This window comes from Sus scrofa, chromosome 2, assembly GCF_000003025.6.
Source record: "Sus scrofa isolate TJ Tabasco breed Duroc chromosome 2, Sscrofa11.1, whole genome shotgun sequence".
Taxonomy (NCBI): domain Eukaryota; kingdom Metazoa; phylum Chordata; class Mammalia; order Artiodactyla; family Suidae; genus Sus; species Sus scrofa.
This window is the reverse complement of record NC_010444.4, coordinates 145,217,778-145,289,866: the sequence shown is the minus strand read 5'-3', so window position 1 is coordinate 145,289,866 and position 72,089 is coordinate 145,217,778. Positions and strand designations below refer to the sequence as shown.

At 40.9% G+C, this 72,089-nt stretch overlaps 1 long non-coding RNA gene across 1 annotated transcript; it reads left to right on the top strand.

The window, feature by feature from the left end:
- On the top strand, positions 23,526-50,342 carry LOC110259526. The gene is made up of 3 exons (XR_002341964.1): positions 23,526-23,953; positions 24,997-25,127; positions 49,363-50,342. It is a non-coding gene; the product is annotated as an uncharacterized LOC110259526 (long non-coding RNA).

Here is a 72,089-nt window from a genome sequence, read left to right as displayed (position 1 = left end):
GCATGGGGAATTGTATTCAATATCCTTGAATAAACCATAATGGAAAATATCTTAATATGTTGGAATTCCCACTGTGGCTCGGTGGTTAACGAATCCGATTAGGAACCATGAGGTTGCGGGTTCGATCCCTGGCCTTGCTCAGTGGGTTAAGATTCCGGCGTTGCCATTAGCTGTGGTGTAGGTCGCAGATGTTGACTTGGATCCCGCGTTGCTGTGGCTCTGGCAGAGGCCGGAGGCTACAGCTCCAATTAGACCCCTAGCCTGAGAACCTCCATGTGCCACAGAAGTGGCCCTAGAAAAAGGCAAAAAGACAAAAAATAAATAAAAATAAAAAAATAAGAGTATTTATATTAAAATAACTGAGTCACTTTGCTGTATCCTGAAACTAACACAACATTGTAAATCAACTATACTTCAATAAGAAATATATAACCAGGAAAATTTAAATCAAAATGCATGCTATTGGAGTTCCTGCTCTGGCATAGTGGGATTGGAGGTATCTCTGGAGCCCTGGGACACAGGTTCAGTCTCCACACTGGCACAGTGGGTTAAGGATCTGGCATTGCCACAGCTGTGGCATAGCTCGCAACTAAGGCTCAGACCTGGGAACTCCATATCCCACAGGGTGGCAAAAAAAAAAAAAAAAAGTATGCCATTCAAGTTATTAAAAGGAAAAAATGTTGATACAAGATGCTTCCTGTTCATTCTTAATGTGGGCCAGTCCCAAAGTCTACTGTAACTGAGAGCATTAGGCCACACTGCCTAGTAGTAGTTGTGGTTAACAATGTCTTTATGAGAAGATTTACAACGAATGAATTGCCACGCTAGATAGATGCCATAGGAGGTCACAAGCAAGCTATGGTTTGGATTAAGGAAAACTCTTTGGTCTTGACAAGCAAATACAGTATAAGAAGGAAACTATTCCTAGTGCTCTTTTCTGAATGGTGATAAATTTAAGGCTTACAAACTCCCCTGACTTGTTCTAATATTTCAATGAGTTTGTATTCCTTCTGCAGTTAACCTGTCAAACTCTTGGCTTTGAGTATTATTTATCCAGAATTTCTTTATTACTAAAACTACCCCATCAATGGCATGGGCTTAAATTTCATTTCAGTACTGAGAGTTACAATAATTCCAGAAGGGTTAATAAATGGACACTCCAGTTAAATGAATTTTAGCTTCCTAGATTAATGAAGACTCAACCTCCATACCCTTGGTTCCACATCCATTAATATATATTCAATGTATTTTGCTACTTAAGGATGCTCTGAATGTGCCCTGTTTTATTTTTTTCAATCAGCGAATGAACTTTACACAGTATTGTAAAAAGATATACCTATGGCATAAGAGGAAAGCAATTTCATAAATAGAAAAGAAATAAAACCCAAAGAAATGATTAGATGGAAAATTAACTTTTGTATCACTGCTGAATTTATAACCTATGTTGGCAGTTCCAGGTAAGACACTGCAAAGATGAAATGTAAGGGGTCAAGGCTGAACTAGAGAAATATCAAAACAGTGTATACTTCTTTGTATTGGGGGCGTGATGACTTCATATTCCACCTCCTTACCAGAACCTACATTGTCCAGGCCCAGGACAGCCCCCAGTACAGAGTAGCAATCTACTTTTGTCACATAACAAATATAGAATGCAAAGTATTTTTCTAAATTTAAATAAATAAGAAACTTATAAACTCATGTTTTAAAGTCTACTTTTGATTAATTTGTTCCAAACATAAATAAAAGAAGGCACACATAATAGTGTGGCTGGAAGTTATATTTATTTATAATTATATAGAAGGAATGGAGTTTAATTTTTAAATTAATTTAACTTCTAATGTAATGTCTTTCTATTTCAACAATGACCACGTCTTTGACCTAAGAGCTCATCGATTATAATTATTATTGCCTGCCTAAGTATGCCAGACACTTGTGACCACTACTGTCTTTTTCTTCCTTACAGTTTAAATTTTAGGTAATAGCTACCATCAGGAAACATTTCTTAGGTTAATGACTACTTATAGTTTACATTATAACTATAAATTTGCTAATCATTAATATATTCGTTAATCATTTTTCCATATTATGGACATTAACCCAGTTCGTTAAGGATCTTGGGTGTCAAGTTAGGGCTGTGTTGCTTGTATTCCTTAAGTGATGATGAGTATAAAGATGAGGGAATAATGAGTCGGAGTCAAGTCCAGTTCCTGACGCAGAGTAGGAGATAAATCTTAGTTGAATGGCTGGGATTAGTGTTTATCAAGCACCTACAATGTGCCAACAAGGGCAGGTGCTTAACGTCATTGTTGCATTCAATCCCCCCCAGTCTTTGTGTGTGTATTACTATTCCTATCTAATAAGGAAGGAAAGTTTTGGAGAATATAACACACTTGCCTGCATCTTGGATGCAATGCTAAACTTTGAATCCCAATTTGTTCAACTCTAAGGCACAGCTCTTTCCACCACATTCCTCATACCTAAACATATGTATCACTGAAAATTACTCACAAACTATGTGATACACGGGTTTAAAAATTTCTAGCAATAATGCAATGATTTATAGTTCCGTCATTTCTTTAAAATTATGTCTAGTGGAAAAGGGATGCAAGTTTATATTACAGTGGAATTAGCATCCAGTGCGCTTTGAGAAAACCTTTAGCAGAATCATAGAAGCTGAGGGTCTGAAGGCACTTCAACTTGTGTCTAGTCTAATCAGAGTTGGAAATTTATGTCTGTTGCTTTGATTAGGATGTTGAACACTTTTTATACATCAAGTTGTAAATTTTCTAGGACTACTCTTTGCTGAAGGAAGAGAAACCATGGGTAGAATGAATTGCCAGGGGATCAGTAGCAAGTGAGGAAGACAAATTGTGTGAGAAATTGAGAAGTAAATTCAAGTACTTCAATTTCCACCTCCAGACCTGAAGACTAGTAGTAATAACGATTCAGCTGGTGCTAGACTAGATGAATTTTGAGGTCCCTTTAAACCATAAGTTTCTGTGATGACACTAAAGGCCTTTTCAGAATGATGGTGATGATTTTGCTGATGAAAAAAAACCACCACCAACAACATAAAAGCTCAGGGAGCTGAGCGGGTGGGGAAGTGGTATTTAAAGACGCATATTGGTTCTGTGTATTCAGCTGGGAGGGCAGAGACTAGGAAGCACATAGGGTGATATAGATCCAGCTGAATTTGGGTGACCATGATGGGCTGAAGAGTGGCCGCCCAAGTATGTCCATCTCCTAGTCCCAGTATCTGTGGGTGCTACCTCCTATGAAAGAAGAGACTTCGCCTGTCTGAGGAAGTTTAGGCTCCTGAGACAGGGATTTATCCTGGATTAGCCTGGTGGGTCCCATATAAACACCACGTCCTTGTAAGGTGGACACTGGAGGAGTCAGAGGAGACTGAGATTGGGGTGAGGTGATGTGAAGATCGTACAGGAGGGTACAAAGGAAGGAATGTGGGTGACCGCTAGAAGCTGAAAAAGGCAGAGATGTAGATTCTCCTCTTAGAGGCTCCAAAAGGAGCCAGCCCTGAAGACACTTTGTCTGGAGCCCAGAGAAACTGATTTTGAACGTCTAGCCTACAGAGCTGTAAGAGCCCAAACAACCTTGCTTAGGCCACTGAGTTTGTGATACTTTGTTATAGCAGCCGTAAAAACACAATATGGTGACTCACTAGCCAGAACTGAAATCACTGCCTAAGCACTTTTTTCTTCAGTAGAGCACTACAAAGAAAAATGAGTTTAAAAAAACAAATTGTACCATTAGCATGAAACACTGGAATCTGCAGGATTCACGTTATGAATGAACCACAGAAAATCTCTTTGCTCACACTTTTCAGGAACACGGTTGGCTCCAGGCTGTCTATGGCCTGTCTGTCCTCTTGGGTGGGCAGTAGGGCTGGTAAGCCTGACCTGTCCCAGACAGCTAGACTCACATGTTGATTGCCTACTTGGCATCTTCTCTTGGACGTCTTATCATAACCCAGTGTCAACAAGCCAATCAAAGCTCATCATTTTCCTACAGACATATACAGGTCATGTCCTGTGATTATTTCTGATCCTATGGAGTCTGCTTATGAAAGCCATTCCTCTACTCCCTGGTGCTCTTTATCTCCCTTTTGGTTGATAATATACCATCACCCAGACCCCAAATGGTCTGTCACCTGGCAACTCCTTCTGGATTCCTCTCTTATTTACTTAATTAACAAGCAAAGCAGTATCTGTCTCCTACTTTCTATTCCCACTGTTCTATTCCAGTTAAGATCTTGACAACCTCACTGAAAAGATAATGACTTTCTAATGATTTTGGATTTCAGTCTCCAGAACTGGGCTTCATCTTCCCAGATAAATATGCCTGAAGGAGTACTCTTTCTAATCATGTAATGCCACCACTCTCCTTCGTCCACCATTGCAACTAAAAACTCTCCAAGTGCTTCTCCCCTTCCCATGTTTTCCCTCTCTTCTCTTCTTCCTCCGTCCTTACTCTACCTTCTAATCTAGGACACATGCTTCTCTCCAACAAACCCTGTCTCCCCTCCTGTGTGTCCTTACCCTGCATCTGTTCTCTGCCTAGAACATTTTCTGTTCTGGAACCCCATCTCTGCATGCTGAAATATTTCCCATGTAAGGGGAGGTTAGAATGGGTATGGTAAAACATGTCCACAAATTATGTAACAGTTCTTTCTACAAGAGAGGGGGTCTAATTTCCTTCCTCGTGAATGTGGGTTAGACCAAGTGACCTGATTCTAGTGAGTAGATTATGGTGGAAGTGACACTGAATTTTTGTGTGTCATTAAAAAGCATTGTGGCTTCCTTTCCTCCTTCTTCCTCCTCCTCCAACTCTTCCTCCCCCTTCTTCTTCTCCTCATTCTTCTTCCTCTTCTCCTGCCTCTGCTTCTTTTCCTTCTCCTCCTTCTTCTGCTTCTGCTGCTGCTTCTTTCCCTCCTCCTCCCCTCCTCCTCCCCCTCCTCCTCCTTCTCTTCTCTTCTCTTCTCTTCTCTTCTCTTCTCTTCTCTCTCTCACTGCTTCCTATGGAGAAAATAACTGCCATGTTGTATGGACACACTGAAAGCAAGGAACTGAGGCTTTCTACACTGTCACTAAGCCATCTTGGTGTTGGACCCACCAGCCCCAGCAGGCCCTTACATGGCTGCAGCCCCAGCTGACATCTTGACTGCAACCTTGTGAAAGACCCTGGGCCAGAAGCGGCCAGCTAAGCCATCCTCAAAGTCCTAACGTACAAAAACTGTGAGATAATAAGTATCTCTTGTTTACAGTCACAACATTTCAGGATAATTTGTTATTCAGCACTAGATAATTGATACACTAGTCAGTCATCCTTTTTAAAAAATTTCAACAGGAATTTCTTGTATGCCTTTAATGTGTTAGATTTGGACCTAGGGACTGGGGATGCAGGGGTGAACTTACGAATGTGGTCTCTGCTCCTGTGCTCATTACAGTCTGTCAGGGTAAACACACTAAATACGTAATTGCCCTAATCATTATCTAATTTCCTTTATGATAAGCTTTATAAGGTAGAAGACACCTGGGCTATGGTAGCATTAACAGATCTAACCTAGCAGAATGGAGAAGACTTCCAAGCACTAAGGAATTAAGAGCCCTCCTTGATAGTCCAGGGCTTTGAAGAGGCCTTTGGGCAGCAGTGGAGTCCAAAGTTGGGAAAGTGGGTTTTAGATCTAACTGTCTTGATTTGAATATAGTCTGTGGTTCTTACCAGTTGCATGACCTCAGACATGTTCTTACCTCTTTGACTCTCAGTGTCCTTATCTGAAAGGAGTCATGATAATAGTACCCCCTCAAAGAGTTTTTAAATGGAATAAATGAGCTAATACATGTGAACTAGATATAACATTGTCTAGCATGTTATATATGCTCAGCGGAAATTAGCTACTGATTTCTATTTTGAGTTTGTCTGTCTAGCCCATTATTATTTTCTAAATCAGTGGAATCAGCCCATAACTCGTAAGTCCTAGCTCTCTCTCTCTATGAAGGAGAATTAGGACACCTGCTTCATTAGCCCTGAGCTGTAAGCAACCACCCTCTCAGAACACAACTTCAAGGTTACACACCAAATCTACACCTGGGATGGAGAGTTTCAGGGTGGTAGAAACAAAAGGGAACCTATGAAGTCCTCAGAGAAGTTCTGGTATCACATAGGATCAGGTACAAACCTATACAAACACTGCAAATTCCTTGCTTCCAGACTTAGACTAACTCGTTCAACCTCTGGTTTTATACAACTTAAACTTGCAATATGGCAGGAGGCTTCCATTAAGAGCCAACTAAAGGCTTTTTACTGTCATCATTGCATCGTCCTCCAAATATCTTTTCTTTTTTTTGTCTTTTGCCTTTTTAGGGTCTTTTTTTGTCTTTTGTCTTTTTATGTCTGTGGCATATGGAGGTTCCCAGGTTAGGGGTCAAATCAGAGCTGTAGCTATTGGCCTACACCACAGCTCGTGGCAACACTGGATCCTTAACCCACTGAGCAAGGCCAGGGATCAAACCCGTGTCCTCATGGATACTAGTCAGGTTTATTAACCACTGAGCCCCAACGGGAACTCCTCCTCTAAATACTTTTAAAAATGCTTGGTTTTGGTCAAATGTAATAGAGCACCTAAGGAAAAGGAACTGGTTGCAAACACTTTGGCCTCTACAAATGAACTAAGATTTCACAAGGATATATAACCAGGCAAGATGATATTTCGGAAGAGCTTAGATGCAGAGTATGAGTCAGCCTCACACAAACAACGCGACGGCAAACTGTGTGTTTCCTAACACATGACCCAAAAGTGCCTGTAAAATATCCTGAACTGATGGCGCATGTGGCTGAGCCACAAAACTGAAACACACACACAGCCATAGATGACAGTGAAAATACCAGTCGACATGTTGTGTAGATCTGGCGTTTGATTTCAGTTGAGCTTACACATCATTTTCTACGTTCTCAACTCTACTTACTCTACAACTTAGGCAAGTATTTATCAGAAAAGCATTAACTGAAGGAAAACGGAAGTTCAGCAGCTAGCACTCTATGTTGCTAATTTGCTGATTTTTCCCCACTAAGAGTGTTTGCTGGTTTCTCTTCCCATTACCTCCTTTATTGCTGAACAGATTTTGCGTTGAACAATAAATCCTGCCTAGCACATGATCCAAAATAATTGTTCTTGATGGAACAGGGACACACTACTGGTTTTCTGCTCAAAACAACTTCCAGATGAGCATGCATGACTTGTACTACCGCAGCATATACAACAGGATTTTCTAGGCATTTTTGGCATCAGAACCAGAGAGAGTTGATGATAATGATACTGAGACTGTTAGAGGCAGCAGAGTGTTAGCTGAAATGAACCACACCACCAGCCTTGGCATGCAACATGAGCATATTTTGTTAGCTCACTCCCTTTAAAGAAAGCTGACATTCACTTTAAGAAATTAAAGATTTCCTTTGATCAGCCCTATGCGTGCAAGGTGGAAATAAAGGTTATCAATTAAAGGATCTAGCTTGCTGTGATCATTCTGCGTAGCTTTATGTACATGGTACACTCAAAGAAGCAGTGAGCGTAATTCCAAAATTATGGGTATGTCTCAATAAATCCCTGTAAAGTGTACAGACAGTGTCTGGGGACGTATAAGAATTTACATAAGCCAATCTTTAACCCCCATTTCCTGAGCTAATTGCATCATTTAGTGTGGATTTTTAAAATGCATGGTCATGGGGAAAGTTGATGGTCTATTAAAAAGTACACTGCATTCAAGCAAGGTGCTGCTTTGCTTCTCTGATTCACAATATTTGTTTTCATTAAGACTCTCCCCCTGCCCCAATAGTAGAGATTCCAGTTCATTTAAATGAGAATGAAGGATTTATGTTAAAGACACAGGGTTGATGTGAAACTCAGCTCAAGATGCAGCCATTTCATGAAAGAACTGGAACTGGGAAGCTGGGCAGCATTCTCTTTCCGATCTCACAGGTGGTGGTGCCTTCTAAGAGCATCAGCTGAACCCAACATGCAGTTTTTCAAACACTAAGTAGAATCGGCTTCATTGTGCTCCATGTGTACCCCAGCCCCAGCCCACCAATGCCTTCTCCTCAGAGTCTAACATCAGCCTCCTGGGGTCTCTCCTCCCAGCTCAGAAAGGATGGAGAGGTTCTTCCTCCTCAGAGTTCTGAATTTCAGCTCCAGGACCCTCCTTCAAGCTTCCACAGTGTAGCAAGTCCAGCCTCTTCCTCTTGTTCCTCCAGCCTGAAGGGTTTTAGCTGCTTCCTGCAGTTACAACCTTCAAATTTTCCTTTTTTAATCCTTTTGGTTCCAGAATTGACAACCTCATACCAAATGAACAATTCTTTATATTAAGTTATTTTCATTCAAGTAACTAGTAGGTTTTCTTTCTCCTTATTGGACCCTGGTGGATACAGGTGGTTGTTATTGAGCTATGTGATGTCTGCAGTTGGCTTTCCAATTTCCCATTAGACAGATGCACTTTAGTAAATCACAAGTATTACACCAATATAATATGAGCCCTTGACCATTAGTGACAAATACCTACACACTAAGCAGCATGGTAAGAGTTTGCTTTCGTTCTCTCATTTCGTTTTCACAGTAATCCTATGAGACATAGGGCGGAATTATCCTGGTTTTATAGAGAAAATCAGTGAGTTCAGGGAAATTTTATCACCTGTGCACGGAAGAAGGCTACCAAGTGACAGAACCCAAGATGCAAATCTGGCTCTTCATTTTACTTCTTTCGGTCAACCATCACAGCATTTAAAGCATGGTGTCATGAAGAGCAAGCAAGCAAGGGGTCAAATCAGAGCTGTAGCTGCCAGCCTACACCACAGCTCACAGCAACACAGGATCCTTAACCCACTGAGGGAATGCAGGGGTTGAACCTGCATGCTCATGGGTAGTAGTCAGATTCATTTCCACTGAGCCATGACAGGAACTCCAGCTATTCATTTTTATGGCACTTCCCCTCTGACTGTATTTACTTTTTATTTTATTTTGTTATGAAATTTTTGGAGTACAGTTGACTTACAAAGTTGTGTTAGTTTCTGGTGTACATCAAAGTAAATCAGTTACACCTATACATGGGTCCATTCCTTTCCAGATTCTTTTCCCATATAGGTTATTACACAGTATTGAGTAGATTACTCTGTGCTATACAGTATGTCTTTGTTACCTATTTTAGATATACTAGTGTGTATTTAGCTTTATGTCTAGTATAGCCACTGTTATAGAAGATACACAATAAATGTTTGTTGAGTTGAAGTTTAAAATTGAAGAAACTGATTTAGATGATTTGAAAAGACAGGAAAACTCATGAAGAGAAGCTAAGTCCTAGAGTTATTTGGGGCAACCAAGCAAAATGGCTTTCACAGCAGATGTAGGACTTGGCATCTAAACAGGATGATTGTGTGCCCAGGAAAGGAGAATTCAGTGCAAGATATTTTCTATGCAAAATCCAAGTAAGTGCTCAGAAACTGGTGTCACCCCAAGAAGCATAAACCTAAATTCAGAGAGAGAAGTCATTCCTCTGTGGCCATAAAACTACAAATGATCTCTGGTTTGAACTAAAAACCACAGTATTTAATTGCTATAAAATTGGTATTTAACTGGTATTAAATTGAGGACATGTAACTTGCCTAATTCAAATGTAATTTTTGTCCTAAGATGTCCTCATGCTTTAAAACAGTTGGTCTGCTTTTACATGGCCATACGGGAACCCCAGTGGCTCTGTCTTTAGAGGGAAATAAACCCTAATTTCTGGAAAGTAATAGCAGACAGTTATCCCAACTGTAGCAACATTGTCAGAAACCCTTCTAATTAGGAAGTATCCAGAAACTTCCCCCAGTTATGATGCAGTATTTCCTCTTGAGAAAAATATAACAATCTTCCTATAATTTGGGCATCTTTACTTTTAACACACTAGTGTGTTGACCTGGTGATCAGAAATTTTAAAGTGTCAAATTCAAAACAGCCAAATGGCCTCTAGAATCAATTAATTAGTCACAGTTTTTGGTGAAAATGCCCTATAATTTCAGGTGCACTGAAATGCCTGTTATTGACAAACAGAAAGAAAAAGAATTCGTTCAGAAAATATGAGAGCCTTCCATATTGAAGCACTTGTGAAATTATTTTGCCTTTCCTAATGTACCCATTTGTTTGTTATTAACAAATGCTCAGGCTCTCAGCTGCTCACATATTTTTTACAGCTGTTCCCTAAGAGACCTTGAGAATATTTCAAGGTTCAACTTGGTGTCAAGCTGCTGGAAATTTCCAAATCCAATTTCTAGGCATGAAAGGTCACAGTCTCTCAAGCCTCATGTTGTGGGATTTTGGTGATGTTTCAGTACAAGAAATTCACTTTTTGTTTTGTTTTGCACTACAAGAAGATTATATTTTATTATCCATTAAACCGTGAGTCTATAAGAAGGATTGAATGACCGTGAACTTGTGAATGTTTCAGTTTGCATTACAATGAAAATTTCCTTCTCTGGAAATATGATTCAATAAACTTATTATAATTTAGTCTGCAATAAAATACCCAAAATTTGTTCCAAATCCAAGTAAACTAAAAATCTTAACTAATCCTTCTCAGCAATCTGGGCCTTAGTTTACCCATGGACATAGAACAGGAAACATAAAATAATAAAACAGATTACTCTTTCAAAGTCTGTCTCTCCAAATGCCAAGTGGTAAAATAATGGTCTTCTCAAAAAATCTGCACATGAGAATATATAAACATCTGAGATCCCACCAGCTGGCAAAATTGACTTGAGACGACATGGCCCTTTTTTTTCCTTGATAATTTAAGAATCGAGTTAAATATTGTGATATTATGATGGGAAATCTCAAGTGCTTTATCTGCTCTTTAGAGCCTATTAGCTATTAAAGAACCCCCAATTTGAGTTTCAGTTGGTCCCAAACAGCATCTGTGATCCATATTCTAAAGTACACAGAAACATAAAATCCACACATTATTTTGTTTCACAACTGCATGTTTTGATATTAGGCTGTATTAATGAGCCCAATTATTAAAATCATATTAAACTTTTTTTCCTAGAAAAAAAATGCAATGTGTTAGCCAGATCTTCCTTTTTCTGCCAACTGTCTTGAACGCTGGCCTGGTATAAATTAGTACGGTCCGTGATTGCAACATGGCGTCATGCGCAAACTTCTTAAAAAAGAGCTACTTTATAGAAACTATCAAGGATGTTCATTGACCAAAAAACACACATCTTGAGGGAATTCTGTTACCAATTTCAATCAGTTAAAGGTGGAAGCTATGAAATTGCCGTAGACACATGAGATACTTTAAAATGTTTTTCTCCCTTTTGTTCTTGCCCCCTGCAACTAACAAGGGAATGTTTTAGGATATCAAAAATTAGATCCCTAGGGTCATCCAAATTAGTAACATAACTTTTATACAAGTACAATAAGGTACCTTAGACTATTGGGAGTAAGTATATTTATAAAATAACAGCATTATTAGCAAGAGCCGGAAGAAATGTCCTTCCTCCCAGGGGACTTCCACTTCCACCATTCCATGCTTATTCAGTATCTTGCCGCTCTTGACCAAATTGCCAATTTGTTCTGAAGTTGTCACCTCGGACCATGCCACAGTTAGGCATCCAGTCATTTCCCAATAAGATGCTGGCTCACTAAACCACTTGTTATGAAAAAAATGCCGAATTGCTGATCTCATAATTTGATAATCACTGCATTTCCCTTTCACAAAGGGACAGTTTGGCTCTTCCAAGAGACCAAACTGCCACATCAATGTTTCCACACCCCACCCCCATCTCTGCACCACTCACATCTACACACAGACACACACACACACATCAATACTTTCTCTGCGCTTTCTCTGCCTTTCATTGGATGATGTTAAGACAAATTTTAACCTGCTACTGCTTAAAAAAATGGTTTTGCTTTGGTTCTTCCTAGTGGCTGGCTTAAAATATAATTAATACAGAACAGTGAAAAAAGGAGGCGGAGTTTTAAGGAACAATGCCAAAATAAAAAGTTAATGTACCGAATTTTCCCAATTAGGCATGCAGACCTCAGCTATGTGGATTCTGCTTCTATTTGTTCATTCTGTCTCGGTCTCGAAGGTTGAGGTTCACGGCAACCCACTCCAAAGTTTAACAGGTCCTGAAACTGTTTAAAAAAACGACTTATTAACTGGACATCCACTCTGAGCCAGGCATTGAGGACGCTTCCACATACCTTCTCAGTTAAGGAGCCTCCGGTAATCCTTTGAAACTGGGATTGTTATAACATCCCTGTTTTACCAATGAGGGAAATGAGGCTCAGTGGAACCAAATGCCTACTTGGTACTGATTATCAGTGGCCTGGATCCGAGTTTTGTTTGTTTGTTTGTTTTAAGAAAAACAAAATCTGATTCCTGGGCCAGTGGTTTGATGGGAAGATGGGCAAAGTAGGCAGTGGATATTTGTACTATCTATCAGTTGACATACAATTGATAATTACTTGGGTAATAATTTCTTTAATATTTCCTTTCCTGCTTCCCTATAAATTCCATCAGGAAAATGTGTTTTTTTCTGTCCATCACTATATTTCCAGTGTTTGTGACTTATTCAGGCAATAGCTGTTGACTATCCCACGTGCTCTGTCTCTCCTGCCAGCTTTCTCAGATGCATCTTTTAAGGAGGTTTCCCCAAGGATGGAATAATCATTGATATGCCCACCAATACAATTCTCCATCAATTTAATCCTGGGCTAACCAATGGTCATTATCCTTTAAAAGGAGACTTTTAGCTAATTGCTTTCAAATCAATTAGAAGGCTTTTCCAAGTAGAACAATAATACACTTAACATTTATTGACCCTCTACTAGATGCCGTTATGTAAGTGCTTTGCATGCAGCATCTTACTTCCTACTGCAGATATTATCATTCTCCCCATCTTAAAGGTAAAGAAAATGTGGTGCAGAGAGTTTAGGTTGCTTTTCCTAGAAGGGAAAATTATGAAGAGTGAGGAGGCAAAAAGCAAGAGAAAGGCAAGCAGCTGCTCTGGGGACAGGACAGAGAGCCCCCAAACAGACTCACATTTCTTGGACTTGTAGCCACAGGACCCGGACCTCTCGCCCCATCTCCCACAGCTTCCTTGGGGGTCCAGGCTCCTAGGCAAGCCCACGCATGATCCTTCACTCTGTTGTGCTGTGGTTTCGACTGCCTTGGGCGTGATGCCTCAACTCTCCCTCTCTACAGTAGTTCCTCTTCCCACAGAGCATCATTTAGGAGCACAGAAAAACCATAGACCCTCCAAGACACTGCCAAGCACAGCCCTATTCCCTGTGGTCCTCACTGCTCCACGTCCCTGTACTAGGTCCCACCCAGGCATGGAGGACTCAGACCAATGCCACTGAAGCCTTAGAACAAAAGCACCGGGTCTCGGGTCTCCTTCCTTCCACCACTGGACTTACCAATATCCAAGCGCCTACACATAGAACTTATTCTCTCCAACTCTCTTTCTCCCAGTAAATAGATGTCTGGGAGGCACATCTATTGACACATGGAGATTCCCGGTTAGGCTACAATGTCCAGCTCCACTATCAACAAAGATCACTCTTACTCGTAAAATGAAAGCCACCGTGTTTTGTTTATTTATTGCTGCATGATGAATGCCCCCAAATTTCATGGCTTACAACAACCACCGCCTTATTGCTCATGATTCTATGGGTTGACTTTACGGTTTTTCTGCGTGAGAGGATTTTGCTTTGATTCTCTCCTGCAGCTGTAGTCAGCTGGGAGCTGGGCTAGAACACCCAGGATGGCTTTGCTCCCTTCCTTCTTCCCTGGTCCATCCTACCAAATTTCTGTATGACCTCCAGGTCTCAGCAGAAGTGCTATTTCCTTCAAGCAGACATCCCTCTCTCCAGGAAAGTGTCTCTTCCCTTATACTTGAACTTCTCCTTCACGGCCCTCATCACATGTGTCGGTTCCATGTCTGTCTCCCCCATGGCGTATGAGCTTTGTGAGGGCAGGGTCAGGACTATTGCATTCATCACTGTATCTGCATGGATAGCACTTGCCTATAGTAAGTATCCAATAAACATTTTACTGAATGACTGAACACTTGGAAGCCATCTCTCAATTTCAGAAGTTGCCACTTCTCCTGAATCCCAAAGTAGATTTCTTGGAGGCACGTTCATTGACACACTGAGATTCCCAGTTAGGCTACAACGTCCAGCTCCACTATTAACACATACTCTGTTTTTTTCTAGGTTCCATAAAGTGGGTCTGCACATAGTAAATGATAGAGCAGGATGTACTACCTGAACCATGCTAATAATACAAAGCCCTCCATTCTCAATTATTTACAAACTGAAATTGATTTGTGACTATTATAAGATTATCTGGATAATTCCTTCAATTTCTATTCATTTGATTTTATGTATAAGCAGAAAAATAAAATTCTTACACTAGGTAAACATTTTTAAACAAATGTTTTTAAACATTTATTTCTCCTGTTGGCAGACAGAGTTTTAGGGGAGTGAGAAAAGCCATGGTCAAATCAATGTTTTTGTAAACTGGGGGAAATGTTTCTCAATTCTTGAAAATAAGATTTCCTAGCTCGTTTAGCTTTGGCAGTTTCAGGCTTCACCTCTAGAAATGCACAGGAACTCTTTAATTTGATGTTTATTGATACAAGTGCTATAATCCTACTTGGAAAAACCAGCTGATAGGGAAACTTGACTTGTAAAACAATGTTGCTTTGATGATCTCAGCCACTCTATTGATTTTTTTCCGAGAGATTTTTTTTTTTTTCAGAAAAAAAAATCCTATTATAAAGGATAAAGTCAAGCAGATCAACAGTTCCTAAAAACACATTAGAACCCAGGTTTGCTGAGTTCCTTTGCTTGAGCTCTTTGCATAAGCAGACACCATCTTTAATCTTTGTTTATATTGGTACCAGCTTGTTTTCAGTCCTATTGCCTCTTAAAATTAAACTGTGATTATTGCTTGGACGTCTTTACTGACTTATTTATTCCAGTAGGGATTTTCTTTAAACTCTGCCTAGGAAATACAGTTACTAACACAGCTACAGTGAATCACAGGTTCAACTTCACAAAAGTAACCATTCTTTTTACCTATTTTATTTATTTGTTTGTTTGTTTGTTTTTACGGCCACACCTGTGGCATATGGAAGTTCTCAGGCCAGCAGTCAAATTGGAGTTGCAGCTGCCAGCCTACACCACAGCCACAGTAACATTGGATCTGAACAGCATCTGCGACCTACACCACAGCTTGTACCAACGCCGGATCCTTAACCCCCTGAGCAAAGCCATAGATTAAACCCACATCCTCACTGATACTACGTCAGGTTTTTAATCCACTGAGCTACAATGGGAACTCCTCTTTTCACCCATTTTTAATTTGTGAAACACAGAGCTGAGAACAAGAGATACATAAACAAAGTCCCAATAATCTCTTTAGTACCTGATACAGAGTTGCCTGTGCTCACCTGCTTCTGTCTGTGTCCCAGTTTCACTTCTTCACTTTTATCCTTTTTCACTGTTTTTTTCTCTCCATCCGTGGGTTGTTTTCCTCCTCTTCCTAGGATGACTCGCCCTGTCTCTTCTATCCTTTGAGAAGAGGGTAGTCTATGATTTTAGATTTGGTTTTGTGTAATACATATTTTACACTGTTACTTTGAACATATGTAGTAAACATAGCATCGAATATATTCTTGCATGTTTGATTTACACTTAGAGGAATTTAGAGGCCTCTGCTGTAGCCCCAGTGTGTAAAATAGCCCCCAGGGCTTTAGAGGCAAACCACGCATGTTTTTGCGAAAACAAACGAGCAGAGGGTTCAAATGTGAAAACTGTCTTCCTTAACAACTTTGCAAATATGTTGCCAGCCAGTTTGGTTCACAAGGAAATGAGTGAAAACATCCCATCATCAAGTGTTTGTCATTTGTTAAGAGAACAGATTGATTGCGCAGGTTCTGTTGGCCCAATGAAACATGCAGTGTTGAATATCAGCATCTTATGTAAACTATGAAAAGTCAAGATGAAGGGAATGAAAAGAGGATGAGTTTCAGTTTAGTTTTGCAAGGGGGAGTTTCAGAAGGCCCTAAAATTAGTTCTTGAGTATCCACTTCAGTTTGCTCCAATTCAGTTTCATTTCTAGCCAAAACAACAACAACAACTACATAAAAAACAAAACAAAAAAAACAAGGGCAGCAAGAGATTTCTGGTTCCCAGAAGTGATCCCTTGGGCCACAGCCAAAGCTATCACCTCTGATGAAAATAAAATGATTGACCACAAGAGAAGAGTTTCAGTGTCCTTTCATCCAGTGTTAGGAATAGGGGGCCATGTGCGACAAGTTTGTTCAGGATGCTAACAACTGCCATCAGATCCTAAGTCACAGGATGCAAAGCGATGGTCTGAGGACCAAATCTGGCCCACATATGTCTTTTATTTGATCTACACTACATTTTCATTGAATTAGTTGCCAATATGGAAAGGCAGGAGAATTCATATAAAACTCTGGTATTCTTTTTTTCTCCCTTTGAGAGAAAAAAAAAAAAAAAAGCAAAGCAAAACAAAACAATAGCAACACTGGGCCTACAATCCCAAATGTGACAACAATTAGCTGGTGCTGAAGTACCAATCCCCATGACCGCCTGTTTCCTCAGCATAGTCCCAGCTCATTTTCACACGGAGACTGGAAATACTTTCAATTTGCCATTCCCCATCTCCCTGCCTTTCTTTCTTACAGCCTGCCTACCTCACACATTTATTTCATCTGTCTGGCCCTGTATGCAATGACGGTCTGAAGTTGCCCCACAGATGTTATGAGACAGCCACCCTTTCTGGGGAAGGGTGAATACGCAAGGGCTCTGATTTGTGGCTCGTTCCAGGTCAACTGGCTGATTGTGTTATTTCCACCGAAAACTCTGTGTATATGTGGTCACTGCAGAGGTGGGATCAGCCAAGGGGCTCGTTAAGGGGAAGAATCAGCTGTTTCTGTGGCTGTAGGTGGAGACAGGGTTTCCTCCTGCCCACCGCAGGTTAACCCATTAGAATCTGTTCACCTTAGGTAGACTCAATATTGTCAAGAGAGGAGGAAGACTTATCTGAATGTGACAAGGCCCATCCTTATCACGGCACACATTATTTATTTACATGTGCATAAATGTGAATATAATCGTATAAAAGTGATTTCTACCATCTCCCGGACTATGGAAAGGCTTTTATTTTTTAAACGATTTTTACTTTTTCTATTACAGTTGGTTTATAATGTTCTGTCAGTTTTCTACAGTACAGCAAAGTGACCCAGTCACACATACATATATACCTTCTTTTTCTCACATTATCCTCCATCATGCTCCATCACAAGTGATTAGATATAGTTCCCTGTGCTATACGGATATAGATAGAGTTCTCTGCTAATATGGATAAGCAGGATGTCATGGCTTATCCATTCCAAAGGTAATAGTTTGCATCTGTTAACCCCAAACTCGCAGTCCATCCCATTCCCTCCCTCTCCCGCTTGGCAACCACAAGTCTTTGCTCCAAGTCCATGTGTTTCTTTCTGTGGAAAGGTTCATTTGTGCAGTATATTAGATTCCAGGTATTAGTGATATGATACGGTATTTGGCTTTCTCCTTCTGACTTAATTCACTTAGTATGAGACTTTCTAGTTCCATCCATGTTGCTGCAAGTGGCATTATTTGGTTCTTTTTTATGGCTAATATTCCATTGTGTCTATAGACCACATCTTCTTAATCCATTCATCTCTTGATGGACATTTAGGTTGTTTCTATGTCTTGGCGATTGTGAATAGCGCTGCAACGAGCATACGGGTGTATGTATCTTTTTCAAGGAAGTTTTATCCAGATATATGCCCAGGAGTGGGATTGCTGGGTCATATGGTAGTTCTATATTTAGTTTGCTGAGGTACCTCTGTGTTCTTTTCCATAGTGGTTGTAGCAATTTACCTTCCCACCACCAGTGCAGGAGGGTTCCCTTTTCTCTACACCTTCTCCAGCATTTGTTATTTGTGGACGTATTAATGATGGCCATTCTGACAGGTGCGAGGTGGTACCTCATGGTAGTTTTGATTTGCATTTCTCTAATAATCAGTGATGTGGAGCATTTTTTCATGTGCTTGTTGGCCATCTGTACATCTTCTTTGGAGAAATGGCTCTTCAGGTCTTTTGCCCATTTTCAATTGCGTTGTGGTTTTTTTGCCGTTGAGTTGTATAAATTGTTTGAATATTTTAGAGATTAAGCCCTTGTCAGTTACATCATTTGAAACTATCTTCTCCCATTCCGTAGGTTGTCTTTTTGGGGTTTTTTTTTTGGATGGGTTTCCTTTGCTGTACAAAAGCTTGTCAGTTTGATTATGTCCCATTGGTTTATTTTTGCTTTTATTTCTGTTGCCTTGGGAGACTTGGAAGGGTTTTTAAGTTAATTTTAACTATACAATTTTTCCCTTGATGTCATTCATTTGTATTTATTTAGATTACTTCTACCATAAAATATAATCCTAAACATATACCTAAATATTATAAACATAAAATCAGAAATTAACATAACAGAAAATAACAGAAAAAATAACATAAACAACAGAAAATAACACAAACAAGGCAAATGACTAACACTAAAGTAATATGATTGATGTTGCTTTTCTGAAATAAAGGCTAACAACATAAACACTATGACCCAGGGTCTCTTGATGAAATCCTACCGTCCAAGGTCATAGTATCTTATCTGAAATCCCTAGGGCAAGATATATTGTACAATTCTGAAATTTCTTCTTTTAGAAAGAGGCAGTACACGGTAATCCAATGTGCGAATGTTTTTATCGTATAATATCTGAGTATTCATAGTAACTGAGATAATTAAAACTATAAATGGCCTAATGTCAGCCCAGGTCAGGTTTTATCAGCAAGGGAATTCGTCACAAACTGAGAAAATGCTTAGGCCATTTAACAAATTCTACAACCTTGGGAGAATTATTTAAATTCACTGACCTCATCCATGAAATAATTTAATTGGATTAGAGGAACTAACCCATGTCCTGCTTCCAGAAGGAAAAAACCAGAATATTTATGCATGACCACCCAAAGTGGCAGAATAAGTACTGTGCTTATGATGTGTGTTCCTTTATTAATTAGATGGTTAAGAAACCATTGCTGCGTGCCAAAATCTAGGTTAAGGCAAGGACCCAGAGATAATGAAGCCAATATCCGGACTCAAGTATCTCCTGTCCATTGGCGGAAACCAACCTGCAAATGAACACATGAGAATTCAACGTGATAGAGAAACAGTACCTGCATTTGGAAAATGTAGACTAATTTTGTAAACTGAGAGAGATTAAGGAACGCTTTCCTGATTAATAATATAGGTATCTAAGGGGGCCTTGAAGGATGAGTAGGAATGCATAAGCTAGTGAGCTGTCATTAAAATAGCTCTAACTTGGTGGAGGCAAATTAAATAATTCTGCAGATGGCACTTGACGGGAAATAGGTCTCCTTGGATATTTACCAGCTTAGTCATTCACAGTCTTTTCTGAGACCCCATCCAACACAGGCTCAGTGCTTTCCTGCATGAGTCCCAAAGTGTTGCCTTGTAGAATCTCTCTTCTTTAGTGGGGAGGAACACGCAGTTCTCAGGTCCTGCTTCCATCCTATTTGCTGTCAAATATTGAAAATGCTAAGTGAACAAGATTCTTATCTATTTATTACGGCATTCACCGTATTCTCTAAGAATATGGCTTCTCCTCCCTCTCCCTGCCTTCCCCTCAACCCCCAACCAGTTCCTGTTGGTGGATACTTGAAAATCATAAACCTAATTCTTTAAGGCTTTTCCAACTCAACATCACAGATTGGCCTCCCTCCAAAGGGATGAGTTCATGAGAGTACTTCTTGCCATTGCATGTGGACCCCGCGTGTAGCTGGCTGGCCCCTGTAGAGGGCCCCACAGAAGGAAGGGCTGATAATTAGCATGTATTTAGATAAAGACTCTCCAGATCCACATTTACTCTTCAGATGTGTGGAAAACCACATGGAGACTGGCAGGAGAAAGGACCCTGGTGTGAACACTCACCCTCTCCGCTAACATTGCAAGCGATTTCCCTCGGGCCCCAAACGTTCCCCCTTCTACTGAGAAAGTGAGGCCTCGCAGAGAAACAGCAACCAACTTTACTTTTTTATGCCTGCACTCACAGCATGTGGAAGTTCCTGGGGCAGAGATTGAATCCAAGCCACAGCTGCAACCTATGCCACCGCTGCAGCACCTCTGGACCCTTTAACCCACTGCACTGGGCCTAGGATTGAACCTGTGCCTCTGCAGTCTGATTCTTAACCCACTGTGCCACAGCGGGAACTCTGGGAGCAAACTTTGTAGAAGGCCATTTGGTGATCACCTCATGTGACTGCTCATGACCCTTGAGGGTCTTATCCACTCTGTCCTCCAGTGGCTCATTAGAATATCCATTCAAGGAAACCACAAGCTTAGCTTAGCTCCTGGCTGGACAGGACTGATGAGGAAGGCATTTCGCTGACCATTGTTTAGTTGGAGTAGAAACACAGTTCAACATTTTTTCAAGCAAGAAATGAAAGAGCAGGAGAATTTAGGAAAGAGCCACCACAAAGGGATCATTGTTCTCTCTGTCTGAGGGAAGAGGATGACATGTTACAACTTCAACCCCCCACAGAAGTAACACCTGAAGGCATTTAAGAACTGGCTTCCCAGCAGCTTCACTGGCCATTTGTCACGCACTTATTGACGAAGCAACAGTTGAAGGAAAAAGAAACTTTTTCCAAATTGTCCTGGGTGAGTAACTAGGACTGCTAGAGAGACAGGGCATCAGACTTCTAGAAAAAGAGCCAACAGCTAACTCCAGTGTTGTGGTTCTCAAAGGCCAACAGCAGCAGACCAGCTGGGAACCTACTAGAAATGCAACTTCTCGGGTCCCACCCCAGACCTAGAGAAGCAGAAATTCTGAGTGTGGGCCCCCGAGAATCTGTTTTAGCAGGCTCTCCAGGAAATTCTAATGTAAGCTGAAGGGTGAGAAGCTCTGCTTTGCAGCCTAATAGAAAAGACTCTGACACACACAGGTTGGGGTCCACCTAGGACACTAACTCATGGTGAAACTTTGGGCAAAGTTCTTAAACTCTCTGAGCCGAGGCTTTTCTCTTTGAGGATAAAAGTAGGAATAAATATCAGAGTGCTGTAAAAGCAAATATAGATGAACTCTTAATGCCTCATCTTCGCTCACTCGACAAATGATAAGTTCTATTGGTATCATTCAGAAGACCAGAATTTGATCACTTCACACTAGCCAAGGTTTAGGCAGGCATTAAACTGAGCATTATTCCTTATTCTTAAAAACCTTTGTTCTTGGAGAATGGACCACCTGCTTCAGCATGACCTGGTGTGTCAGTGAAAAAATATCGCTATGTAGGGCTCATTTCGGTCCCACTGAATCTGCATCTCGTATGCTCTGGTCATCTACAAGCTTAACTATTTCCCCAGAAGGTGCTTCAGCAGACTCAGGTGCAAGAATTATCAATGAAAATGAAAAGCTAAGGTTCAGCTTGGCTGTGGTTTGACTATCACAGCCACTGTCCTGCAGAATGAGGCTGAAGAAGGCAGACAAGTTGTCTCTGTTACACCAAGTAAGTAGAACCAAGAAGTGAAACATCCCAAATTTGGCTGCTCTGTTCACCCCCATTCCTTGTGGCTGGTGAGCCACTACCCAGATTTTTCTCAGTTGGCCAACCCGGAATGGAGGCAATGTTACTGATTTCAGAGGGAAAATACTCCTGGTGGTAGCAGAAGAGAACTGGGTTAGTGCCAGCCTATGATTGCAAAAGATGCGTTAAGTGGAAAATTGTGGGGTTTTGTTTTTCCAGGAAGTCATGGTCCTTCTTTAAGGAGATTGTAATCTGTAAGCCTGGGTACACCTCAAAAACTAAATACTATCTATTTATCTCCTATCCAACCTAGCTCGCCAGCTAATTAGCTATTCTTCCGGAAAGTCTGGCTTCAGAGGAAGGAATGGCCATTTGGGCGTGTTCAAGTTGTGCTCTTCGTAGGAAGGAAAGAAGAAAAGGGTGGAGAGAGGGGCTTGGAATTCAAGTGACCCAGGTAAGCCCAAACCACCAAGCCACCAGTCCGGAATTCTGTAAGTCTGGAATTCCATAAGTTCCCTTACTGACTAATGCATATATCAAACACAGAGTCAAAGCATCATATCCAAAAATGACAATAACAGCTAACATTTGTTAGGTGTCCCCATATGCTAGAAGCTTTATGTTTATTATCTCATTAAAACTTCACTTCGGTCATAGGGGTAAGTACTAATAGTGTGTACAGAGAGCTGAAGTAACTTTTCCAGACTCACAGTCAAGGAGAGAGCTGAGTTTTGAACCCCAGCAGCATAACTGATTACCCCATCAAAACCCTAAAGCCTTGCTACTCAAAGAGCAGTTCCCGGACCAGCATCCCCCCAAGAGCTTGTGAGAAATATAGACTCTCAGACCGCACCCCAGATGTACTTAAGCAGACTCTGCATTTTTAAGAGATTTGCTGGCCCCATAAAGTTTGGGAAGTACTGCTCTAAAGCAAAAGGGTGTTCTACAAGTGTGCTCAAGGACCACCAAATCAATATCACCTGTGGGTACTGGGGAACAATGCAGATTCCAGCCCCACCCCGGAACCCTCTGCAGCTGGAGTCAAAGACAGGGCAACCACAATACGTGCCCCACAAGTTTCCCAGGTGATCGTTCCGTATGCTTAATTTTAAGAACCGCAGCGTGGGTTCTCCTGCCTCTGTCCCTAGCTTGCCAGTGAAGCATTAGAACAAGATCAAATTGGAACAGGTGAATGCTCTCCCCACAAGGATAACAAAAAGAATCTGGAGAACAGCTCAGCCAGCTAAAGTCAGAATGGCCAAGGAGAAATTTTATCTCCTCTGACTTCAATATGTTTTCAAACCCAGACTGTGCCATGGACATTTTAAATCCAGTTTCTCTTTTTGTTTTGTTTTTAAAGAATGCCTCTGTGAAAATCTGTACCTTTTCTGTCGCTGACTCCAAGGCCAGTGCTCAAGTTATACTCCACTGGTTTACATAACCTTTTCCTCCTCCACAAACCTAAAAATGGGACATGGAATCTCAACTTGTTTCAGAACACTCCAGAGGAAGGTACCCTGCTGAGGAAGGTAAGGTGTTGATCAGGCCAACAGGGCACACGTGGTCAACCAGAGAGGATGACTGCGCCGACATGAGTGTCCTTCCAGACAAGTCAGCCAGGATTCCAAAACAAGGCTGCTCAAGTTCTGGTCTAGGATCTATGTTGGCACCATAGAAACCGCAGAGGTGGGGGAACAGCAAAGCATAAGAAGGGACCTTGAGCCCTGAGTTGTCATTCTGAGCAAGCAGCACACGCTACCACAGTACCTCTAAGGAAACTGCTTAATTTATTCACGCCATGGTTTCCCACTGGCTCAATGAGAGGGTGTTTCAGGTGTTGCCATTTCAGCCATCTTGCAGGACGGGGCGGTCCTGCAAGTGAGAGGTCAGGTGTAAGTCAGGAGGAAAGGGCTGCAGAGGGCAGCTTCTTCTGGGGGCCTCCCGCGGTCTCCCCGAAGCACTGACTCAGCCCAACAGGGCAAAGCCAGGCTGTATTTGACCCCTGATAGACTCTCTCTCAGGGATCTCCCTGCACGGTCACAACCTTAGGCTTTGTTGGCCACTGGGGTGCCAGGGGTCCGCTGCTGCTGGGAACTGACCAGACCCAAGAAGAGACTGAGGAGACCCCACAGCAAAAGCTGATGGTCTCAGTCCTCTTCCTTCAACTGAGGAGAAGTGGCAAGTTGCTGAGTTTTCCAAGGATGAGCTGAGGGTACCACACCAAAGAGGAATCCATACTTTTCCCGGAAGGTAATGAGGCTGCAAAAAAGATTCTAAAGAAGATGCAGTATTATCCTGATCACTTTTTGCTTTTTTTTTTTTGATGGGAGAAAATGAGGTTAAGATTTTAAATAAATGTATCCCTAGTATTATTTTATTTTCCAGCAAAGAAAGGAAAAAAGGATTTTCATATTAGTATTAATGTTCACATTTGTGAGTTCATATTTATGTGACTTATTCTACCTGATTTTTACTGTCTTATAAACAAGAGTATTTGAAAGGTATCAATTATTAACTTTAACTTTTAAATTTTATACTGTAAGCCCTTAGAAATTACCAGCGTTTTATCAAAAATTTTATGTTATACAAAATATAACAAAAATTTTAAATGTTGATATGACAAATATTAATATGAAAGTGCAATGGTTTGGGTGACATCTCTGGCTCTTTTTTTTTTTTTTTTGTCTTTTCTATGGCTGCACCTGTGGCACATGGAGATTCCCAGGCTAGGGGTCTAATCAGAGCTTTAGCCACCGGCCTACGCTAGAGCCACAGCAATGTGGGATCCAAGCCGCGTCTGCGACCCACACCACGGCTCATAACAGCACCAGATCCTTAACCCACTGAACAAGGCCAGGGATCAAACCCGCAACTTCATCATTCCTAGTCGGATTCGTTAACCACTGAGCCACGACGGGAACGCCTCTCTGGCTCTTTAAAGGCAAAATTTATTCTGTATTCCCAGGCATACAGACGATGTTCAAATAGGTGGTGGTGTTTATCAGTTTAATACTTTGGTTCCTAAAGTGTACCCCAGGCCAACAGCATCAGCGTCACCTGGGAACTTGTTAGAAATGCAAATTCCTGACTCCATCCCACATCTACTAAATTAGAAACTCAGGCTGGCAGCCAGCCACCTGGGTTTTAATGAACCATCCCCGTGTTTGTGATGCCCCCTAAAGCTTGAGAGTCTCTGATTTAAAATTTACTGTTAATTGGAGTCACTGGCTAGGGAGTGGGTCTGGACAGTATGTCAGTCCTGACGTTTTATGTTCTATTCCTCATATGTATAGGTATTAAGCTACTGCACTTCTAAGTACAAGGGGTCCCACCACCAACAGCGAGGTGACCTAGATGCCAAAATCAAGGTAAAGAGACAATCGACCAAAACACTCACTGAATGAAACCCAGATACGCTGTGGAGGTAAGTGGAGGACCGTTCTGGTTTCTTATTCATTCATTCTTCGTTTTGGCGCCTGCTGCTATGTTTCATTCTGTGGTAAGAGGTTAAATGTTCAGAAACATCCTGTTTAAGCACTGAGACTTAATGCAGAATGACTTACCTACGTAACTTTCCTGTAATGTAATCAGTTATCATCAGGGGTAGAAACAGCACACCTAAGTAAAAGGGACCTGCTGCTTTATTTTTCTTAATGTGTGTGTCTGTGAGATCTCTTTATCTTGAGACACAGCCGGGGAAAGATTTCATGAGTTTCTTTGGCGTGCAGAAGCAATCCATCTCTGCAGAGTCCTGGCTTGCTGATGCCTATTATTTGGGGATAATTACATCTTTTTGCTTATTAATCTAACGTTCTCTTCTGGTCTTAAGAATGTAGCCCATTAGTCACCATTGTTCTCATATTGCACCTAAAAGAATGAACCACATCTCCAAAGCTTCTGTACCAGTGTTTATTTCTGGTAAAGTAAAAATGCTGAGAATTAGAACACAGTATGAGCCACTGCCTTGCAATGATTGATTGGTGAGAGCTTATATATTGGTTGCTGTGCTTTCTGGGTGACATGCAGTAGTCAAGTTCTTCATGGAAAACTCAAGACAGATAATTTTCTCCATTTATTCCAAAGCCTTTTGTACCAAGATAATGAATTTAGGCTCTGTTTGCTCGTTGTAAATGTTTACATGTTCTCTCTTTGGTCTCTGAAAACCACATGAAACCAAATTTTTTTCTGTACACTTACACATGCAGGGAGCTTGTGTGATCAAAGATACTTAGGTGTATAAACTGATTATTTAGAAGGCGAATACAAAACTGAACGATTTTTAAGTGAATTGCTACCGATGGTCCTTGATTTTTAAAATTCTCAACCAAAGGAAGAAGTTCACCAGCATGTGTGGGATCTGCTGATTCTTGGCTTTTAGCAGCTTAAGTCTTGCCTCTGACAGAGGTAGCACTGCTGCCGCATGTTACAGGTGGCGGAGTTCTGCCAGTGAGTGGTATCGATGAGCAGGGTGATGCGTGTCATTTCGGGTCTGACCTCAAGCCTTCTCATGCACCTGTCTGCACACAGACACATCTCCATCCATATTCCCGATGCTTCCCTAACTGTTACACTGGGGAAGAGTTACCATCAAAAGAGTGATTGAAATATTTTCAGTGACAAGGTAAACGAACAGACATGACCTTGTGTCTGGGGAGCCCTGAGTCTCAGGAAAGTCCCAGAAAAAGACAAGAAAAAAATATTTTCACTTGGTTTGATCATTTCTTGTTGAGTTACTAGTTTTACCTAAGGAAGGGGAAACCCCAAAAGAAATTAAGCTGTGTGTAGTAGAAACAAAACTATCAAATTAAGGGGAAGTGTGAGATTTTATAGACTCTAAGTGATTTGCTTGATGTGTATTAACAGAGAAGGAATAAGCTAGGGTGTGAAAGTCAGCATGCATGTCTTGCAGTCTTGCGTCTTTGTGAGAATAATGTAATTGCTATGTACACAGAGTTTGGCTCTTTTCCCTACCATCTTAGAAATCTTTGACTACAGGTAAAATGTGTGCTTTATTCAGGAGGATTTTACAGAATTGTTTTGTTTTTGAATAGAAGCTGGTTATTTTGGACTTTAAAAGTGGCATACAAGGACAGGGTGGGAGAACTCTGCCCAAGGTGACATAGGCTAAGGGGGTTCTTTGTCTGTAAAGAATTTTAATACAATTATAAAACCAAATGAAAACTGACCTTCTTTTCATTATGATCATGCACAGTAATTCTAAATAATGCCAGCAATAAAATACTTTTTCTGTCAGAACTTCTTATACGACCCACTACCTTTATCACCCAACCCAGTTTGATAAACTACTAGGCAACTTAAGTACCTTTTAAGGACAGTTTTCAAGGGCTTTCACTGTATCAGGTGATGTGTTCTACTAGGAAATACAGTCACAGAAATTTTAACTGAAATATAGGCTATTATTTCTGGCCTGAAAAGTGGAACCACTGATTCCAGAAAAGCTTTATGCAAGAGCTAGTTCTTGAGATTTTAAATGGACCTGAGCAATACAACATAATTAAGAAGAAAACCATCCCATGCATTGGGTAAAGAGGATGGCCAACCACAAAACTAAATAAGTAAACCAAGAACGGGAGATGACCTGAGGTACAATCTAGGGAAATCAGTCATATTGGTGTAGTTGGTATGAAACGCAGATGACAAGTGTCAGTTCTTTCTGTTGTGTTTGGAAATAAGTTATTGGGTCCCTGTGAGTATTTGTACCACATGGTCAAAGCAGCAGTTCCAGAAATCCCACCACTCAGCTATGAATAGTAGGGCTGTGGTTCTGAGTAGGGAAAAAAATTGGAAATACCCCGCCGTAATTCATAATGAACACATGATCCGTGGTAAGGTTTGGGGTTTTGTAGACGATGACTGCAGAGCCCTGTTACATGGCACAGTGCTTGTTTCATGTTAACTGCAAAGTGGAGCACCAACCTTGATTTCTTTCACCTACCAACAGCTGGTCTGAGCCCAGGGATGCTTTCAGGGGTGCCTGTAGGTCTCCAAATGCTAGATACCAAGTCTCAATGAGTTTGGTGTCTTCCATTACCAGAGGTCCACAAGTTCCTTGTTGTGACCATCTCTCGTCATCTCACTGGACCTCATGCAAATGAGGTGTCATTTAAGGTTGACGCCTCTCTCCTGTGCCAACCCAGGCGGAAGCATTAACCAAGAAGCCTGTGGGCATTTGAGAGGGAGCATGACTACTTGGCTAAATGCACATAAAAGAGTTGAGAAGATAAGATGGGAATGAGAAAAAATGAGCATTCAGCTCCAATTTATATAATGGGAACTGCTTTGAAATCTAATGAACCTTCATTTGCCGTGGCATAAACCATAGTCATCAAATTTCAACAAGAACAGAAATGAGTCTGCTCCTTATCCCTGAACATTGTTCACAAGTCCTTAGTGAGCTGTTATTCTCTGCATGATGCTGTCATGAATAAGCTACATCATTGGATGGGCCAGTTTGAACATGGGGGAAGTCAATCATGCAAGTGAGCTGGCTTCTAATGTGGTCCTTCTCTTGCTGCAAAGACATGCTGCATTCCTTTAGCATCAATGTAGGTTGGAAAGAATAGTCATCTAATCTGTGGTTGCCTTCTTCCTTTTGAGGCACAGCATTCGAACTTCCTTGGCAAGGAGTTAAGGAAAATGTGCCCAACAAAACTGTGCAAATTCCCATCCCTCTGTGCCAACCAAACAGACCAATATTTATTGAAACATTTTCTCTTTTTTTCCCCTAAGTGTGGCTTCCAAAAGCAGAGAGAATAAACCACCTGGAGAGGCATTTGGGAGAGTGATGACACACCTCGTTTGTTTTAAGGGGTAGTCAGGGTGGCAGTCGGGCCCTACATTTGAGCCAGAATTCTAATTCTGTCAACATCCCCGCTGGTGGGTCCAAGGCTCCCAGAATTCAAGGTCAGAGCTTTTTACACTAAGAAATGACAAAGCCCTCACCACTCAAATTCTCCAGGCAGATAAACTTGTAAGTGGAATTTTAAACATGTTTTGGCAAGTTTCCAAAACCCTTAATTTTTCAAAAATTCATTAAATAAAATCCTTTCGGAGGATCAGCATTTCTTTTAGCATTGCTGAAATTTTTTTTGTGACTCTCAGAGGCATAAACAGTCAATGCCACCCTTAATTTGGAGGCCTTTCTCTCTGGCAGTGGTGCAAATTGAAAACTAATCATTCAAAGCGTTCTGACTAATCAGGTCAGGTGGGGGGTGGGAGAGAATAAATAGTGTTCCTCATAACCCAGCCGGAGGCTTTGTGTTGCTATGGGTTTTAAGGGGAAAAAAATGGAAGGAGAAAGAAAGAACAGAAAATGTCAGTACCACTTTTTCCAATATACTTAGGTCAACTTTGTCAATAATGATATTTTCATTGGGTTTCAGTATCTGGGGGCCTTCTCCGTTTATTGTAGCATTGTTTTCTTTTGCATTACTGTCTATCTACATATTAAATTTACACTTTGGAGGATAGAAAGTTGTCTGAGTCTCTGGTGCTTGGTACATATTTGTGTAAATGCTTTTCTCAATTTCTGAAGATGTATCATTGCATTATAGAGCTGGCAATTTTTTGAGTTGCCAGTTATTACTCGATTTTCTGCCTCCCAGTGAATCAAATTATGGTCAAGGAATCTCTTTGTCCAAGGAGTCCTTTGACGAAGCTTCTAGACTTTCTCTGGATCCATCTGAGATCTACCTTCCACCCCAACTTGGAGGTTTTCTTTCTGAGTGGTGGCTAATAGCCAACAGAGAAAAGAGAGCCTCAATGACATTTCACGGGACGCAATAGCTAAATGGAAAAAAAAAAAAAAAAAAACTCCAAATTCTAGAGGCATAGTAGAAAGCTTTTTCTCAATTATTCAGAACCATGTGTCACTGATGTGAAAACTTAGCCTGCTTTCTTGAACATCTCTCAGATTACAGTATCACCTAGTCTTTTAAGGAAATGTCTGGTGGAATTATAACTACTATGCCAACAGAAAGGTAGGGTAGAGAGAAGGTACAGGAATTGCTGTAATTTATAGACAAATAGCCCATTGAAAGCTTAGACCAACAAGTAAGAAACATGGAAATTGATGATTTTGCAAAGACAGTATTGAGCCCCGAGGTCTTAAAATTATTACACTTAGAAAATCTCTTTTACTTTCCAAGTTTGCAATATCTTCAAAGTGTGGGACCGGTGGATGGATTTAAGAGATGTTTTGGTGGTAGGTCTCCATTCCTGTTCACAATCAGCAGAAGAGCTTATTTCTCCTTTCTCGGTTGCCAGCTCTGAGCTCTTGGACATTGCATAACGTCAGGTCTTGAGTCTTGCTGGCTTCTGTGACTCATCCTTACATGTTGAGAAGCCTTCATGGTTCTCCTAGTGCAATTTCCTATACATGAAATTCAAGTCCTTACAAAATAGAGGCACTACCTCTTTGACATTGCTGCTGCCTCCATAGGGTGGTAATTTTGTCATTTCAGCTCATTAATGATGAGAAAGAAATTAACTCAAATGATTCTTGGTGATGGAAGTAGCTTGTAGGAGGGCCTGGGATCAGGGAGGGGTGGTTTCTCAGTCTTACTCTCATTCACAGTTCTGTCCGGCTCTGGAATATGCAGCCAATGGCGAGCAGCATCACCTTGGGTAAACCATTCTCTTTGTTCAAATAGTATTTGTGTTCCTAAAAGCTAGATTCTACTGGCACAGGCACAAGCACAATTAAACACTGGGCACTCATGTTGGACAGAGTTAATATCAGATAATTGTAGAGGCAACTACCTTCCCTAAGCAGCTAGTGTGACCATAAAAGTTATCATTCAAACCAGGACACTTGAGAGTGGAAAAGAGAGTAGTAGTAGCAATATGCATAAGTAACAGCCCAGACTTGGTTGGGAAACTGAAATGCCTTGCCCTCCTTCTTATAATCTATGTATGAGTGCCATGTGCCATGGAGGTGTTGGTACTCGTACCCATCAGCTGTGGTCAACAGCAGAGTGATTTCACTAAAATCTTCAGTTATTAGGCGTTCAAACTTACAGAGGAAGGAACCTGTTTGGGAAATTCACTGTAAAGGGGGAAGCTGGATATGACCCTGAGATCTCCCTTACTCCACCAATGATCAAGTCTTACTGATTCTCTCTCCTAAAGACCTTTCTTGTCCATCCCCATTTCTTTATCCCTGTTACCCTTACTTTGGTTGTAGCCACCAAAGTCATCCTTCTCCTAGATTATTGCAGCCTCCTAAATGTCCTTCCTGCTCCAGCCTGGCCCCCTCCCTGCTCCAGCCTGGCCCCCTCCCTGCTCCAGCCTGGCCCCCCTCCCTGCTCCAGCCTGGCCCCCTCCCTGCTCCAGCCTGGCCCCCCTCCCTGCTCCAGCCTGGCCCCCTCCCTGCTCCAGCCTTGCCTCCCTCTCTGTTCTGGCCTTGCCCCCTCCCTGCTCCAGCCTGGCCCCCTCCCTGCTCCAGCCTGGCCCCCTCCCTGCTCCAGCCTGGCCCTCCTCCTATCAGTTCTTTAGGCATCAGACAAACAATTTTCCTAAAACCAAAACCAGGCACCATTCTAGGCACAGGGGATCCAGAAGTAAATGAGCAAGTCCAGATGATGCTTCCAAGGTACTTACCTTCTAGCATCCAAGACTGGTGACGAGCAAGCCAACTCATAAATAGTAATTTCGCCTTTGATAAGAGCCAGGGAAGTGTGCAATAGAATGAGGTGACTGGGAGTAAGGGCAGCAGGGAGGCAGCCACTTAAACAAAGGTGGTCAGGGAAGCGTCTCTGAGAAGGTGACGCTGATTTAGGATTGAGGATGAGACGAGACAGTTAAATGCCAAGGAGAGGACATCCCAGGCAGCAGGAAGAGGAACATTAAAAACCTCAAAGCAGGACGCACTCAGGATTTCTCAGGAAACAGAACAGGAGACCTGGGTAACTGCATGCAGTGACCAAGGGACAGGGTAATTTGCAAATGAGTCAAGAGTAGCCAAGGACCAGGTCATCTAATCCCTTGTCAGCCACAATAAGAAGCTTGCATTGCTCTTAGAATAAAAACCCAAAGCCATTAAATCTTAAGCAGAGGAGCTGATGAAAGTAATTATCTTTTTATATGATTTTTATTTTTTCCATTATAGTTGATTTACAGTGCTCTGTCAATTTCTACAAGTCACCCAGTCATACACACACACACACACACACACACACACACACACACACACACACATATGTATTCTTTTTCTCACATTCTCCTCTTATTTAAGCTGACTCATATCTATGTGAAGAATAGATGGTAGGTAAAAGAGAAACAAATTAAACCCTATAATCAGATGAGAGGATGATGGATATGGGAAAGGAATAAAGCTTTTTGATGTTTTATCATATTGGTGGCCTTTGTGGCTACTTGGATAAACTTTTACAATTAAAAATACATTTTTCACAGGGGTCCAATCTCCTTTTATTATTCTCTTAATGTATAATTATCACCAGGCTTTTATTTCATTGAGTGTTTGTTAAAGCTTTATCCTTTTAAAAGTTGGGTTTTGACTTACGTTTTCTATTTACATAGTTGTGTATACAATTTATCCTAGCAAGCTGTGATATATTTAATTTTAGAGGCTGAGAATTAAAGTTCTAGAAATACTTAGAAATGTCTAGAAAATGGCTAGAAAGTCTATCTAAAACTTGGCTCCTGACACTGATTTTTAATTTGGAAAATGGTGAGTCCTTAAACTCAACTGCTCTTTAATGTTTAACTCTATCCCCAGATGGAGTTGTAGTGGCTTTCTGATAGCCAACAGGATAAAAAATTTTCTAAATTTGGGGGTTAATAATCTGGCATTCCAAAGTGAAGAGACAGTCCTTTTCAGTATCTGGTGAACTGAGTTATAATCCTGCTGGAAGGATGGATGGATGTAGATAGGGTTATAAACGGAGTAAATGCAGATGAAATGCCAAATATAGGGATAGATGCCATGCCATGGAGGGCAGTCTCTTGCTTTTAAAGGCTGTTTCACAGCGTAGAGCCCTGCCTACCTTCTATTCTTTAAAAAGTTAAGATCTGGATTCTTTGCGTATTTGCTTGTTTTCTCCAAGGAGCAAAGGCAGTTAATACTTGGCTGACGGACTCCTAGTTTGAACTTGTTCAAGAATTGGTCATTCGCTTGTTTGCAGGGCCACAGAAATGCTTTTCTGACTGTCTTGATATGGCCCCGTGTGCAAGGAAGACACATGCAATACAGATGTGTCCGGGCCATTTTCGGCACGCTGGCTGTTGGAAGTCTGCAGGAGGAAATACCTTCTTGATTAAATTCTCCAGGGCTGACATTTTTTTTTGTTGTTCAGCCTGCTGAATGATTTCACATGTGTTTTTTGCAGAGTCAGAATTCTTTGAGCGATGCACAGGGTAGTTATCTTCTTGGCAAGTGTGAAGTTCTTTTGGCCACTAGGGTGGGGGAATCGTTACAAGAGTGTGAATAACAGGCCAGCTTCAGTGAAGGCAGAGCGATGTGTTACCTCTTGGTCATCTAAAATACATTTTTAGGTCAAATAATTAGGACATGGGGAAAAGATGACACCACATTTAATGAATTTCAGATTTTTACAAGGGTTCTACCCCCGCCACTTCGCCTCCTATTTTTCTTCCGAAGAAACAGCTCTAAAATAGAATTTTAAAGATTCCAACTCTAATGCCCAGGAGCCCCTCAGGATTTTGGCATCTTGTGGGCACAGGACATTGATCTTACCTGCAGATTATTGCCTCAAATTATGTTTTCACGATAGTGAAAATATTATCCAAAAACTGGTCCTGTTCTAGACCCACCCAGAATGACATAATATTAAGTGCTTTCCATATTCAGCAGTGATACTGTTCTGAGAATTCACAGCCGGTCTGAATTTAGTTAAGTCCAATGTTTTCTTTCTCTTTTTGGTTCATAATTTCCCATGGGCCTGCTGCTCCAGTGCTTTGCTTGAAATGTAACCTTCGCCCGCCGAGAACACTCTGGTATAGGGAAAGCAATTAGGGCCCTGAACGAGAAGTTCAGTTATAGACAAAGAGGAGCAATCAACATTTGATTAGCTATGGAAATCTTTATTTTGTTAATGGTAGAGTAATCATAAAATAGATTATTTAAAGTTTTAGAAACTGAAAACAAAACAAAAAGCCTCTTTCACTGCATAGCTTCTCTGTGTTGCCTTTAGCCTCCTCATTTTATTTAATTCTCTCAAAACGGAGTCCCACACTTTTATTCTTGTGTAAGGTGTTTGTGGCTGTGCTACAAATAGGGTGACCAATGAGGGCCGAGGGGTTTCTTGGGATGTGGGACTTGCAGCTAAAAGTGGGCAAGTCCCAGGCATGCTGGGAGAAAAATTGGTCACCCTTGAAACTACCCATCTATTTAGTGGCCTCAAACCAAACGATCACTTCTTACCGGTCTGTGGGCTGAATGGGTGGTGGTTCTGCTGTTTGCGTTGGAGCTTTCTATATGGCTGCTTGGCTGAGGCTGGGTAGGGTCAGACGTCTGGAGCCTCAGCACAACTGGCGGGGCCTCTTCTCCCTGTGATCTCTCCTCACAGCATGCAGGGCTCAGGGTCCTACCAGACAAGAGCCAAAGCTACAAGCCCTGTTGAAACCGTGCTCAAAAATTACACATTGCCACTTCTAGAGTATGATCAAGACACAGGGCCTGGCTAATTCAAGGCATGGGAAAATAGACTTACCTTTTAAAAATGCTCTTTAGATATAGTTGATACACAATATTATGCAGGTTTCAGGTGTATTATCGAGATTTCACATTTGCGTCCATTATGAAATGATCACCACAATAAGCATCTGTCCACATAAGAAGTTATTACAACATTTTGACCATATTCCTTGTGCTGTATATTCTATCCCTATGGCTTCTTTATTTATTTATAACTGGAAGTCCATACTCGTAATGCTGTTCAATTCTTTCACCCACCTCTTCCTCTGGCAACCATCCATTTATTCTCTGTATCTGAATTTGTTTCCATTTTGCTTTGTTTTTGCTTTTTAGATTCTGCATGTAAGTGAGGTCATACAGTGTATTTGTCTTTTGTCTGACCTATTTCCTTTTGCATAATACCTAGATTCATCCATATTGTTGCAAATGGCAAGATTTCTTTTTTGTGGCTGAGTAATAGTCCATTGTCTTCCACACTTTGGATGGGAGGAGTTGCAGAGAATATAGCCATTTTTAATCCATCACAATCCCCATGATGTACTAGGATTCAGTAAATTTAAGTTACTTTTACGAGACCATAGCTCCTAAGTGGCAGATCCAGCACTTGAACCTAGATCTCTTATATTTGAAAAATCCATGAGTTTTCCACGGTTTTAAGTCACCATGCTCTGATGGGGCATAACTGCATCATTTGCTAATCTAGGGAGCGAGAAGCATTTTTCTGTTGTTCTGGGGCAGAGCAGAGGAGATGTGGGTGAAGAAGGAAGAAGGAGACGGAGGAGTGTTCTATGATGTCTGAATAACCAGCATCACAGAAAATTGTCGGATCTGTTTGCAGAATATGATACATACTTGCCTGGTTTGGTAAATACCTGCACACTCCTGCTATTCCCCCAACCCTAGTGAAGTACAACCTTATTTCCAAAAGTGAATTCGTCAGTGGGCCTCAGTATCCTTGGCCTTGGTGTTTCTCTGTGTCTTTATGCACTGGTTTCCTTTTTCTATATAAACTTTTGGATTATCTTCTGCAGTTGAGAGAGTTTGAAAGACATTTGTTCTGTTTTCCAAGTGTGAGGGTCCCTGAGACCCTTTCAGGGAATTCATAAGATCAAAACTATTCTTATAATGCAATGTATAATTTGCTTTTTTTTCTATTCTCATTCCCTCTTGAGTGTAAAGTGGAGTTTTCCAGAAGCTACATGATATGTGATACTGCAACAGATATTAGTGGCAGCAAATACAAGAATTCCACTCTTTTCCAAGACATTAAAGAGACCTAGGAAAAAGCATATAATTATGAAGTCATCTCTGTTATTGTTTTTAAAAGTGATTTTTCATTAAAAATGTTTTTAGGCTGGCATATGGTTTACTGTGATTTTTAAAGTCATTAATACCCAAATAGTTTTAAAGTTTCTCACTTAATTTCTCACATGGATAAAATAAATTTTAATTTATTTTCATTAAAAATTAATGAAATTCACAAACCAAAGCTCTTTGGGGTCCTCAGTTAAGATGGAGTTCTGAGAGCAGAAGATTGAGTGTGATTTTCATTATCTTACTGGCTGCCACTTGCAGAACCGGGCCATTTCCTACATTCTTTGTAAACCCTCCCAGCAACCCTATCAGGAAGGTACCCCATTAATTCCCAGCCCCCAGAGGCATAGATGAGTCCTCAAAATCATTCGTCACAGAGCTCCTATTCTGTGCAGCTAGAATTTGAAGCTACTTCTGACTCCAAAATCAGTCTTGAAGGAATAAATAACCTCCGTCCATGCAATATACCTGTTGCTTTTCTGGATAGAGAGATTGAAGCAGAGGTCCAAGACTGCATGGACTATTTGAGATGCTCTGGCAGCCAAAAGCCAAGACTTCCTGCTGTTTGTCCCACTCGTCCTGGGGACTTATCTTCCCAAATGGCAACTTTGTGAGAAAGGAATTCCTTCAAATTCAAATGCTACACGGAACCTGGTGGGGTTCTCTTCTCCTTAGAGGAGGCATTTCTGAAGGCATGTTATGCAAACTCTACTGAGCACTCAACCAGAAAGAAACGTTTGTCCAGTTATCACATTTTAAACCACAGAGATCCATGCACATTGCCTTAAGTAATTTTTCCATTTCCTTTAAGTATCAGCTTGTGTATTTTATTTGTTGGAGTGAATCTGTTTTGTGATAGAAAAACAATTACAATGATAAAAAAATTATTGAGTACTTACTATGTGTAGGTCACTGAGAGGAAGAGGTGGGAAAAAAAAACAGTGTGTTATTTGCATAATGCAAATAAGAATGGATGGGGAGTTTGGAGTTAGTAGATGCAAACTATTACATTTGGAATGATAAACAACGAGATCCTACCGTACAGTACAGGGGACTATGTCCAGTCTCTTGGGACAGACCATGATGGAAGATAATATAAGAAAGGGAATGTATGTCTGTGTATGACTGGGTCACTTTGCTGTATCGGTGCAAATAGGCACAACACTGTGAATCAACTATAATTTAAAAAATACACTTAAAAAGTATGCTCTGGAGTGGTGGGTTCTCCGTCTGCTTTCCAGATAAGGAGATTGGCTTGCACAGTGTGAAGCTACTTGCTAATGTTACCCAGCTAGTAAGTAGGTGTGAGTCGGGTATCAATCCCAGGTCTGGGTGATCCCCAGGCTAAGGTTCTTAATTGCTTTTCTCCCTCGGACTCTAAAAGGCAGTGTCAGTCTGTCTAGGAAAAGGAGTTCTCCAAAGTAAATTTGAAGTACCCCAGGTCAATTAGGAAAGGGTCCCAATTTTACCTTCAGAGGCTTGAAGAAAAAAAAAAAAAACTGAGTAATGCAGCATATTCACAGAATGAGAAAACAGATACCATTATTTAATTTTTTCCTTAGCTTAAACCCTCACTAGCACCTAGCAGTTTGAGTATAATAGAGAGGCAGTATATCCCTCATCTCAGTATAATACCGCCCAGCAGACCAACCATGTTTTAGTTTTAATTGTGTCATATGTGTCTACCTTCTGCCTAGAGGGTCTCTCTTTCCTTCTGTTTTCAAATGTCATGATCACTCCCACAGTATGGGAGGTTATGGGAAAGCTGAGGCACCCCACGTGTCAACAACAGATGTGCACGTGCCTTAAACCCTTGGAAAAAAGAGGGATAGGCTGTCCTGAGGGCTGCACTCCAGGTGCCCTGGGAGGGGGTGAGGACAAACGCTTCTCATAATTTGTATAGACTGTGAGCGAACCAGATGATTTCAGCAAGAGTTGCAGTGCAAATGGGGGTTTTCACAACCTTCCCAACAACCTCTGATTCCCCTGAAAGGTTCAGGTTGATGCTACTGTCATAAAAAGCTGAGAATTTTGGCCCGGAATAGGATCACCTCAAGACCACCTCTTGCACAATTTGAACAGCACTTGTAAATTGCATTTGAGCAATAATGCAGAGGAATTCCATAAATTATGACAACATATCTGACCAGAACAGCTTGTTGTTGCTTAGAAACCTAATATTAGAGACATGAAACAGACAACCTTTATCATTCTCAATCCATGAACTTAATAATTTCACCCTAAATTAGCTCCAGAAACACGAGTGCATGTGCATAAATCCAGATAATATAGGAAGGTGACCAGAAGGTAGAGAGCTGTGCAGGTAAACTCCTTTCTTCTACCTTCTTCCCTCTCTCTGATCTCCTGGCCCAGGAAGGTAGTTAATCAAGGTGAGCGTTTTATGTTCAGTGTTGCTCTCTGGTCATAAAACAGCAATGCCTGTGTGCATCTCTTTGGCATTCTCTTAATCAGAAATTTTATTGAATCCCACAATTCTTTGTAGCATACTTAAAACTGCAGTCAAAGACAAGTTTGCTGAATTCCTCTTAACACTGGATTATAAGATCAGAGCTAGGTTTTCATTTCTGTCACCTTAATGCTGTCACCCAAGTGCCTTGAAAATGGTGAACAAGTAAATAATGCCAATAATAATAGTAATGCTGAGGGGGCTCTCTGTTTCAGATACTAACCAAGGGCTTTATCCAACTCCCTTAAGAAGTAAATACTAGTCATGTCCCCATCACTTCCCCCCTTTACAGGACAGTGCAAGGCCCAGTCCCCCAGCCAGCTTGCAGCAGAGCCCACACATGGAATCATTGGTACCACTTCCAAATACTTGTTGACTGAATGAGCATCTTTGTAATTCATATTTTCTCTCCTCTCTCTTCTTCGTCCTCTCCCCTGGCTTCCTCTCTCTTCCACAAGTCTCAGCTATTTGTCTTTCTTTTCCCACTGAATCCATTGGCTGGCTTGGAAGAGCATAGGGAAGGTATCTTTCTGTGTGCCTCTGAAGTCTTCATTTAGTTTTAGATTTGTCAGTGGATGTAGAATCATTAATTTGGGCCAGCAGTTCCTATAGCTTCTACAAATATGCCCCTCCTGATGAAAACAACAAAATTACAACCAAATGCTGAACAACTTTCAACAAAATGGAGTGGAAACTTTCAAAAAGATAGCCTCCTCCAGAAGACAAAGAGGAGGCCACATCAAGAAGTAGGAGGGGCGATAACACGATATGAGCAACCCCTTACCTGCCGGGTGGGAAACCCACAGACTGGAGAGTAACTGTATCACAGAGACTCACCTACAAGAGTGAGAGTTCTGAGCCCCACATCAGGTCCCTATGCCTGGGGATCTGACACTGGGAGAGGGAGGCCCTGGAGCATCTGGCATTGAAGGACACTGGGGCTTGGGCACAGGAGCTCCATGGGACTGGGGGAAACAGCCCATTCTTGAAAGGTGCACACAGGCTTTCATGTGCACTGGTCCCAGGGTGCATCCAAGTCTCCATAGGAATCTGGGTCAGACCTGACTACACATCTTGAAGGATCTCCTGGGAAAACGGTGGGGGGGGTGATGAGGGGTTGTTGTGGGGGAAGGATATTGGAGGCAAAGCTCTTTGGAATATTTATCAGCATGTGTTCCCCTAGAGGTGGCCATTTTGGGAAAATCTGGCCCCACCCATCAATGCTGAGAAGCCCCAGACCACGTGCGATCACAGCCCCACCTATCAGTAAGTAGGCTGCCTAAAGACTCTCTAGGCACACAACCAGCCTCTAATCTCTCCCAGAGACAAAGCCCCCACCCATCAGAGGGATAGGAATCAACCCCACCTACAAGTGGGCAGGCACGAATTCCTCCTATCAGCAAGCCTGCAGCAATCCCCCATACCAACAGCAGCCACAAGAGGGGCAGACATCAGAAATAGGAGAGGCTACAACACTATTATCTGCAAAAAGGAGACCACACCAAAAACCTATAAAAATGAAAAGGCAGAGAACTATAACTCATATAAGGGAGCTATAAAAAACTCCAGAAAAACTTCTAAGTGATCTGGAGATTATCAGCTCTAGGAAAAGACTTTAGATCTATGATGCTGAAGATGATGTGAGACATTGGAAATAAAATAGAGGCACGATTGATAATTTGCGGCAAACATTGACCAAAGAAATACAAGAGTTAAAACTTAAGCAGAGATGAAAATACAATACCTGAAATTAAAAAATTCATTAGAAGCAAGCAATAGCAGAATATAGGAGGCAGAAGAACAAATAAGTGAGGTGGAGGACAGACTAGTGGAAATCACTGATGCAGAACAAAAAAGAGAAAAAAGATTGACAAGAAATCAAGCAGTTTAAGAGAACTCTGGGACAACATTAAATGCATCAACATCCATATTATAGGGTTGCCAGAAGGAGATGGAAGAGAGAGGGAGCCAGAGAAAATATTTGAGGAGATAATAGCTGAAAATTTCCCTAACATGGGAAAGGAACCACTCACTCAAATCCAGGAAGCACAACAAGTAGCATGTAAAATAAACCCAAGGAGGAACACCCCAAGTCACATATTAATGAAACTGACCAAAATTAAAGACAAAGAGAAAATATTGAAAGCAGCTAGGGAAAAGAAACAACATACAAGGGAACCCCAACAAGGTTACCAGCAGATTTTTCAGCAGAAACTCTGCAAGTCATAAGGGAGGGCATGATATACTTAATGTGATGAAAGGAAAAAACCTCCAACCAAGATTACTTTACCCAGCAAGGCCCTCATTCCAATTTGAAGGAGAAATCAAAAGCTTTACAGATAAGCAAAAGCTAAGAGAATTCAGCAACACGAAACCAGTTTTACAACAAATGCTAAAGGAACTTATCTAGGTAGGAAAAAAAGACCACAAGTAGAAATAAAAAGAACACAAATGACAAGGCTTACCCATAAATGTATATATGCAGTAAAGGTAGGAAATCATCCGTGCACAAAAATGTTACCAAAATCAGAAATCATGAGAAGAGGAGGGTACAAATGCAGGACACTGAAGATGCACTTGGATTTAACAGACCAACAACTTAAAACAATCTCGTGAGTGTGTGTGTGTGTGTGTGTGTGTGTGTTGTGTGTTATATATATATATATATATATATATATATATAATCCTATATCAAAACTTCAGGGTAACTTCAAACCAATTGATACACACACAAATAAGAAAAATCAACTCAAACACAACACTAAATATAGTCATCAAACCACAAGAGGAGAGAACAAGAGAAGGGGAAAAAAAAGAGCAACAAAAACAAATCCAAAACAGTTAATAAAGAGGCAATAAGAACATACATATCAATAATTACCTTCAATGTATATGGACTAAATGCCCCAACCAAAAGACTTAGACAAGCTGAATGGATACAAAAACAATATTCATATATGTGCTGTCTTCAAGATACCTGCTTCACTTCTAGGGACACATACAAATTGAAAGTGAGAGGATGGAAGAAAATATTCCATGAAAATGGGAATCAAAAGAAAGCTGGAGCAGCAATACTCATATCAGAAAAAATAGGCCTTAAAATGAAGAATATTTTAAGAAACAAGGAAGAACATTACATAATGATCAAAGGATCATTCCAAGAAGAAGATATAACAATTGTAAATATATATGCACCCAACATAGGATCACTTCAGTGTACAAAGCAACTGCTAACAACATTAAAATGAGAAATTGACAATAACATAATCATAGTGGGGGACTTTAACACCCCTCTCACACCATTGGACAGATCATCCAGACAGAAAATCAACAAGGAAACACAGGCACTGAGTGAAGCATTAAACCAGATGGACTTAACAGATATTTATAGGACATTCCATCCAAAAGCAGCAGAATACAGAATTTATCTCAAGTGCACAAGGAACATTCTCTAGGATTGATCACATTCTGAGCCACAAATCAAGTCTCAGTAACTTTAAGAAAATTGAAATCATATCAAGCATATTTTCTGACCACAATTTAGTTTCTATATAACTAGAAATCAACAAGGAAAAAACAGAAAAAAACCACAAACATGTGGAGATGAAACATCATGCTACTAAACAACCAATGGATCACTGAAGAAATCAAAGAGGAAATTAAAAAATACCTAGAAGCAAATGACAACAAAGATATGACACTCCAAAACCTATGGGATGCAGCCAAAGCAGTTCTAAGAGGGAAGTTTATAGCAATACAAGTCTACCTCAGGAAACAAGAAAAAGCTCAAATGAACAAGCTAACTTTGCATCTAAAGCAGCTAGAGAGAGAAGAATAGACAAAACCTAAAGTTACCATAAGGAAAAAAATCATACAGATCAGAGCAGAAATCAATGAAAGAGAAACAAAACCACAGAAAATATCAATGAAACTAAAGCTGGTTCTTTGAAAAGATTGACAAAATTGATAAACCCTTAGCCAGACTTATCAAGAAAAAAAGAGAGAGGACTCAAATCAATAAAATTAGAAATAAAAAAGGAGAGGTTACAACAGACATCACAGAAATACCAAGGATGGTAAGAGACTACTACATGTAACTATATGCCAAAAAAAAAAAAAAGGACAACCTAGAAGAAATGGACAAATTCTTAGAAAAGTACAATCTTCTAAGACTAAACCAAGATGAAATAGAAAAGATGAATGGACCAATCACAAGTACTGAAATTGAAACTGCGATTAAAAATTTCCAACAAACAGAAGTCCAGGACCAGATGGCTTCACAGGTGAATTCTATCAAACATTTAGAGAAGCGCTAACACCTCTCTTAAACTATTCCAAAAAATTGCAGAGGAAGGAACACTCCCAAACTCATTCTATGAGACCATTACCCTGATACCAAAACCAGACAAAGATACCATAAAAAAAAGAGAATTACAGACTAATTTCACTGATGAACATAGATGGAAAAATCCTCAACAAAATACTAGCAAACCACACCCAACAATACATTAAAAGCATTGTACACTATGATCAAGTGGGATTTATCCCAGGGATGCAAGGATTATTCAATATATGCAAATCAATAATTGTGATACACCACATTCACAAACTGAAGAATAAAAACCATATAATCCTCTCAATAGATGCAGAAAAAGCCTTTGACACATCCAGTACTCATTTCTGATTAAAAAAAAACCTTCAGAAAGTGGTCATAGAGGGAACCTACCTCAACAAAATAAAGGCTGTATATGACAAACCCACAGCTAACATCATTATCAATGGTGAAAAGCTGAAAGAATTCTCACTGAGATTAGAAACAAGACCAGGATGTCCACACTCATTACTACTATCCAACATAGTTTTAGAAGTCCTAGCCATGGCAGTCAGGGAAGAAAAAGAAGTAAAAGGAATCCAGACTGCAAAGAAGAAGTAAAACTATCACTATTTGCAGATGACATGATACTATACCTAGAAAATCCTAAAGACTACCAGAAAACTGTTAGAGCTCATCAATGAATTTGACAAAATTGTAGGATACAAAATTAATACACAGAAATTGACTGCATTTCCATATACTAACAACAAAAGACCAGAAAGAGAGATTAGAGAAACAATCCATTTACCATTGCATCAAAATAATAAAATACTTAGGAATAAACCTACTTAAAGACACAAAAGAACTGTACTCTGAAATCTATAAGAAGCTGATGAAAGAAATCAAAGATGACACAAATAGATGGAAATAAATACCATGCTCTTGGATTGGAAGAGTTAATATTATCAAAATGACTATACTACCCAAGGCAATCTACAGATTCAATGCAATCCCTATCAAATTACCAAGGATATTTTTCACAGAACTAGAACAAAATATTTTAAAATTTGTTTGTAAGCACAAAAGACCCAGAATAGCCAAAGCCATCCTGAGAAAGAAAAATGGAGCTGGAGGAATCAGGCTCCCTGACTTCAGACTATACTACAAAGCTTCAGTCATCAAAACCATATGGTATTGGCACACACACAAAAAAAACAGAAATATAGATCAGTGGAACAGGATAGAAAGCCCAGAGTAAAAACCCACGCACCTACAGTCAACTAATCTGTGACAAAAGAGGCAAGAATACACAGTGGAGAAAATACATCCCCTTCAATAAGTGGTGCAGGGAAAACTGGACAACCACATGTAAAAGAATGAAGTTAGAACACTTCCTAACACCATGCACAAAAACAACTCAAAGTGGATTAAAGACCTAAACATAAGACAGGATACTACATAACTCTTAGAGGAAAATATAGGCAGAAAACTCTTTGACATAAATTGCAGCAAAATATTTCTTGATCCACCTCCTAGGGTAATTAAAATAAAAACAAAAATATTAACCTAATTAAACTTCAAAGCTTTTGCTCAGCAAAGGAGACAATCAATAAGATCAAAACACAACTCACAGAATGGGAGAAAATATTTGCAAATGAAGCAAATGACAAGGGATTAATCTCCAAAATTTATAAACACCTTCTGCAGCTCAATACCAAAAAAACAAACAACCCTATCCAAAAAATGGGCAGAAGATCTAAACAGACAATTCTCCAAAGAAGACATACACATGGCCAAAAAACACATGAAAAGCTATTCAACAACACTCATTATTAGAGAAATGCAAATCAAAACCACTCTGAGGTACATTGGCCAGAATGGCCATCATCAAAAAGTCTACAAACAGTAAATGCTGGAGAGGGTGTGGAGGAAAGGGAAACCTCTTAGACTGTTGGTGGGAATGTAAATTGGTGCAAACACTATGTAAATGGTATGGAGAATCCTCAGGAAACTAAAACTAGAACTACCATTTGATGCAGCAATCCCACTCCTGGGCATCTATCCAGAGAAAACAGTGACTCAAAAACGTACCCCAGTGTTCATTGCAGCACTGTATATAATAGCCAAGACATGGAAACAACTTAAATGTCCATCAACAGAGGAGTGGATAAAGAAGAAGTGGTACATATACACAATGGAATATTACTCAGCCTTCAAAAAAAAAAATGCGAGACAGGATGGAAAAAACTAAGTGTTCATTGCAGCACTGTATAATAGCAAGACATGGAAACAACTAAATGTCCATCAACAGAGGAGTGGATAAAGAAGAAGTGGTACATATACACAATGGAATATTACTCAGCCTTCAAAAGGAAAGAAATAATGGCGTTTGAGCTACATGGATGGACCTAGAAGTTATCATGCTAAGTGAAGTCTGTCAGACAACGAAACACCAACATCATATGCTATCACTTACATGTGGAATCTAAAAACAGGACAGAATGAACTTCTTCACAGAACAGATACTCACTCACAGACTTGAAAAAACTTAAGCTTTCCAAATGAGACAGTTTGGGTGATGGGGGAATGTGCTGGGGGTTTGGGATGGAAATGCTATAAAATTGGGTTGTGATGATTGTTGTACAACTATAAATGTAATAAAATTCAAAAATAAAAAAAATAAGCAAAAAGTAAAAATAAAATGAAAATAAAAATAAAATATGCCCCTCCTTTCTGTACAGCACCACACTTGGCCCATCATACCAGGAGACACCTCTGCTTCTTTTGGTTGGTTTTGCTCTTCTTTGCCTAAAGTCCAGACAAAGGGGCTTTGTTCACCTTCCTATACCCCTTCCCAGGTGGAATGAGCCTGGGGGAAACCAGGACTTTTTTAAGTTGAGTTTTGTTTTTGTTTTGGAGCCATGGGTAACATTTTTCAAATTCTGTTTGCTAAATTCAAGACTACTTCAATTCTTGAGCACTGACCAGGCAAACATTGCTTGGGACCAAAGGACGGCTTTGGGAAGGAGCTTGCAGGACAGTCAGGCCAGGGTGGCGAAGAAGCAGAAGTTTGGAATACCAGAAAGCAGGGAAGGCTGTGGACATGCACAAAAAAAAAAAAAAACTGTAAACTGTATTGTATTTCAAGGAGCGTGTGGGACTGAGCTAGTTACTCTCCAAAAACAAAAACGAAATTTCCATCTGGAGCCATGTGTCCTGTGTGGTTGCCCCATGGTGCATGAAGGTGCTGATACCGTGAGCATAATCCCAGGGGATCTCTTACCCAGGAGCCCTCATTGGGGAAGAATATAAAAAATCTCTGCTCACAGTGGCAGCCACGACCTGACCAGTGATATAATCATCCACACCTTAGTTGTCTCACCACTAGAAAAGTAGTGGGAGCTCCATCTCACGGACGTGTTGTGGGGATGAAATTAGAGAAGAAATGAAAAGTGCTTAGCATGTGAGCTGGTCCACGGTACGAAATGAAAGCTGGGAACTCTCTCTACTGGCCTGTGCTACCATTTGATGTTTCCTGGGTTAGAAAATCACTTCTATGGGTGTAAGCCTTTAAAAGGGCTCCTCCCAAGAGTATTTATAGAGTATCCCTTTAACACATTATTGCACAGTAATTTATCAGCATTAGCTGATGAACAACTATAGTTCTCCCGGAGAAGAAAATAATAATAGTGGCTATCATTTATTGAGCACACCACTGTCTCCCAGGCAACAAGATCAATACCCTCTCAACAACCTTATGCTCTTGAAAAGGTCGGACAGTTTACCCAAGATGACTGGACTGGAAGTGGTGGAAATGAAATGTTAAGCCAGGACTTTCCAACACCAGAGCCAGTGCCCTTGTTGCTATGCTCCATGACCCCCAATATGCTTTAATGAGACAGAAGGGGTCCAGACAGTCCAAGACAGGCTGGGCCTCTTCAGGTGCCAAGGCAAAGGGCCCAGGGTCACTTGGCAGAAGCAAAGTGTAAGAGTTCCAGCAACAGAATGGCAATGAGAAGTACAAAAGAGTAAGTCAGGGGAACTGCTTACAAATCGCTCTTCCTCAGACACCCTTGCCTTGGCTTCTAAACTCTGGCCGTTCTCTCTTCTCCTGCCTCTCTCACTTCCTCTGGCCTCTGGCCTGGTCCTACATCTCACCAGCACTTTTCAAACAGGTGTCTTTCTTAGATACCATTGATCCCCGACACCAAGCCTCATTCCTGGCAAATAGTAGCTGACCTATATATTTGAATGGGCAAATGCTTAATGAACAAAAGAGTGGACTTTGTAGACCTTTATCTAATGCTGCTCTAAGCAGATTCTGGATCTGAGATCTGCAACTTGTAACTGCTCTTTTTCTTGTGTCTTATAACCTCATTTAAACACCCACATTCATATGTTTCTGCCATTTGAGCATCTGTTCCTGCCTAGTCAACCAGACAAAGGAAGGAGCCCAAACAGGCTCTGCTGCCACCACACCACCACTACCACCCCACCCCACCACCACCTCACCCCGCCACTACCAATGCAACTTGAAGAGGCAAGAACTGGGCCACCTCATTTTGAAACCCTCTGCTCTTCAATCTCCTTCTGCCTCTATCTCCATGGGTAGGGTTCTCCACCCGTGAGATTTCAGGGATCTTCAGGGATCAGTGGGTTTGGGTGGAATGGGATGCAGAAAGTACTCTGCAAACAGAAACTCCAGCTGCTTCTTGGTTCCATGACCTACTTAGAGAAGGTGACTCTCTCCATCCATCCCAGTGCAGGATAGTTGGTGTAGGATAAACCATTTAGATGTTTTATTCTAGCAGATAATATAGTTCAGAGAAATTCAAAGACAATAGTAAGAGCACACTCTCACTGACCAGATGGCTTCTGCTATTTTAAAACATAAAATTAATATGTGTTGGGTCAGAAATTTTCATTCTGATTTTTGACCTAAGACATTTCAGAGCTATGTTGTATCATACAAGAATATGCTTATGTTTGGAAAAATTGCAGTTAAGTTGATTATTGTTACCAAAGGACTGAGGAGGTCTTTGAGGGGTGGAGAGGCAGATCCTTTGCATCCATTTGGCACTGATGAATGTGGTAAGAGCCAGTCTGGTTTCCCACAAAAAAAGCTTACAATTTGTTACCAAACGTGGTGATCATGGTTCATTCATTTTTTCCCCCGGAGCTGTGAGTCATTTAACATCTAGAACGAGTATTAAGAGTATTATCTATCTATCTGTTATGTAGCAATACTACCACAAAGTTTGCAGCTCAAAGCATATGTTTTATCTTGTGGTTTCCATGGATCCTTAATAAAATGGAAACAAGAAAAAGGAAAGGCCACTGCAAGGAAGCTTTGTCAGGTTGACACCTGCTGGTGACTTCACATGCTCTATCCCACTAGACCTTTTGAAGAGCTTTATGAAGTATATTTCCTAGGAAGAAAGGGACAAGTGTCTACCCATATTCTTAACTGCCCCATGTTCAGTGGTGGCGCTACATTCAGTAACTCCCCTGCAGTTTGGGGCTACGTATTTGTGAGTATAGCATGGGTTCCCATGGACACCCATTCCCATTGCATTAGAAAAGACAGCCCTCAAAAAAAAAAGAACGACCCAAGGCTTTAGTGTATCATCTGCAAGGCTGAAGTCAAGGTATTGACCAGGGCTGGGTCTCATCAGAGGTTCAGCTGCGGAAGGATCCACTTTCATGTGCATAGGGTTGTGGACAGAATCCAATTCTTGCAGGCTATCAGAATGAGGCTTTAGTTTCCTGCTGGATGTCAGCTGAAGCTTCCCTCAGTTCCTTGCCACGTGGACCTCTCTGCAGGCAGCTCACAAAAGAGAGTAACTTGATTCCTCAAAGCCAGCCAGGGAGAGAGCTCCTCGTAAGAAAGACGTTACTCTCATAGGTATTATAATCACCTACATTCAAAAACTTTTGTCATGTTTCATTGGTTAGAAGTAAGTCATGAGTTCCCACTGTGGTGTGGTGGGTTAAGGATCTGTCATTGCCTCTGTGGTGTCTCAGGTCCTTGCTGAGTCATGGGATCAATCCTCAGCACAGGGGGTTAAAGGAGCTGTTAAAAGATCACAGCTGTGGCACAGGTCACAGTTGCAGCTTGGATTGATCCCTGGCATAGAAACTTCCATATGCCATGGGTGAAGACCAAAAAGAAAGGAAAAAAAAAAAAGAAGTCAAAGTCTCTGTGCACACGCGATGGGAAGGGATTCCACTGTGACATGGTCACTATGAGCATCCTAGGAGCCGCCTTAGAGTCTGTCTGCCACGGTGGGTAAAGGAATGCAGAGGTGTGCAAAGGTACCAATGCCAGAACACATTGAGTTGCTTAATGAAAAGTATGAGTGGCTAACCTAAATCCACATTAATTCAATTTTAGGCAAGCATCTACAATCCTAAGGAAGCCCTCAAGTATTTTTTGAAAACGTACTGTACTGTCATATTATCAAATACCCAAGTCCCCTCTTTCGCAAAAATTGTTGGTTTTTTCAATCTGAAAATACTCATTCCCAGTGCCATTACTTATAGCAATTAGGCTCCCAAAGGATGGATTAAGTCACTTTTAATTAAGCTTCTCTTCTCCATGTAAAATTTTTCTGTGGCATTTTCCTTGACACTTCGGTATTTGGCTTTTTAAGCATAACTTTAATTAGAGCATTAACAAAATTACATACATAGACTAGTTAGCTGAAATCATTGAAACTTAAAAACACACACACAAATTCCTGTCGCTGTTTTTTCCCTTTAATAAGAACAAGGAAAGTCACTGTAATATAGTTATTTTTAATAAAGTTGTTTGCGGGAGCGTGTTTACTTTTCCTTTGTTGCGCTTCATGTGGTACATCTTACAGACGTGAAGAATAGTTCGGGATGTCTTGAAGGGACACTGAAAGACTGTGGTTGGACAACAAAGCCTCTTGGAGCACCGAGGCTCATGGCTAACAGTTGGCTTGTTGAAGTGTGAGATCCTTCTTCAGTTTTCGGCAGGAATGTGTCCAGGCGGGGAAGAGCCGCATATGTTTATGTGCACTTCAGTGTCCTTTATGGTTAGTTTCCCCAAAGGCTTATTGTGCTTATTGCATCATTTGTTTTTATTTGGAAGAGTACTTTGGAAGCTTCAGAGCGGTTGTAGAGTCATTACCGTCTCTAGCTGTCCGTGGTTATGACTGCCTGTGGAAATTGTGTGGAAGGGAAAGAAAAGTAAATAAAAGTCCCTCCTCGAGCCCTCGCCTCTTTATCTGCATTTCCCATCACTTGGAATTAGGGCCCCAGCCCTGTGGGATTACACTGGACCAACCTCATTCTGGTTTATGACATTTGTCTCCCAAGAGGGGGCTACATGAACTTTGGGATGTGGGTGAACCATTTGCATGAAAAATTAAAGCGGGCGTATTTATTCTGAAGGGCAGAATGACCCTATAAGATTCCTGACGGGGGAATTTATTTTTCCCATCCTTCAAATGAGGTAACAAGTCAACTCTCTATCCAGACCTGGGGAAGTTGATGCTTCGCACTAAAATTGTATGAAATGAGTAACCTGCCAGGTCCCTGGAAAAGCAATTCATCTTAGGAAAATGGAATTAGTTTTAACTACACTATTAAGTACTATAAACTATCCTCCTGGGCCCAGCCTGTTAAGCACCCAAATTATTTTTCAACATGCTTATGTTTCCTTTTCCAACACCAATGAGAACTTGAAAGAGAGGAGTCTTATTATTCAAAATATACTTTTTCATAATATACAAAAAAAACACAACCCATTAACAATATCTTCTCTGGCACACTTTGTATAGTTTTGTATGTATAGCCTGGTAAAGCTATTCGTAGTTCTGCTTTGATGCATGTTTTATGTGATGTTGTCATTTGTTGTTGATTAAACATCTATTTAACACAGTGTATTGGAGCAGGCACTGTGAGGAAAGAGAAGAAATTCTTTTCCTCAAAGAGTTTCCAATCTGGCCAAACTCATGGCCTTGACAGTCTTAATTCCTCCGCTGAATTCCATTGCCTTTGGAATGAGATTGACCCCCTAGACAGAGCTCATAAGATTCTAGATGATGTGGCCACCACCAGCCTCTACATTCGATGCTTCAACAATTCAACCAGATGGGTGCTATTCCCACCTGGTGGATGCAGAAATCGAGGCTCAAAGAGAATAAGTAAGCTCAAGCTCATTCCCAGCGAGCAAAGGAAGATTCACGGCTAGAGCCACTGTCCCTTAAATTCTGATCTTTCTGTCTCCTGACCTGTGATTATATAATAATATAACTCATCAGTTAACTGAACTGAGGAGGAATCACTCAAATGCATATTTTATGAAACTAGGATTGTACAACGCCTGAACTGGAAAATCCTAGATTCAAAATGAAAAACCTGAGTTCTGTTCCTGGTTCTGCCAATAATTAGCTGTGTGATCTTGAATAAATCACTTTACCTCATTTTCTTCCTGTTCTAAAGTGATGAAGATCGACTAATAACTTGTAGGCATTGTTTCCCAAATCTAGTCTGCAAAGTCAGGGAAGGCTGAAAACCTAGGGGTCTCCACTTGGAGGTTTGCCATGTATCTCCGCACATTAAAGGCACCATGGGGCCATGCACGAAGAAACCCACTGACGTAGCCTTTTTAAACTTACTTGACCCAAGAGCACTTAGTCATATCTCACAGAGCTATGTTCCCTGGAAAATAACTTGGAAAATGATTTTCTGAATTTTCCTTAGGCTCTAAAACTTGATAACTGACATTCCACTTCTGTAATGTTCCCTACCTACAATCCACGTGGTCTCGTTTAATTGTGACATTCTCACCCCACCCTTTAAGGACCGAACACAGTGGGCAACAAATAAATGCTATCCACTGATTTATTCGGCTCTTAAGGTTAATGTATTCTAAACGGTGTTTATTTTATGTTCGGCAAAATTTAGCCTAACACAGAACGTTTCTGGGCTGGAAAGCACTGAGCTCTGAAAACTGGATGGAAACCACCAACTCTCCCTCACAGCCACCCGGACAGAAGCCAGATGACAGTGCAGTACCATTTGGCTATGAAAGTTCCTTTCAGAGGCAACAACAAAAGACAATTCTGTCCCCAGTTAGCAGACTTCTGATCTAGCCGTGCCGCCTGAATTTAGTCTGTAGAGAGTCAAGCATTTGGTGTCGGGTGTCATTGAACAGACACTGATGTGACAGCCATTTTTTTTCCCCTCCCTCCAGAGTTTACAAGATGACTTGGCTTGGCCAGATTCTCCCAGGGAGGAAAAACCCTCCTTTTCATTTCTAGAATGCCACTCAGTGTCTACTTTAACAATAATTACCAAATACCACCCTCCTGGTTTGAAAGAGCTTATTCACAATGAAAGTGCCAAAGAGTTTCCCAGGAATTAAGTTGACGATGGGACATTCTGTGTATGTGCCCCAGAAAGCAAAGCAGCCTTAATGGTCAATAAAAACAGACTTGTAAAAGGGACAATTATTTTTCATAAACTGTCTTAAAATAGCATCCTTTTTCATCTTTGCGAGGCATGTGTGTCCAAGGGATTTAATACTGTAATAAAATGTTTTACAGTATCAAAAAGCAGAAAGATGCATAAGCTTAAGCACTGTATTTACCCACCTGCATCTATTAATTTACAATGGTCTTTTATCTTTATGTTTAAATGCCAAACAGAAACAAAGATCCCATGTAGACTGCGATGAGAAAATAATTTTAATGCTGTCAGCTCACAGGTAGGAACACTGAGGGAAATGTTTTTGTTCCTTGCAACTTTTATAAGTGCACTTTTTCCAAAAGAGACTCTCCTTCTGAATATGCTTTGTAGTGTTGCATGTGATCCAGCTGTATGTGGTTGAAAGCTGCCCTATAGAACAGTGATGAAGAACTGAGAATCAGTGCTGAGACAGAACCCAAATGTGGATCATAGCTCTGCCTGGAAACTTATTTTTAAAAATCTTTGTGTCTCGCTTTCCTTATTTGTAAATGGAGGAATAACTTCTTCACAGATAGTTTTTGTTTGTTTCTTTGGGGTTTTCTTTTTCTTTTTATGGCTGCACCCACAGCATGTGGAAGTTCCCAGGCCAGGGATTGAATCTGAGCGGCAGCTGCTACCTGAGCCACAGTTGTGCCAGTGCTGGATCTTGTAACCCACGACACCGGGCTAGGGATCAAACCCATGCCTCCACAGCAACCCAAGCCTCTGCAGTTGGATTCTTAACCCACTGCACCACGGCAGGACCTCCCTTCACAGGTAGTTTTTAAGACGAAATGAGATAGTCTGCAAAACAATTACCCAGTGACTGCCGTGTCAGCAGGTAATAAATGACTATTACTTTATGGAGTTCTATTAGTTCATTTGACAGGAGGACAGAGGTAGGGTTGCCTCACCCGAGGAACCGCATTTCCCTGGCATTGTCTTGGCTCCAATCCTTTCTCCCTGGCTTCAGCCACAGCCGTTCTGGGCCTTTCATTCATGTCCAATGATTCCATTTGGAAGCTCTTGCCCAGAAACCCCTAGAAAACTTCCAGAGTTGGCCACCGACCGTGTTGGGGCACATGGACCACGGTCAGGACTGTGAATTCTGGACGATTCAGTTCAACAAGTAGGACATAAACCTAATGGCTGTGCCATGCATTGGGCTTTGAATTAAACCAGTGGTTCAGCAACTTCTGCCTCAAGAGTCCAAACCAAAGATATAATGGAGGAAGTTACATACCCATTTAAAATGTAAAATCATTCTTAGCTGGCAAAGCATAGAAAAACAGATGGCTGAGCCCACAGGCCATCATTTGCCAACCCCCAGTGTACGCAGCTCTGGTCCCTTTCCTCATGGAGCTTGCAGTTTATCCAAAGTGTGACACGATGTGTTGGCGGCTTTTCACACCTTCCCTCCCCACCCTCATTGTCATCCAGTTGGCATTTGAATGAAGCTGAGCCTATCAGTCAAGTGACTTACAGTGTCACCTACCTATCTGCCCCAGTCTCAGAGTCACTGGGTGGGAGTATGCACCAAAGAGTAGCTGCGGGTGATGACCTTCAGGTGTTTCGTTCAAGGCCATAGCATGGACGCAAACAAGGTGAGAGAGTCTTAAGAGCTTAGCGTGGAGGGAGAAAACATTAACCGAGAAATCATCCTTTCAGAGTCTTCCCTATAAAAGATGATCACAGGCCCATGGAAAGAGAACTAAACAGCACGATGCCTGACTATCCAAGTCATCACACCTGCATGATGTGACCTCCTGCACATACAAAGCAAACATCGCTTAAGCCGCAGACGTCCCCTGGAGGCCAGGCACTTAAACCGTATCCCACAGCCTGGACCACAACGTAAACGTCTCCTAGACTCTGGATTTCAGTTGGAAATAAAGCTTCTCCGCGACAGGTAGAAGGACTGGCTCGTGGTGGGGGACAGTCCACTAGCGCTTCTCTGGGCCCATTTAAAAGATGGGCACACCGAGTCACAGGGGGAGTGAGAGTGTGCTCCCAGCATGGCTCAACCACCTGCTCTCCAGGAATGCTGTGACCTCCTCTACCGAGGAGATGAAACCAGGTGCTGGGTTCCCCCCCCCCCCCGTATCTTTTGCTTTTGCAGTTTTCCTTCACTGCCTTCATTTTGTTGCTGCCTGTTGGCCTTTTGTGTGTTAAGACCGTCCTTTCAGAATTGAAATTTGCAAAAGACTCCTTTGCTACCATTTGTAAAGACAAAGGGAAAGGCATGGCTGGCCAGGGCTGGTGCTGCAAGTGAGATTTAGCAAGTTGTGTCCCCTTTTGGAAGTAATTCATAATCATCAAACCAAATTGTTTTTCTCTCAATATTTTCTGTCCCAAGAAGAGTATCCCAAGTACATGAGCTCCTCAAGTAATTCTCAGCTGACTGTGTGTCCAGGGGTCCTCACACTTACAGACACAGTCAACCAAAACCCAGAATCTTGAACTCATCATCTTCTTGGTTTTGTAATTGTCTTTTCCTGATAATCAACAGCCCTTAGGACCCATAAGTTTAGAGTTGTAATTATCTTGGTGGACAAAACAGCATTTATTCGTTGGTGCATGTTAGGCTGTACATGTTCCTAACAAGGGCTGCAGAAAGCAAGACAAACAGATGATTTCTTTCTTCAGTTAACTTTCAATGACTAGAGACATTTTAAAAATCCAAAATAGGGAGTTCCCGTCATGGCACAGTGGTTAACGAATCCAACTAGGAACCATGAGGTTGCCAGTTCGATCCCTGGCCTCACTCAGTGGGTTAAGGATCCAGTGTTGCCGTGAGCTGTGGTATAGGTTGTAGACATGGCTCGGATCCCACACTGCTGTGGCTCTGGCATAGGCCAGTGGCTACAGCCCAATTCGACCCCTAGCCTGGGAATCTTCATATGCCATGGGAGTGGCCCTAGAAAAGGCAAAAAGACAAAAACAAACAAAAAAAACAAAATACAAACCCCAAATGACCTAAGCTTCCCAAACCCCCAACTCTTCCGCAGCATATTCACAGCTACCCAGCAGGAAAATTCTCTTTTGTCTTTTCCATAGCTCTTAAGAATTTGGATTAAAAAAAGAGACTATTTTGTATTTTCCAAATTGAGTCTTGAGTCACTGAGTCTTGGCATCCCCCTAGAATGAACATCTTTCTCAGAGCAGAGAATTTACGTTTATTTACCTATTGTGTTTGCTAGTACTTGCTAACTAAACCATGGCTGTTTGCCTTTGTCTTATACAAGAGTACATAGCAAGAATGTTGAGCAGTGTTTAAGGGCTTTGAGTCAAAGCTTTCACTCTCAAAGAGAATAGCTATTGCCTTGGGCTCAGTTTCTTCATCTGTACAAGGGGGCCATGATCACACCTACCCTTGTTCTCAGGGCCTTGCAGTGGACTAAATGTGACATTCTCAGCAGAAGCCAAGCAAAAAGCTAACTGCTCAGCACATGGCTGCTGCTATTTGTCCCGCTGCTCTTCCTCCCTCACCCTCAAACAAAATACCCTTAAAAATTGAGTAACAGTCTGAGGTTAAGACAACTTGGAATAAACAACACCATAAAACCCAATACCAACTCTAGCAACAAGCCTATATAGCCAGCCAACATTTTCAGAAAAGCCAATAGGGAATAGCCCAGTGTGGCTGCAAGAAAAAAAGTTAAGGATAATTGTTCATTTTTCAAAGGAACTCAGTCTATGATTCCTGAAAACAGTTTGCTTTCTGAGTAAAAGATCTAATTCACAGGCTGCTTTCCAGGGTCTAACTTGAGCCAACCTCAGTGAAGCAGGTCCCTAGGTTGCCTTTTTCTCTGAATTGTTCCGAGGGGGACAGGGATGCTGCCATGATTTTACCCCAGTTGATGGGGATGGAAATAGGGACCCAAAAGCAAGTCGCTGCCTGGCCTCAGGGGAGCAGAGTATGGACTAGTGCTGCTTTGGTACTTGGCACTCGCCCCTTGAGCTGCCAAAGTGGTTTTGGACATTTTTCAGTTATATTCTGCAAGATTTCGCCAGGCCAGAAGTATAATATGCTGTGGCTCAATTACATGCATCTCTAACCCTAACCCTAACCCTAACCCTAACCCTAACCCTAACCCTAACCCTAACCTAGACTGGCCACACCCTGTATTATCCCATAAAAATACAGAGGCAGCGACTCTCAAATTTTCCATAAGTTAACATTCTGTCCAAACTGCACAAACAAGATGCCACTGACCTGTGATCAGCAAATAGGTGCAGAATTGTTCTTCCAGCCATGGAGGCAGATGGCTTTGACCCCTGCCCCTGCAATTCATGACACATGTTTTCAAAGGCCAGCTTCTCTGCAACATGTGTCCTGGCCCTATGACTGGTTGCCTTTTCTGTTTTAGTCATCACAGCCGATACAGTAACATAGTTGACATTTTTGAGTTTATATAGGCCAGTCATCATGCTAAGAGTTTTATATGTATGATATCTTTAAGTCTTACCACAACTGTTTAAATCAAGTATTACCTCCACTTTGCAGAGGAGAAACCTGAAGGGTAGGGAAGGTAGGCATCTTGCCCAAAGTCACAGAATATGAAGTGAGAACTTGATTTCCAGGCCACCCGTGGGCTTCCCCACCGGGCTTACAGCAGATGCCTTACTGGCATCCCCTAATGATAGCTGACAGCAGACTCTGGAACACACCTCATGTGCCAAGTGTGATGCTAATAATTTTAGAGCTAGCATCTCAGCATTCACAGTATCCCTGCAGTGAGCACCCTAGTGATATCTCCACATTACAGATGAGGAAATTGCGCTCTGCAAACGCTCAGTAACCAGCTCCAGGTCACACAGTTGGAGTCCCAAATCTGGCAAATCAAGTTCATGCCCTCAACTCCGGGCAAACCTTCTGATGCTCTTTAAACTTCCTCTCACTGTGTTAGTTACTTGTTTAGAGCTGAGCTTTCCCCACTAGACTGTAGGATCCTTAAAGGCAGGGACGCTGGCTTAACCATCTGTCTCATAACCGATATTTAATAAATACCTTATTCATTTATGCTCTTGGTGCCAAAAATATAGTACTTAACATATAAAAGGTGTTCTCATTGAAAGTAAGTAAATGAAGGAAAGAAAGAGGGTGTGAGTGATGGCTACTGAGGCCAGAAAGAAAACTCATTTCCTATAGACTGGTAGCCAGTCTGACTGTGCTTTCCAATGGTCAGTTCAACCTAAGTGAATTAGTCTCCAAATGGAAATGACTTGGCCTTGGCCAGTCCTCTACTATTATCACAGGACTTCAGTCACTTCCCCTTTGAGGTAATTTTCCCTATTAAAAACATAATCAAAGAAATTCAAACAAAACCAAGCCTCGGATATTATTTACATTTCTCTCGTCCAACAAAACTCAAGACAGTTCTTTCTGGTCTCGTTTTTGCTGGTTTTCAGCTAACCTGACTTTTTAACATTTCCCTCTAAGATAACTTCATGGATGTCCCAGAAAATTCCACTAACACAGCAATTAATTCAGTCTCCTGACAACTAGACTTCAAGCTTCCCCAGGGCCAGCTGCTAGGCACTCTAAATATGTGGGGCATAGACATGAGACTAAAGAGGCAAATGCATCTTTTCCCAAGAGGGGAGATTTTCCTGAACAAAAAAAAAATTAAACTCTGATTCACTTCAAGGAGGAGGTGGTTTCCAGCCGTCTGGAGAGGTAAAGAATGCACATAACTAGAGGTGTGTTTGGAAAGAACCTGTTTGGGTAAGGAGAGAAGCCCAATGTGGTATCAAGCCTCTACTTGCAAAAATCAACTGAAACAAGTCCACATTCAAACAGTGGCGGTTTCTTCGAGCTCAGCAGAGAGTTATCCATGACTCACGAGAAAGGCTAAATGTATATGTTGCCTTGAAAACAAGTTTTTCACATGTGGAAATGAATTACTAAACCTGTTGTGGACACACTGGGTGATATTTACATTAAATCAAACATATTCCACCAGTACCATCCACATCCCAGTGGGAGGATTTGCTCCGTTTTTGTTTCTCTGCTGATCCCTAGTTTTACATTCAATTCTCTGAATAGACAGGGATAGACACAGGATTGTTTTACTAAAATCCCACCCTGGGACAGGTACCCTTGGCTGCCCAGCTCTCTGCCTTTCTTGTCTGCCTGCCTTGCTGGTAGAAGTCTGATTGCGTGGGCGTTCATTCTCCAAGTGCGTGTGTGGACGGCCAGGGGAATGAATGTTAAGTAGCCAAAGCCAAGCCTGGAAGTCCATGCTCCTTACCAGACACTGGTGTGAACACAGGCTGATGTAGCTAACGAGATGTAAATAGATGATATGAGCAATGCATCACAGAGGATTTTTCTTCCCTATTAAAAAGGCATGTGAGAGGAAATGCCCAAATTACTTTATGGCTGGATATCTTACATCTTGTCCTGCACGAGATCCTGTAGTTTTGCCATCTTTGGCTCATGGTAGCCATCTTGCTACCAGGAGAACTGAGCGTTTCCCGCATCCTGAGGGCAGCAGGAAGACAGCAAACACCGCCTTGATGACAGTGTCACATTACCAAAATAATCAAACATGCTTACAGACTTCTTGCAGGATAGGAGCCTCTTCCTGTGAAGAAACAGTCTTGGGCCCTGTAGTTTACTCGCTCAGCTGATACAAGTGGGTCTGATCCCTGTTTTAAGGCAAATTCTCTTAAATGTATTACCTAGCGTCTTTTGAGACAGTGAGGCCAACATGGTAGACAGTTACACATAAATCAAATGCAACACTCCCAAACCCAGTAAGAATGCATAGTTTACAGCAAAAGTTGGTAAACCTTTACAGTAAAGGGCCAGCCAGATCTTTAAAATTTCTCAACTTTGTGGGAGAAATCTCTGTTGCAACTCTATAACGCTGCCAATTTAGTGTACAAGCAGCCTTAGACATATAAATGACTGGACATAGGTATGTTCCAATAAAACTTGACTTTCCGAACCAGGCAGAGGGGCAGATTTCACTTTCAGGGTGTACTCTGCCAGCCCTGGTCCAAAGTCCCCAAGAGGTGTCTCCCCATGTGATGAAAATCCTTCCTGACAGCTTCGTCGTGGGATGTGGGCCCGCCTACTTCCCTGGTTCTGTCTGGTACTCCTCTTTGCCTTCACACCAGACCCTCTGGCCTTTGTGTTCATGAGTCAGACTTTTCTCCCTCCCAGTTCAAGGCCTGGCCATTGGATGATAGCTTGACCCAGAACACTTTCCCCTGGCCCTTGTCCTGGCTAGCTTTTTTCTCATCATTCAGGAGTAGACACTAGTATCATTTTCTCAAAGGGGCTTTTTCTCAGCACTTTATCTAAGCATCCCACGTTCCCTAGTCACTTTGCTGTTGGGCGTATGCTTTATCTTCTTTGACTGTATCAGTGCCCATCCCATATCCTCATCCTCAACTCCCATACCCATTAGATAAAAAGTTTCTTAAGGACAAGGACCTTGGTGATTTTGGTCACCACTCAACTCCCCAAGTCCAGAAATGAAGTAGTAAGTAAATATTTATGGAAGATTGCATGAATGAAACTCTTGTGGGCTCTTACTGACGTAAGGAAATGATTTAGAGTTAGCAAATGAATGCAACAACAGTCCGTTCCTAATCCTACAGTATACTGGTTTCCACACGATGGCTCATGCATGCCTCCTTTTAGAGTTAAGTTTTCTCTATCAGTAGCAAAGTATGTTATCTCTAAACACATAGCTCGATGACTAATAGAAAAGTTAATAGTTAACAATGGACACCCTGGGGCCAGAAGTTAAGAAAAGTTGGGAAGAGGGCATTTTGTTATTCTGCCAACCAAATAATTCTCTTGGAAACACTAAAATAGCCTGTTTGTCACATGGTGAGCTCATTAGGGTTTTCTTTCCATGAAGAGTTTAAACAGGTAGCCTTGGCCTAGACCCAGATCAAGGCCCAGAGCCGACATTCTGCTCAAAGTTCAAGCTGTGTTTTGGGAGCTAGGAAACATCTGCTTTATTGAACAGTGCAAATGAGGGACAGGAGATCCCAAGATTGTGTGAAGGATCCTTTTTGCTGTATAAAATCTCACACACTCATTTTTCCACCAGGCGTCTGAGCATAGGAAAGGATTGCTTGACTTTGCTGACCCATAAACAACCTAGCACAAAGGGTACTTAGAGATGGAACAACGCAATTGGAGGAGTGAGGGGGAATGGGGTGACAAGTATGTATGTTTGGGGCTCTTTCCTGATGTGAGTTAATACTAGGTTTTTCAAAGTTTGGGGTCGTCATCTCCACACGTCTCCATGTGAGTCATCCTACCTTAGCCATCACCTGCCTGGCTGTGGGCCGGCCCTTCTCAGACCAGGAAATCAAGTTATAATACAATTGCTAGCATTTGGCTCAGCTTCTTTTAAGCCTTCTCATTAAAATCTGTGAGTCTCCCTTGAAACTCCCTCCCAAATACGTCTTTTAAAATCCCCCAAGGGACACAGTGGAGAACAGAAATGTCCTCGAGAAAAGGGAAAAGAAAGAAAAATGAACAGAGCTCTCATTAATGCTTTTCTTTCCATTGGCTCAGAGGGTCGCTCCCCAGTGTTGTGGAAGCTCATGCTCTCCATTTCCGGTGGAAGAAGGGCCTGTCTCTGTGGCTCAGGGAGTAGAGATGGAGTCAATAGGCACAGGAGCCCTGGCCATTTCAGCTGGCCACACCCAGGGGTCCTGTGTTTATGGGGCAGACATCCTGATCCACAGGGAAAAGCCTGACTGTTTTGGTCCAGCGCTGGAGGCAGCAGGGAGAGCAAACAAAATACACAAAATAATGTCCATACCATGTGGGTACTGCATGCCACTGGGGTAGTCCCTGCTAGTGCCAGCCAAGTATGACCACCTAAGAATACAGGCCCAGAGTTGCCAGATCTTCTGATTCTTCCCCCAAGTCCAGAAATTTTTTTTCCAATTTTCTAGATGTTCTAAATGTTGGAGAAATTAAAAAAAAAAAATGGCTCAAGCCTCATAGGTCAACAAGGCAAGATTGGGCCTCTGGGTTGCCTGGCTTAAGTCACTGTGCCCTTGCCACACAAGTCCATATAGAGACACCAGTGAGCTGGGATGTCCTAACTAGCATCACCTCCCTGGGGGGTGGGGTGGGGGTTGTAGCACATTAAGAGCCAAAGCTTCTGAATAGATGCTCCCATCTTGACCAGGACCAAGAAAATTCTTTTTTTTTAATTGAAAAAAACTTAAATTGAAGCATAATTGATATACAATATTTTATTAGCTTCAGGAGTACAGCATAGTGATTAGGCATTTTATACAATACAAACCGATCACCACAGTGAGTCTGGTGACCCTCTGTCACTCTACACAGTTGCTGTGGCATCAGCGACTATGCTCTTTATGCTGTGCATTACGTCCCGATTGCTTATTTTGTAACTGTAAGTGTGTACCTCTTAATCCTCTTCACCTGTCCTACCCAACTCTGCATTCCTCTTTTCTCTAGCAGTCACTAGTTTGTTCTCTATATCTGTGAATCTCTTTCTATTTTGTGTTTTTGTTTGTTTTGTCTTTGTAGATTCCACATACAAGTAAAATCATACAGTATCTGTTTTTCTCTGTCTGAGCTATTTCACTTGGCATAATACCCCATGGGTACATCCACGTTGCTGCAAATGACAAGATTTCATTCTTTTTGGAGTTCCCATCTTGGCACAGCAGAAACTAATCTGACTAGGAACTATGAAGGTGCAGGTTCCATCCCTGGCCTCACCCAGTGGGTTAAGGATCCAGTGTTGCCATGAACTGTGGTATAGGTTGCAGACATGGATCTGGTGTTGCTTTGGCTGTGGTGTAAGCCGGCAGCAACAGCTTCGATTAGACCCCTAGCCTGGGAACCTCCACATGCCACAAGTGCAGCCCTCGAAAGACAAAAAAAAAAAAAAAAAAAGATTTCATTCTTTTTTATGTCTTTGTAGCATTTCGTCATATATGTGTGTGTGAATAATGTATGTATACATATGTATTATGTACATGTCAATGTATATATTATGTGTATATAGTATGTACTATGTATATATAATGTATAATATATATAGTGTATACTATGTGTATGTATTATGACATATGTATTATCTTTATTATATAGGTAATATATATGTTTTTATATATACATATCACATCATCCTTATCCATTCATTTATTGATTGGCACTTGGATGCTTCTGTATCTTGATTATTGTAGATAATGCTCTAGTGAACATTACATCAAATTAGTGCTTTCATTATCTTTGGATAAATACCCAGAAGTGGAATTGCTAGATGGTATAGTAGTTTTATTTTTAATTTTTGGAGGAAGTTACATGTTGTTTTCCATGGCAGCTGCACCAATTTATATTCCCAGCAGTAGAGCACGAAGGTCCATTTTCTCTACATCCTTGCCAACATCGTTTGTAGTTTCGTGGATGATAGCCATTCCGATGGGTGTGAGGTGGTATCTCATTGTGGTTTTAATTTTCATTTCCGTAATGATTAGTGATATTGAGCATCTTTTCAGGTGTTTGTGGGCCACCTGTATGTCTTCTTTGGAAAAATGTTTATGGTCTTCTGCCTATTTTTTATTCAGATGGCTTGGGGGTTTTTTGACATTGAATTGTGAGAGTTATAAAAAGGTTTTCTTATTTGCTCACTCCCCAAGCTTTGAGATGCATGAGAACAGTGTATAAAAACAGGGTTAATTATCTGAAATTTTCTGCCTCTTTTCTATCAAAGTTGAGTCTGGGGGTTGGGAGGGATAAAAATCTGATTTTTATGAGATAATCTTTTTGCCTCTATTTTGAAATGTTGGGACATCTTTAACTAAATTTAGACTTCAGCTCATATTGCTTGGAATTTTTTTTTAGACTGTAGCCAAACATGAGCCTCAAACTGATGTGTGTTTTGTGTTTCCCATTTTGCCTGTTTTTATATGTATATATAAAAACATAAAAATGAAGATACAGGAATTCCCGTCGTGGCTCAGCAGAAATGAATATGACTAGCACCCATGAGAACACAGGTTTGATCCCTGGCCTCACTCAGTGGGTTAAGGATCTGGCATTGCCATGAGCTGTGGTGTAGGTCACAGACATTGCTCGGATCTGATGTTGCTGTGGCTCTGGTGTAGGCCAGCAGCTACAGCTCTAATTTGACCTCTAGCCTGGGAACCTCCATACGCTGTGGTTGTGACCCTAAAAAGACAAAAACAAAAGAAGAAGAAGACACAAAGTTATCTCTTATTGGCATAGCATACACTCTCAGACAATGAGACACTTGTGTTTTTTCATTAAATTTCCTTTAAAAAGCTGTTTTTAAAGACAAATGAGTTTTTTTCAAATAATGACTTATAGTTAAAATACTTCTGCATGTGCAGTGAAACTAGCAGTGCTGCCAAGTTCTTTATCAGTGAGCCCTTCCCCCACCTGGCTTCCTTCCAGCACTGCCTTGTCTGCTTGTGCTGCGAATGGAATTCCCTCCAGAAAGCAGCCCTGCCAGAGGGTTCCCTGCTGAGGTGGTCCCTGTGGTCTCTGCTGGCATGAACGAGGTCTGGATGCAGCCAGAAAGCCTTCTGTGCTCACTTGACCTCATTGCCCCTTCTCCAGCCCCTGGAGAGTCTGTCACTCTCTGTGCTTGGGCACTGCCTCACATCCACAAGATAACCCCTCTCTGATGCATGGTTATCTTGAGCTGCTTCATGGTCGCTTACAGTGATCTAATGTTGCTTTTGTTTGGGGCTCTAGATATATGCTGAGTTCTTCTTTTAAATATTTTTGTCATTATTAAAAAATGTGGAAAACTACGCAGTGGCAAATGGATTCACAGATTCTAATCTAGACCCAGATGTAACCATTGGAGATATTTTGGTTTATTTCCTTAGGATGTTAAACGTACATATAATTTGTTCTTGCTTCAGTGACACCATCTGTTGTAAAACACGCCATGGGTTTAATTGTGCTCCTAGAACTTAATGAGAGTGATTCCTTCTTTTTTTAATTTTATTGTTGTATAGTTGATTTACAATATTGTATTAGCATCATATTTATAGCAAAGTGGATCAGTTATACATATACATATATCCATTCTTGTCCCCCCCACCTTAGGTTATTACAGAACATTGAGTAAACATCCCTGCACTATACAGTAGGTCCTTGTTAGTTACCTATTTTGTGTATAATAGTGTGTATATTAATCCCATCTTGGAAACAAAGCATCCAAGGGATTACTCTCCAAAATATATAAACATCTCACACAGCTTTATATTAAAAAAAAAACAATCAAAAAATGGGCAGAAGATCTAAATAGACATTTCTACAAAGAAGACAGATAGCCAAAAGCACATGAAAAGATGCTCAACATCACTAATCATTAGAGAAATGTGAATCAAAGCTAAAATGAAGTATTACCTCATACTTGGTCAGAATGGCTATCACCAAAAAGTCTGCAAATGATAAATGCTGGAGAGGATATGGAGAAAAGAGAACCCTCCTACACCTTTGGTGGGAGTGTAAATTGGGGCAACCACTGTGGAAGACAGTATGGGGGTTCCTTAAAAAACTGAATCTGGAACTACCACATGACCCAGCAATCTCACTCTTGGGCATCTATCCAGAGAAAACTGTAATTCAAAAAGATACATGCACCCCAATGTTCAGCAGCACTATTCACAATTTCCAAGACATGGAAGCAACCTAAGTGTCTGTCAACACATGAATGGGTTAAGAAGATGTAGTACCTACACCCAAGGGAATACTACTCAGCCATAAAAATGAATGAAACAATGCCATTTGTGGCAATGTGGTTGGACCTAGAGATTATCATGATAAGTGAAGTAAGTCAGAAAGAGAAAGACAAATATCATATGGTGTCTCCTTGTCATAACTCATCTTAACTCAAAGGTCACCTCCTTGGATAAACAACCTGGATGACCTTTTCCAAGTAATCACCCCCCACCTTTGTTGTACTCTCTCCCATCCCCCTATTCTGCTATTCTGAAGACTTAATAATATCTGAAATTGCCTATGTCTCTACTTGTCTACATTTATATATTAACAATCCCCACTAGAACAGAAATGCAGGATAGAGAAGGAGACTTTTCTGTCTTGTTCACTGCTGTCTCTTCAGAGCCTACAACAGTGCCTCTTCTTTGTTCTAAAACCCTGCTAAAATGACAGTACAAGGATTTTTTTAAAGCTATCAATTGGCAAGAACAAGAAGCAGGGGAGAAAAGACAACCATAAGGAAGGTGAGGGTTGGTGCTAGAAAAAGTAAATTTAGTGCTGATGGGTCTTTGTACCAGCCGTCCAGGATCCTGATAAACCTGTGTTCCCACAATCTACATCCTAACTCTGATTTGGTACTCTTTGATTTGGATGGTGCTGATCCTAACTTTGGTCTACGGATTATGAGCTTAAATATGTGTTCCTGCCAATAAAACGATGAAAGCATCAATTCCTTTAGCCCCTGCTTTTCAGAGATGACTTTTAACATCTGAGCAAACTTCTAGTCTTATTGCCATAGTTAATTAACATTGCACACATCTAAATAGATACTGATGTTGCTGGCAAGCTGATAAGATAGACTTCATGCTTTGCTTCTTAAATACACCAAATAGTGTACTGAATAGCAAAGTCAAGTCCATAATACTAAAAGAAGTACAGAGGTCAAATGGGAAACTGGTAGAAGAAAGTTTCTATAAATTTATATTTTTAATATTTCTTATCCTTTGTGTGTTATCACAGATGACATTTTTATGATTAACCAAGTACCCATCTCCTCCTAGTAAATATTTTTCATCTAAAATGTGTTACTTCTCTACTTATAACACAAAAGTTGGTGACTGCAGAAATGATTATAACGTCATGGAAGACTGTGGCTTTTGAGGGAAAATAACCAGCAGGGACAGAACCTAAACCAAAAAGTTCCAGTGTTCTTGCAAGTCACATTAGAAGAAATCAAAAAGAGCACCAAGCCAATAAATGCAAACTAGTTTAAACTGTCTTTCAGGCATATCTCTGAAACTACAGACTGAGTATCTGTAGGGAAACAAAAATGGGAGTCTTGAAGTGAGTCAGGATAATTTGGGGAAATGGGTCTACAGTTTTCTATAGCAGATGAATTTCTGAAATCAAAATGCTGTCAAATTAAAATATTTCTTTTTTAACTTTTATTTTGGTAATTAAGGATGAAGTACATCATCTTCAAATGGTTGTAAAGAGAAAAACAATATTAGTCGATATTCTTTAAGACAATGGCTCAGGTTTTAAGCAATTCTCACGTTCTTCATGCTCAGTATCTTTTCAATAGTGGGACTTCCGGGAGTATCCCAGCTTCCAACATTTATGATGAGTGGTGATGTGTCATCTTCCAGGAATAGTGGGATAAGACCTCATTGGATGACTTTCTTGCAGAAAACCCCTTTAAACCTTGATATTATATAAAAATCTGAAGATACTGGAAGTGCACAAGAGACTCCAGGAGGAAGGAACACTTTAGTGAAGGCAGAAGGGGAGCTCTATGAATTGAGTTTCCATGTTCACAACATAGGCTAGGGACAGTTGATACAAAGCAAGGGTGTTTATAAAAAAGTCTTTCTGACCATGAGAACCAAGATACCCTGAAAAGAGAGGAACAGTCACCAAAAGAAAAGATGTAGAGACAGATGGAAGGGATCCCTAAGTTCTGTCTACCCATGTCTCTGACTGTCTCTTAAGCCATGTAAGCATGGTATAGACTCAAAGCAACTGAGCCGAAGACAGAAGAGATGAATGGAGACTGGACCTTCCACCCAAGAGACAGTTTGGAGTTTTGATCACAAGACACTTACCACCCCAAACAGAAGAAATAACATACATTGGAGAAAAAGACAGCATCTAGAATCTCCACTAGTTAATATTCATAATGTTTAGGGAACAATCTAATATTACCCCACAAACAAAGAATCAAGAAAATGGGACATGTTCTCAAGCTAAAAATCAGTTGTGTCTGACCCCAGAATGATCCAGATGTTGGAACTAAATGATAAGGATTTGAACATGATTATTATAACGTAAATGCTGCACATGATGAATGAAAGGATAAGAAATCTCCTCAGAGAAATAGAAACAATAAAAAAGAACCAAATGGGAAAAAAAAAAACCAAAAATTCTAGAACTGAGAAATATAATATCTGAAATTAAAAATTAACTGGACAGATTTCAGAGTTGAATGTGGGTATAAAATAAAAGAGCAAGTGAACCTAAAGATAGATCAGTAAAAATTATCCAAAGGGAATAATGGAGAAAAGATTGAAGAACAACAACAACAAAACAAAAATGAGCCTCAGAGACCTGATAGATAATATCAAAGAGTCCAATATATGTGCAAATGGGATCCCATAAAGAGAAAGGGTGGAGAATGAAAGAGTGAAAACATTTGAAGAAGTAATGACTAAGTTTGATGAAACAAAAATGTAAGGATACGTGGTAATCAACAAAATCCCAGCAGAATAACCATAAAACAACCCTCACCAAGGCTCATCACAGTCAAACCGTAGAAATCCCAAGATAAAGATGCAAATCTTTAAAGTAGCAAGAAAAAAATGACACATTACCTAATAGGAAGAAGTCATCTGACTGCTGGTTAATCTCTCAGATGAAACTGTTGAGGCCAAAAGAGGGCAGAGCAATATCTCTAAAGTAGTAAAAGAGAATAAAAACTGTCAAGCCAGAATTCATTACCCAGCAATTATACCCTGCAAAGTAAAGACTAAATAATGAGTTTTTCACATAAAACTAAAATAGTTACCAGCAGACATAACTTCAACTTAAAAGGAAGTTTTCCAAGATGAAAGGAAACTATATGCCCCAGAAAAGAATGAAAAGCACCGAAAATGGTAAATATCTGGGTAAATCCAAAAGACTGTCAAAATATTTGCCTTTTCCCTCAGTTTATTTACACACCATGAAACAGTTTAAAGCAAAACTTGTAACATTGTCATTTGAGATTTATAATGTACATAGATGTGATACAAATAACCTGTTAGCATAAAGGAAAGCAGAGTAGATATGGGCCTATATGATACAACAAATCTACATTTCACCTGAGGTGATAAAATATTAACTGCTCATGAACAGTAAATAGTTAAGGATGTATCTTGTAATCCCCAGGACAGTCACACAAAATAATAATACAAACAAATACAGCTAAAAAGCTGACATATCTAAGATACGTATGTGAGGAAAACATGAGAACTCACATTCTTGAGTGACATCCTCTGGTCATTCCTTGAATTTAACTAATTATTATTATTCTTATTAATGATAATAATGAGTAAAACCTAACTCAAGGAATGACCAGGGCATGGCACTCTCCTTCTATGATCTTCAATATTTTACCTTGTAGATGCCACAACCAAAGGTAGCAAAAGAAAAAATAAACATGTATGACTACATCAAACTAAAAAGCTTCCATACAACAAAGGAAGCCATTAAAAGAATGAAAAGGCAACCTACACAATGGTAGAAAATATTTGCAAATCATACCTGATAAGGGACTATTATCCAAAATATATAAAGGACTCATACAATTCTGTAGAGAAAAGAAATTTGTTCTCAAACAGGGCACAGGATCTGAAAAAACATTTTTCCAAAGAAGACACACAGATGGCCAGATACAAGAAAGGACTTCAACATCACTAATCACAGAAATTCAAATCAAAACCCCAGGCAGATATCAACTCCAACCTGTTAGAATGCCTATTATCAAAAAATGAGGCGTTCCCGTTGTGGCACAGTGGTTAATGATTCCAACTAGGAACCATGAGGTTGTAGGTTCGATCCCTGGCCTTGCTAAGTGGTTAAGGATCTGGCGTTGCCGTGAGCTGTAGTGTAGGTCGCAGGCACGGCTCAGATCCCATGTTGCTGTGGCTCAGGCATAGGCTGGCGGCTACAGCTCCAATTAGACCCCTAGTCTGGGAACCTCCATATGCCAAGGGAAGCGGCCCTAGAAAAGGCAAAAAGACAAAAAAAAAAAAAAAAAAAGGAAAAACTAACAACTGTTAGAGAGGATGTGTAGAAAAAGGAACCCTTGAACACTATGGCTAGAAATGCAAAATCGTACAGCCATTATAGAGAACAGTATAAAATTTCCTCCAAAAATTAAAAGCAGATTCCATGTATGATCCAGCAATCCCACTTCTAGATATTTATCCAAAAGAAATGATAGCACTATTTTGAAAAGATATATGCATCCCCATGTTCACTGAGGCATTATTTACAATAGCCAAGACATGAAAACAACTTAAGTGACCATAGATGGATGAACGGATAAAGAAAATGTGATATATAGAGAGAAATATAGATAAAAACACACATGCATATATAAATACACACAAGGAAAGATTATTCAACCATAAAGAAAGAGAGAAATCTTATCGTTTGTGACAATATGAATGGACTTTGAGGGCTTTTTGTTAAATGAGCCAGATAAAGACAAGATGTCACTCATATGTGGAATCTTAAAAAAAAAAAACTGGTCCCATAGATACGGAGAATAGATTGGTGGGTGCCAGAGTCAAGGGGTTGGTGAAGTGTGTGATGGGGGTGAAAAGGTACATACTTCCAGTTATAGCATAAGGGAGTCCTGGGGATATGGTGTTCGGCATGGGGATATCTGTGAGCCAGACTGTTTTCTATATTCGATAGCTGTTAAGAGAGTCCATCTTCAAAGTTCTCATCCCAGGAGAAACATTGTAACTGTGTGATGATAGGTGTTAACTAGACTCATTGTGATCACTTGCAATATATGCGTACATTGAGTCCTTATGTTGTATACCTAAAATGAAAAGAATGTTGCATGTCAATTATACCTTTATTTTTTTATTTTTATTTTTTGTATTTCCCCAATATATTACGTTTTTTTCTACTGTACAGTGTGGTGGCCCGGTTACACATACATGTATACATTCTTTTTTCTCACATTATCATGTTCCATCATACCTCTATTTTAAAACTCTTACAGTATAAAGCATTATGAGGTATACTATGGCCTTTGACTTCACGGTAAAGGCAAGGTGGGATGCCCCCTTTTAGAAAGTAATGACTTGATGATTTCCAAAGAAACATTAGGTCGAAAAGCATTGCCCAAGCCCAGTCTGTGTACCACAGCTACCCATCCAGAATGGATTTGAAGAGTCTCTTCTGTTGATGACTAGGAAGGCCTAGTTTCAGGGAGAAAATAGGCTGTAGGTAGAACGGCATCAGAAACAGAGCGCACATGCGTGGGTCACACTATTTTGTGGAAGAATGCTAGACCCCGAACCCTAGTTGATTAGGACGAATTTTTATTTTTGTGGGGCCAAATTCACGACTTTTTTTTTTTTTTGTCTTTTTGCCATTTTTTGGGCCGCTCCCGCGGCATATGGAGGTTCCCAGGCTAGGGGTCAAATCGGAGCTGTAGCCACCGGCCTACGCCAGAGCCACAGCAACGCAGGATCTGAGCCGCGTCTGCAACCTTCACCACAGCTCACGGCAACGCCGGATCGTCAACCCACTGAGCAAGGGCAGGGACCGAACCTGCAACCTCATGGTTCCTAGTTGGATTCGTTAACCACTGTGCCATGACGGGAACTCCCGAAAGTCACAACTTTTGGTAAGAGGAAGTAATCCATAAGTAAGATATCTCTCAGGAGGGAGGTACCACTACCTCCATCAAGACTCCAATCCTGAAAGCCTCTTTTCAAAACTGTTCAAATAGCCATCTCTTGGGATGGCCTTTGAGCAAACCTTAACAGAATTTTACCCTAAATGGTTCTTGTATTTGTGGCAAGGTACAAATTTATTTCTTTGTTATTTTAAGCTCAAATATATGGAGAATCTAGGGATGTTCTGTATAGCAATTTGGCCCCTAATACGCTGAGCACTAAAATTTTTAGAAAGTAATCTATGAAAATAGATATCACATCTGAGCTGACCATTCGTTCTATTTTTATGACTCACAGTTATGTGGCTGGGCAGGCGGAGGGAGATGGTTGTGGAGGGGCGGAGTTGATTATAATCTTCAGTGGATTAAACTTCAAATATTTTCATAGTTTGCTATGACTTAAGATATTCAGGTCATCAAAGTAGAATTACTTACCGCTGATCTAGAGAGGAGAACATATGGGAACAATATGGGTTTGGGAGCTTTTTCTTCACCATCTACAGAAGAGGTTTATATAAATAGTCTCAGGGAGTATTTGACTAGCCAACTAGATCCCTTTCAATACTTAGGTCCTAGGGTTCATTGAAGAGTTCTCAAGGAAAAATGGAATGACAGAGATTCGTGAGTTTTGTTTGGTCCCTGTTGTATGCTAGCATTCTCCTTTTGTCTCCTGTAATCCTCACATCAGCTCAGTGAGGCAGTTGGTATTATGCCCATTATACAGAGGGGGAAATGGAGTTTGTCTGAGTTGGAAGCTAGTAAATGGTAAAACCAAGGTGTGGACCCAGATCTCCCCGACTCTGAATCCCATCTTCCCCCCACTCCTCTTAATCAGTTTGTTCCCCTTCTCTTTCATAACACATACTCCTTATTGGCCACCTGACACCTAAAATCATTTTGAGAACCCCGGCAATGCATTTTAACTGCCTCAATGACATTGTGAGAAAGATTCAGGGGCATTACAGAATTTCAGCTCAAAGAATCATCATTTGATGCCCTATGCATCATGGTTATGAATGCCAAATTTGTGCAGTGCTCCCATCTTAATGCAGACTGCCTTCCAAGAGAGGGCACTCTACCCTTCTAGATGGTCAAGTCCCTGAATTTATTAATCCCCATGGTATCTAGCAAAGTGATGTAATCAAGAAGTGTCTCAAATGTTGGAACAGAAATGAACTAGGCATAAAAGGAATTGTTTGGTGGCTGAATAACTTAAAGTACAATTAAATAGAGCGCTGACTTTCTATCCCATAACTTATGTAGAAAAACTTTGCTCTACTCTTCTCATCTAGTATGGCAGGAAATCTCTTCTGTTTGTGCAAATGGAAAATGTTTTTGTTCTGAATTGCAGACAGATGTGGCTTTATGCCCGTGGTTCTTGCCTCCACTAAATGCACAGTTCATATTTATTAAAAAATATATATATCTTCTTGACC